Source organism: Eleutherodactylus coqui, chromosome 10 (assembly GCF_035609145.1).
Source record: "Eleutherodactylus coqui strain aEleCoq1 chromosome 10, aEleCoq1.hap1, whole genome shotgun sequence".
In the NCBI taxonomy this organism is placed as follows: domain Eukaryota; kingdom Metazoa; phylum Chordata; class Amphibia; order Anura; family Eleutherodactylidae; genus Eleutherodactylus; species Eleutherodactylus coqui.
Window position 1 is genome coordinate 104,287,228 of NC_089846.1, and position 72,089 is coordinate 104,359,316.

The 72,089-nt window shown below is 43.8% G+C and overlaps 1 protein-coding gene across 2 annotated transcripts; it reads right to left on the reverse strand.

Annotated features, from left to right (window-relative positions):
• Positions 1–35,039: 35,039 nt before the first annotated feature.
• On the reverse strand, positions 35,040–58,651 carry ZC4H2 (zinc finger C4H2-type containing). 2 transcript variants are annotated; one of them, XM_066579864.1, is made up of 5 exons: positions 58,461–58,643; positions 50,782–50,953; positions 42,462–42,634; positions 37,815–37,977; positions 35,040–35,657 (listed from the first exon to the last, which is right to left on the reverse strand). In XM_066579864.1, exons 1-5 carry the CDS (start codon positions 58,511–58,513, stop codon positions 35,544–35,546), a joined length of 675 nt encoding a protein of 224 aa, XP_066435961.1. In that variant the 5' UTR covers positions 58,514–58,643; the 3' UTR covers positions 35,040–35,543. The 2 variants fall into 2 exon arrangements, with proteins under 2 accessions (XP_066435961.1, XP_066435962.1); XM_066579865.1 differs by lacking the exon at positions 37,815–37,977 and having other exon boundaries at positions 58,461–58,651.
• Between the last annotated feature and the right edge of the window lie 13,438 nt (positions 58,652–72,089).

Sequence of the window (72,089 nt, forward strand, 5' to 3'; positions counted from 1 at the left end):
ATAGTTCTTTTTGTATGATTCGTTTGGATTAATTAATATGTAATGAAAAAGGATCAAAAATTATTTTTTTTTTCTTTTGCATACTATTCTTTACAAAAAAACTACATCATTCATAACCAATATCAATATTCAAAGAAAATAATTTAGCAGCATTATTTTGTACAAAATTTTTTTGTTTATTTGAAATACATTATTTTTTAATCATATGGTCAAAAGTTTTTTGATAATTTTTTCTACATGATCTATTTAGATTGATTAATATAAAACGAAAGAAATAATAAAAATCCTTTAATAGGAAGATCGGATAATATACATCATGAATTATTATTATTCAATATGGTAGAATAAATATGATGATTATATATGTTACATCTATGGCTAATAATGTTATCTGATCACTGAATCATGTTTGACATGTATGGTTAAATATGGTAAGAGTTCATTATATTGTACTACCACTTTTTCATACTTTTCACATTTTTGATATTAATGAATTTATTATTATATATCCATTCTTTCTATAGAAATGTCCCGCTAACTACTTGTTCAATTAATATGATTGTGATATGTATTCTTCTGAAACATCCTCTAATCAGAAAGGTTTGAAATGTATTAACTAAATATAAATACTGCTGCCCTAAAGGGAACGGGACAGCTAAATGATTATTCAGTCTATAAGGGGTTACAAATCAGCTGTTGTTTTTAATTAGATAGATTATTTAAGCAAACAGGTAGTGATGCAATACATGAGGTGATCAAGGCTCGAATTGGGCTGAAACGCGTCCTCCTCCATGTTCTCTGATTTTATGAAGCACGCTTGTCAATAAAGAGAAGGTTCCTATCCAAATTAGTGTTGTGATTAATTCAAGGATTGGAGGGCAGGTGGTGGAGAGCTGCTCCTGTAGTTACTCCCTGATAGCGAAGCTGGAATGAAGCTGAAAGCCTGAGGTCTATGGCAGACCATGCTGTGGTACTGCCAACGAGTCTGACAGAGAAGGATGCCCCTAGACTGACACCCAGTTGGGTACGCTGTTGGACAGTGCTGTGATGTGTAGTGGCGCTAGACTGCTGTGTTAGATAGGAGAGCATTCTAGCATGTTTCCTCAAAAATAAGGCCTACCCCACTAATAAACCCTACCCTGATTATCAGGGGGAGGGTGGGGTGCCTTGAAATATAAGCCCTCCCCCAAAAATAAGCCCTAGCTACACTACATGAAAAAAATACTTACCTCGCAGGCACCAGCCCCGTCTCTCTCGCTGCTCTCCAGGCGCTCCGGCAAGAGCATTCTCTTCCTAGTAACATGGGTTGAATACCCCGCCTCCAGCAAGAGAATGTTGCGATTGGCTCAGGCCTGCAGCCTCAGCCAATCACAGCCAGCACTTGATGAGCCAATCACAGCCATTCAATGATGTCATTCACTGAGAGGGACAGGGGAGGTGCCTTCTATGTTACTATTAAGACACACCCTGAAAATAAGACACTGTTCCTCTTTTGGGGCAAAAATTAATATAAGACAGTGTCTTATTTTCGTTGACACACGGTACGTTGAGTTAGCAGCCAGATGGCTAGGATTTAAGTTTTTATTGTATATGTGCACTGTGAATAAACAAGATTGTGAAGAGTTGTTATCTTTGTAACTATTATTTACTACCAAAATAAAATGGACTTCCTGAATTTTACCACCTAATCTGGACTGGATATGCGTTATTGAAGTGTGGCCAACCACCTAGGTAAAGGAAAGGTGGCAATCTTGCGAGGCGACTAATCTCCTAATTGTCACTCAAGTTACAGCTCATCTTTACCAGAGCAATCACAGTACTTGTAAAATTCACAATTCCTGATCTACTCTGTCATCTCTTCTGAGATCTGAGAACTGTGTACTCAGTTCTCAGATCTCAAAAGTAGTAGGGACTGATGGGAAACTGATCAAATGTGCCGACGACACATAGCTAGGATGGATAGCTAACAATAGGGAAGAGAGAGAGAGTATTCAAAAAGATCTAGAAACGCTTGCACAGTGGGCAGTGACTAACAGAATGGTATTTAACAAAGAGAAATGCAAAGTCCTACATCTGGGCAAGAAAAATGAAGAAAGCACATACAGAATAAGAAGAACTGAGCTAAGCAGCAGCACATGTTAAAAAGACTTGTGTATACTAATAGATCATGGACTGAACATGAGTCAACAATGTGATGCAGTAGCCAAAAAGGCAAACACAATTCTGGGGTGTATTAAGAGAAGTATAGAGTCTAGATCACGTGAAGTCATTATCCCCCTATACTCTTCCTTAGTAAGACCTCATTTGGAATACTGTGTCCAGTTCTGGGCACCCCACTTTAAAAAAGACATAGACAAACTGGAGCAAGTTCAGAGAAGAGTTACCAAGATGGTGAGCGGTCTGCAAATCATGTCCTATGAGGAACAGTTAAAGGATCTGTGAATGTTTAGCTTGCAAAAAAGAAGGCTGAGAGGAGACAAATATCTGAAGGGCTGTCACAGTGCAGAGGGATCAGCTGTATTTTCATTTGCACAAGGAAAGACCAGAAGCAATGGGATGAAACTGAAAAGGAGGGAACACAAATTGGATATTAGAAAAAACTTTCTGACAGTGAGGGTGATGAATGAGTGGAACAGGTTGCCACAGGATGTGGTAAGTTCTCCTTCAATGGAAGTGCTCAAACAAAGGCTGGACAAATATCTGTCTGAGATGATTTAGTGATCCTGCACTGAGCAGGGGGTTGGACCCGATGACCATGGAGGTCCCTTCCAACTCTACCATTCTATGATTCTACTCCCCTTTGATCTGTGAATTAAACAGGAAGTGCTGGGTCTTACATTACCTCTCTTCCCAGTAGCTTCTAGCACCTTCCAGATCAACTCCTCCTCAGCTAATCAAGGCTCAGGTAACACAAAGGGACAGACCCATAGCAGGGGACTTCCCAGTTGCTAAGGCCAGGCAGAGATACTGAAGATACAGACAAATGAGCAGATACAATATAATAAAATGCATATTGTGACACAGTCTGTCTAATATGTTGATATCAACCAGTAGTGCCAGTACTGGGTCACTAGAGTTGGACCTTTCGCACAGCGCAATTGCCAGGTGAATAAATGTTCAGATTAAGGTTCGTACGCAATAATTGGGTTTTGTAAAAGGACCCTTATAGCACTTGTAATCAATTATGCTGATCTTTTTGATTTATTATTCTAGGTGGGCTGGTCTTAGGCTTGAATCTGGAGGACAAAATATTCCAGTCTGTGCCACCAAAGGATATTAGAGAAAAAGAAAGTCCCCGCCAAATGTCTCTAAATGATAATGAACTGCATTGTTGCTGTTGCTTTTGTGGATGACATTGAGGACATTTACTAATTATTTCATTATATTCTATGAGGGTTTACGGTGACTGTGCCTACCTTATGGTGATTGTGCCTATCAGGTATTGCATTTTTTGGCTCTTTCAGTGAATGTACTAATTATTTCTCACCCACAAACGACAATACAAGACACATTGCTGAAAAATGGAGATAAAGGCAAAATAGCAAGATTCATTATTTGATAGCCCATCCTATGGTTTACCAGATATTTAGGAGTTGATAACCACAGAAACCCTTTCAAATTATTCTCTATCCATTTTGCTCCCTACCCTAAAGCTGACTTTGTCTACCTTGGATATTTTATGTTTACGCAATAGATATATTACCTGGTTTAGTAATATTGTTCCAAAGCACAAAATATCTGATTCCTATTTATAGCATGTTCTCCATAACTTCACAAACTTCTTATCCAATACCATGAAAGTTTTTCGGCTAAAAAGTTATATAAAGTGTGGAAAAGTTATATCAATTTAACTAAAGGTTCCTTACTTTATGTTCTGAGTCTACCCAAAATCCAAACTTTTCTTTTACCCAGTGCCTTGAAACAAAAATAGAACTTCATTTATAGCAGATTTGGCCTGCAGACCTTCGAGTTTTCATACCTGATCTCCTTTATATAAGAATTACAGAACAGTAGTGTAGGCACTTGAAACACATTTGTCAGCTTTCTTTCTGTGCATCCTTCATGTGGTGATAATATATCTCTTTGTTAGACAGCAGTGAGTAAGGTCACCGCTCCTGGTGATTCAGTGTTTTGACAGATTGTTAATGAAGACTTGGTAAGTGCTATCCAATATCCTTTTTCTTTTTCCTCTAAATCTCATCTTTAGTTCTGACCTGGAAAGATCTCTCAGTGACTCTCTAGGTGTTAGATGCTTTGTCCAGTATGACTTTTCAATACAAAATGTTCTCTTAACAGACTGTCAAGTTTGTTCTTTCCATCTTAGTTAGAAGTATTGTTCTCAAATGGTCTCTAGGGAAAATGATGGCATCATTGCTGTATGTTATAACCATATTACTACACAGTAATGTTTTTTAATTAAAATTTACATATTGGTAAAGTTGAGTCTTTTTTATCTGCCATATTGCTAGGATATGTCATCAGTTTGTCATTGGTGGTGGCCCGATTTCTAGGACCCCGCTCCTGGTTCAGTGCTACAGCCCATTCTATGTTCTTCTCTGCACAGTGGTGCTCACACCAGTAGAGTGTGAGCACTCTACCTAGGAAACTGCAGCACAGCCCTATTGACTTGAGGTGGGATCCCCACTGATCACAAAGTGATAACATATCCTAGCAATATGCCATCGTTTTATGAGTTGGAAACATCCCTTTAAATAAATAGAATTATGTATTAATCCATCTACAATATTTATCTTCAAGGGACATGGCTAGCCAGGAAGTCCAGCAACTGCAAAGTTTAATAGCTCCACTCTTACCTTCTAAAATTTATTGCCATCCTTGCTCCGTAGCTCTCCTGCAAATGTAGTGGCCCAAAGTTAAGGCTCCCACAGCACTTATTTAGCTACATCATGTGGAATGTCTATGTGTGTATGTTTGTGTTGTCCTTAGTGTCAAGTTATGTGTGTTGGCCTGCCCAGGTTGCCGAAAGGTCATTGTCTGGTGTCAATGTCAATGAACTTGTATATGTCTGTACCCTGGTCACCCTAACCTGCTCTATGTCTTGTCAGTTGCCCCTGTCTGGGTCAGGATTGGTTAGGGGGAGGAGTTAGTTGAAGAGAAAGAAGGAAAAATGTAGTCGAAGAGGAAGAACGTGAGGAGCCAAGCTTAGGCTCAGACCACCAAGTCTGAGCTAAACACAAGTCAAACCAAGCCTAAGACTAGGTTGAGATCCCTCCGTGAAAAAGGTGTAATACACATTGTGGAGACAGCCGTTGGAGAGTCTTTTTCCTCCCTGCTGAAGTGAAAATATGAGCCAGGGCAGGGGATTATTGTATCTTGATGCCACCGGAAGCTAGGGGTTTGACAGGAGGAAAGCCTCTCTCACACCCCTAGCTCCCGATAGGGTCAAGCCTTGAAGGTCCTAGCAGCACAATTTGCATTACTTGTTGCCGGCTGTGGTGGCTAAGGGTGATAGTTATTTTTCCATTTAGGCTTTAGCTCCTGCTGCTGTCCCGCGGCGCAGTGGGATCCATGCTGTGCTGCTGCTATACTGTACGTCTGCCCAGCAGTCACAGTGGTTCTTCACAAAAAATAGTAATTATATTGGTATCGTCACAATCATACCAGCCTGCAGAAAAAAAAATTACCCTGGCATTTATGCTGCATGATTAAGGGCTCTTTCACATGGGCATGTATCGGTCTCGTTTTCACGGCTGGCCAATATACGCCACTCATCTGATGCATTGGTTTCCAATGCATCAATTCAGTGGGGCATTTTTCCGCTGCATAAAAGCGGCCGGCTGGCCAATGATAGCACATACGGTGTGCATTCCAGTGTGGCGCTTTTATGCTGGCCAGAAAAGATAGTTCTAAACTATCTTTTTTGTCCGGAATACGAACGCTGCCATAGACTCCTATGGGAGCCTATGACAGCTGCCGGAGAAGGGAGGTGGGAGGGAGTTTAGCTAAAGAAGGGAGGTGATAGGGAGTTTAGCAGCGTGACTACTAAACTCCCACCCCCTTCCCTCCTCCTCTCCGCCCCTTGCTGGCTGTTTGCATTGGGAGGGGGCGGGACATGGTGGAAGCTAGTTGCTAAGCTCCTGCCTCCTCCCATTGCTGGCAGCCGACAAGAGGCGGAGAGGAGGCGGGATCATAGCACACTAGCTCAGCCCTTGCTGAGAGCTGGCGAGAGGGTGGAAAGGGGGTATGAGCCCTGACACTGTAAAAAAAAAAAACTGGAAGAATTGATGTTTTATTTCTTCCTGCTATTCAAAAAGAATTAATAAAGTTTTACAATACATTATATGTACCCAAAAATGGTGCTAATAAAAACTACAGCTCGCCACGCAAAAAAAACACAGCTTGATGAGAAATGAAAAAAAAGTTATGGCTTTTGAAAAATGCCCCAAAAATTGTCATGTCCTTTTGGCCAAAGTAGGCCGTTTCCTTGTGGGGTTTTCTGAGACAAAATGACCCCATGAACAGGGAATGATGAAAAAAAGAAGCAATACTCACTGGCTAAGTAGTCCCCTAGTTCAGTACACTTGCCCCGTTACCCCCCGATTCCAGCCTCCTGATTGGCTGGAATCGGCACATGTGACGGGGGCGGAGCTACGCGATGACGCGTTCAAGGGGCGGAGCCAAAACGCCGCTGCTGCCGAGCCGAAGGGAGAAGACCCATCTGCGCAAGCGCGTCTAAAAAAGCAAGAAGACACCGAAATTAGGCGGAGCCATGGAGACGGGGACGCCAGCAACGGAGCAGGTAAGTGAATAACTTCTGTATGGTTCATATTTAATGCACGATGTATATTACAAAGTGCATTAATATGGCCATACAGAAGTGCATAACCCCACTTGCTTTCGCGAGACAACCCCTTTAAGGCAGCCAGAGTGGAAAAATGAAAACCTGTTATGCTATTAAAAGGTCTCTTCTCTTGTACTCAAGATGAAATTTAAAGTTTTTTAAAAATGTCAAAAATCTCTCCTTAGCGCCTCTTTCTAATTTGTATGGCTGCTTGTGTAAAGCAGGATGGTTGGTATATATAATAAATGTTCCATTAGAGTAAAAAAATTGCAATGTGGCATCTGTAATGCTACAGTAACACCTTGTAAATGTCTTAACAAGCATCTTAAGGAAAGAATCCTGCTGTCCTTCATAATGCTGCGGTGGACATTGTTATTTCCAAGTCGGAGTCCTCTCTGGAGAGCCCTGAATCTGAGGAATCTGCTTTGGTCTATTTATTCAGCAGTCTTTTTGCAGCGAGCAGCATTAATGGGATGTGGCTGTTTGTAATGAACTTTTAGAAGCCGTTAATGAGGCTCCCAGCAAACCTGATTGAGCAGCCAGCAGATTTTCCCTTTACTTTTACATTATTACAAGTCTAAAATTAGAATCCGCAGGAACTGGCTGGTTGGGGAGCAGAAGGTCTCTCTCTCCGCTACTTTTCATTTGTCTTCAAGGCACATTTTCCCGACGAGTTTCAAGTCTTCACAGGGTCCTGCCTCATTAATGTTGGCAAAGAAATGAGTGCACAGAGTTCAATGATGCAGATATTTTTATGTGAAATTCAATATTTCTCATAATTCCAGGTCCATGTGTAAGTCAGTAAGTTTTGGACTATATACGCCGTACTTATAGATGGTTGTGTGCCCATTTCATATGGAGTGCCACATGTCCTCCCCTCCAAATGAAAACTGTTTTAGGATTTTAGATTATCTGTTTATTTTGCATCTCTTGGGTTGACTCGGAATTCCATGATCAATAAAAATAAAACATAGTCTTAGCATGAAGCCACCCAATGCGGATGACCACATGCAGCAAAGCCATCCTGATCCGTGGCCCAACAAATTTGCTGTAAGATCATGTGGCCACTGTAGGTAAACATGGTTTGGCTACATGTGGCTTCACCCATAAAGGGGTTGTCCAAATTACCATTTAGTAACAGTGCCTCCATTGTGTCCCCATATACTAATAGTGCCCGCTTTTTGTGCCCCATATAGTATTTTGCCAACTTTCTGCCATAATCTAGTAATAGTATCCACTTTGTGCCCAAATCTAGCAATAGTTCCTAATATATTTATAGTGAGCCACTATACAGTAGTAGTGCCCTTATATACCAATAGTTCCGCATTGAGTATTAGGGCACTTTGTGCCGACTGAAATAACAAAAATTAAAATAGAAACTCACCTACCCCATTGCCACGATCGGGACCATCTTCTGCAGTCAGGCATAGAAACATGATGTAGTTACAGTACTGTGCCACCTGAGCAACCAGAAAGTTGCTGCTCCGAGTTACATTGTAAGTAGCAGTGCAGGGAGCCAATGGCACTATCTGCACCCTACTTGGTCATGGTCGCACTCTCTGTAATTGCGGTCCATACTCCCCTGTTGTTGGGAAATATAGGCTCAGCATGAAGCATGCCCCTTAACTACATAGCAAAAACCATAGTAAATGTCATGCACCAAGATCACAGGTACCGGTAAGTACAGTTTTTCTCCACATTATTAGGCTCCTAGGTGTGCAGACATATTTTGGTAATTTAAATTTTTTATTAAAGCGGAACAGCCTTTTAATCTACCTAGGGGTTTTCTGGGCAAATACTATTATTTACCTGTCCTCAAGATAAATTGTCAATAGTTGACTACCTGGAGTCCATCGCTTGATCAGCTGATCGGGGACCTGTCCTTAACACCACAACACATGGGGGTATGGAGCAGAAGTAGTAATCTTGTTAAGGACCGCTGCGCGGCCACATAACCTTTCAAGTCTTGAGGTCCAAATTAGTTCGTACCTGGATGCATCAAAGAGGCCAAAAACTATACAAAGATAGTTATCAGTTCCCACAGATACGTAGAGTTGAGCCATGGCAGATATACAGCTCACTCTGCTTAAGGCGCGCGTACACTGAGCGTTTATTCACTTTGGTATAGTTCTAATACAGGAAAGGAATACGTCATTAGTCACGGCGTTAATCTCATTGGATTAAAAAAAAAACATTAAGAATCATGCATTGTCCAGCAATCAGCGTAGTGTGAGAATATATACGTAATGTTCTCAAGTGTCTGTTTCTCCCAGCGTTATCTTGGTCCTCCCTGGTCCTCCCCCGTATTCACTTTGTGATTCAGGTGGCGGTAGTACAGTCAGTTCCTTTGTCCAAGTCTCCGAATGGAGTTGTGGGAGGGCTTCTTCTGATAACAACTGCGTCCAGACTTGGTTCTCATGAAAAAAGAACAGAAACAAATCATTATGCACTGTACCGCACCTTCTGCTCTAAAGTTATTTCTGCTTTGTTTACTGTTTTACTACGCACAAGCTTTATTCACATATTATAATGCTCCATTTTGTATCTAGCGGGCATTTTGAGACAGATTCTTCCATTTTATGAACCTGTACCTTCTCAATCTCTAACCCCTATATAGTGACCAGCACTGGTAATAGCGGGCGCAGTTCTTCATGAGGATTGGTCATCAATAGTATTTTCCCAGATAACCCATTTAACCCCCTAATGTCGAAGCTTGTTTACGCCTTAATGACCAACTAATTTTTTAGTTTTTTCATTGTCACATTACTTGAGCCATAACTTTTTAATTTTTCCTGAGACATAACCATCTGACGGCTTGTTTTTTGCTTGACAAGTTTTATTTTTCAATGGCATTATTTTTGGGTACATATACTGTATTGTATAACTTTTATTCATTTTTTTAGGCAGATTGGGGAAAAAAAGAATTTTTTTTTAATTTCATTTTTACGCTGTTCAGTGTGCAAAATAAATAATGTGATGACGTTATTCTCTGGATGAGCATGAGTCTTATGATACCAAGGTTATACAATATTTTATTTTATGTTTAGCTATTTTTGTAGACAAATGAGGAAGATTAACCCTTTCCAATCCAATTTTGGATTCAGGGTTTCCTAAAAGGCTTTCTCTTTTTGCTGTTATACAATGGTGCCATCTGCTGGCTAAAGTAGTGTGTGTGCGCCAAAGAGACTCCTACAGCGGAGTGGCTAGCAATAGACGGTAAGAATACCCTGTCGGACGTCTTCTGACATTGGAGCTGTACAAGCTTCAATCAGGATGTAGGACAACGTCAGACAGTTGATTGGAAAGGGTTAACCAAATCTGCAATTCTACAATTATGCCAATACCAAATTAATTTTTTTTGCAACTTTTTTCACACTTTAAAAAAATATATATTTTTTTGCGCTACATTTAAAGACCTCTAACATTTTTCTTTCTTTGTCTATTATGGTGCTGTGTAAGGGTTGTTTTTTTGCAGGATGATTTGTACCTTTTAAGGGCTCCATTAGACGAGCGCTCCACGGATGAGCAAAATACACGTGACCGAAGGATGGTGCATATGCTCCATTCCCTGGAGCAGCTGTGCTTGTAGAAGCACGGCTGCTCTAGGAAGGTCCCCTCATCACTGAACACTGTGACAGCGCTGTCATAGCATCCAGTGATGAGGGGACACCCCGCGGGGTTAAAGAATCCCCTGCTACAGATGTCACCAGCTGTGGCAGAGGACTGCAATGCTGCCACATTGCTTTCAATGGGACTGGCACTGCAGCTGGCGGCTTCAAAGCAATGAGCTGCAGGCCATTAAATGACAGCTGAGCGCGCCCTCTGATTGGTCATAGCGCTCAGCCAATCAGAGGCAGTGCTTTCTGGAGGCAGGGATTTTTAAATCTGGCCACCAGAATACAGAAGAAGAACTGCCGGTAGCTGCAGAAAGAAGCCGCGTCGGAGTGCTAGGTGATGTATTATTATTATTTTTCTTTTCTGTCAGCTTGGGCTTATTTTCAGGGAAGGGCTTATATTTCAAGCCCTTCCCTGAAAATCACTGCGGGGGTTGTCTGCAGCTCATTGCTTTCAAGTTGCCAGCTGCAGCGCCGATCCCATTGAAAGCAATGCAGTAGCATTGCAGTCCTCTACCACAGCTGGTGACAGCTGTGGCAGGGGATTCTTTAACCCCCGCACGGTGTCCCCTCATCACTGAACACTGTGACAGAGCTTCCACAGTGTTCAGTGATGAGGGGAGTCCCCGTGGGGATTCTTTATGCGCCCCGGTTAGGTTCATGCTGCGCATGAGAGGCACGGATATCCTATGTTTTGCAGGTGCGTATATTTTACGCCTGCAAAAGATGAACATCTGACCAGTGCCACAGGGAATCGATGGTTCTAAAAGACGCGCCCTTTTTGTGCACATAGGTGCAGTCACACAAGTGATTGTTTAGCACAAAAAATTCGCACACCGCATGTGTTAAAAATCGTGTGACCGAAGCAACAAAAAAAAAATCGCACATAATAGTGCGATCGATATCCCCTGCTGCGGCTGTGACAGCTGTGGCACCCCTGCTGCTGCCCCAATTGACAGCAATGGGATGAAGGCAAATATAAGCCCTACTCTGAAAATCATTCCTAGCTGTAGAAAAAAAAATCATAACACCTAGAAGCGCTATCCAGCTCTTCTCTGTGGTTCCCGGCAGTCTTCTTCTCTATTCTGGTGGCCGGGGATTGAAAAATCTCCGCCTCCAGAAAGCGCTTCCTCTGATTGGCTGAGCGCTGTGACCGATCAGAGGCAGCGCTCAGCCATTGACGGCATGTGACAGCATCTAGAAGTTTCACATTTTTTTCCTTCGGTTACGCGTTTTTAAAACATGCGATAAACGCTGTCCTATTTTTTACAGGTGTGATTTTTTTCGCACATGAAAAAATCGAACATGTGACCGCTTTCATTGGAAAGCATTGCTTCTAATAGATGCAACTTTTTATTGCACCTATACATGCGCGGAAAAATATCGCTTGTGTGACTGCACCCTAATGGTAACATTTGTTGATCCATGCAACATTTTAATCACTTTCTATTCTGTTTTTTGTAAGGCGAAGTAGGCAAAATTAGCTATTTTCACCATATTATTTGTATTTTTTTTATGATGTGCACTGCGGGTTAAATAATGTACTAAGTTGTTTTTTTACATAGTAAAAGGGGGGAATTGATGTTTTAATTATTTTTTTAACTATTTTTTAATACTCAAACTTTTTAATTTCTGTCTCAGTAGAGGACTTTAATTTCTACATCTTTTATCATTTTTCTAATACACTACTATACTTTAGTATAGCAGTGTATTAGAAAACATATGAAGCTCAGCTAGAGGATTAGTCTCATAGATTACTGTAGCTGGTGGACCTGGAAGCCATATTCAAGCCTCCGACTGACTGTACAATTTAATTTTGGTACAAATTATTGGTGTAAAGTAAGGTTTCGTTCAGATCATTATTAGGGGATTTGGTTTTCCTGCTCCGTTCGGGAAGGATATCAGCACCCCCTGACCAAACGATTCCACCTTATGATGAAGGTGAACACGAGCCACAGTAAATTCCTCACCAAAATCTGAAGGCTACAGTAATGTCCCACAGTGATCAAGACACAAGACACATGCTGAGTAGATGGCGAGGGTAGAGATGGCACTTGTCACAGTGGCTCTACCAAACTCCTCCCAAGAGGGACGCATATGGCCTAAGCCAAGGCATCGCTAGCCCTCTTCCATGCAACACTGGGACAGCGGTTACCTGTATAGATGTGTAGTGGACTGAAGAAGTTGTCACTCGTGACACCACCGTTCCTTCACACCATTGGTTGTTCAGCGGGAAAAATAATAGAGTCCACACACGATTATAGTTGAATACCTCAATCACTGGGAACGTGCAGTGACTAGAACTTTACTTCTTTAAAGGGAACTTTCACACACCAGTGCAGGAAGAAACAATCTTAGCAAGGTCAGGGAGGAGAACGCAGGATGACACCGGGCCTACAGTCCTGGTTATCTGTATGACGCTGCTCCTGGACTGACACACACACTCCGGGACACAGGATGAAACCGGGCCTACAAGCTGAATTATCTGTAAGGCTTTGCTCCTGGACAGACACAGCGCAGGTGTGAAGAACTCTCTCCGCTGGCACTTACTTGGAATTAGTAGCTTGAACACTGCACAGCGGGCTCCTTACTTCCACTCACTCAAGGTAGGGATCCTGGGATGGGAACGTCAGGTTACCTCTCCTCAGCCTCCATTCTTCACCACATGAGGGTTGAAGGTAGCCCCATGTGGCCGGCCTCCCTCTCCCTCTACACTCTACCGTTGAAGCAATGGAACTCTCTACTCACTCTCCAGGCCCTTTAGCTTTCACTCATATTTATATCTTACATATCCACATGACAAGACAGTTTGATACATTTTCCAGACATATCCCAACCATTAACAGACATTAACCCCTTACATGCTGCAGCTGTGCAATATCCATAACTAGAGACAAGACAATTTTCACAGTGCATCTACATAAAAAACATGACATGTATGAGTATTATAGAGTGGCCAGATATATAGACTTCGGGCCACTACACTACTTCCGGATTTTAATGCAAAATTGAAAATGGCTTAAAACCTGCCGGCAATTGCGCACCAAAATCCGCAGTTAGACCTGTAAGTTTTGGTGTGGAATTCCACAACTGTGGATTTGTGCTGCATTATGCGACCTATTCCGACCCGTGTTAAGGGTCCCAAAATCTGCCCCAAAGAGTTTAATGCAGGAATGCAGAAGTTTCCTCTCCCATGGTCATAATTGGGGAAATGAATCAGCAGGATAATCTTGTGCATTGTTACATGTGCAATTTTATGATGAATCCATAGATATCTCTATCAGTTTCCAGTGGATTACCATTCCTGATATATCCCTACTCATTAGTGTCCCGCGTCATATGCAAATTAACCCCAGTCTGTCTATTTGGCAATCCACCTCTGTCTGCTATCCGGGCTCACTCCTTGACCATCAACTGAAAAAACAGCCCTTTCTGTCCCTAAGGCCTTAGACAGACGGGCGTTTTTTCGCGCGATTTGCGGATCGCATGACGGATGCGCATCCGCAAATCGCGTGACCGGTGCGCGCAAGTCGCCCGCAAATCGCCCGAAAATCTGCTCCTAGCCGCGTTTCATTAGAAACGGGCCGGAGCTGTCCAGCGCATTGCATTCAATGGAGATGGCAATACAGCCGTCTCCATTGAAAGCAATGCGCTGCGGGCAAGCCCGGGATGAATTGTCGGTAAGGGCTTAAATATATAAGCCCTTCCCTGCAATGCATCCTAAAATGTGTTAAAATAAAAAAAAAGTGTATACTCACCTTCTGCCGGCAGCCGGAGCTCCGTGCGGCCGTCCTGCAGTGGGTGTGAAGGGGGTGTGAGTCAGACCTGCCCCCTGATTGGCTCAGCGCTGAGAGGCAGCAGTCACTCACCCATTCATGAATTCATGAATGGATGTGAGTCAGACCTGCCCGTGATTGGCTCAGCGCTGAGAGGCAGCAGTCACTCACCCATTCATGAATTCATGAATGGGTGTGTGAGTGTTTTCAGCCTCTGATTGGTCAGGGCTGTGACCAATCAGAGGCAGATCATTCAGCAGGCGGGGATTTTAAAGCCCCGCCGGCTGAATAGTGCCAAGAAGCAGTTCAGGAGAACTGACAGCGGCCGCGGCTGGACTCCGGCTACAGCGGAAAGGTGAGTATACAATTTTTTTTTATTTTAACACATTTTAGGATGAATTGCAGGGAAGGGTTTATATATTTAACCCCTTCCCGACAATTCACCCCGCGCACGCCGGCAGCCCATTGCTTTCAATGGAGCGGCTGTATTGCCGCTCCATTGAATTCAATGGGCAAACATCGTTCTTCTCTGCCACAGCTGTTACAGCTGGGGCAGAGAAGAATGATTTGTCTTCTATATGTTCTCAATGGGGTCGGCGCTGCTGCCGCCGGCCCCATTGAGCGCATATACAGAAGAGAACAGGAATCGCAGATCACAGATAGGAGCGATCTGCGATTTTTTGTTCTATAATTTATCGGACGAGCGCATAAAAAGCGCTCATGTGTCTGATACCATTGCAAAGCAATGGTTTTATAAAATCGCCGGACGCATGCGCAAATCGCGGCTAAAAACGCCCGTCTGACTAAGGCCTAAGGATGTATCAAGCTCTGCCTGTTTGAGACATAATATATTACATCGCAGTGTGTGTGCTGCTCTGAGCAATCAAGCTCATGTGTGGTGACATCAGTGCGGCCAAGAAACTGACTTCTCAAAGCGGCATGCACATATTGCTGGAGACATCAAGAAGTACAAATGCAAAAAGGACAGTATGTAGGAAAGCTGTATAATTTTTTTCATTATATAAAAATACTCTTTATTTCATGAAAGTAGAATACCCCTTTGAGGTTTTTATCGTTCAGCACATAAAACGTCTAATGATAAATACTTGAACAGTGTCTAGATTACTACTTTGGAATTTGATGGAATGTAAGCGAACCATATACACAAGTAGACGTCGTCCTTCTGAAGAAACTTGGCTGCTGGCAAGGATGGAAACAAATCTAAAATCTATAAGTAGATCAATACATGTCAAAGAGGCCGTTACTAGAAGCAATTACTAGTGATTACACATCAGGAGCTTGTGGTATGTCCTGGAGAATGTGACTTTTCTGCTGCTTAGACTTTAACTCTTGTCCCGTCTCATGTAAACCAGAATACTGGAATGTTTCAGTGCGATAAATGGTTTAGGTGTATATACGCCTACCTCGTGGAGACCTTTCTGCAGGGAGCCACCATGATACCATGCACTCAAGTCAAAGGAAACATTATAATGTAGTGAGACCTCTTTAAGTTGACAACCTAAATTTGCATCTTAGGGCGGTGGTATTCTTAAAGACGATGGCTTTGAGTTGGCAACCTAAAATTGCATCTTAGGGGGGTGGTCCTCTTAAAGACAATGGCTTTGAGTTGACAACCTAAGGCCTCCTTCCCACGAGCGTGACGGGCTCCACCGCGTAATATTCCGCAGTGAAGCCCGTCACGGCGCCCCCCAGAGACCCCATACTTACCAGCGGAAGATAGCGTGAAGACGCTTCCCCGCCCACCGCCGTCGCGTCATGTGACACGCCCACCGCGTCACATGACATGGCCGGCCGTGTCACGTGACGCGCCGGCCGCGTCATATGACACGCGGCGGTAGGCGGGGAAGCGTTTTTTCACGCTATCTTCCGCTGGTTGCAGCGGGAGATAGCGTGAACGGACGGCTTCCATTGACTGCAATGGAAGCCGTCAGCGCGTACACCCGCAGCAAATAGAACATGCTGCGGGTGAGGACGGGAGATTTCACGGTGCGTAATTCCGCGGTGGAATTACGCATCGTGAGCATTGTGCTATTAGGTTCAATAGAACCTAATAGCAGGGGGCAACGCAGCGGATTTTTGCCGCGGATTTACGCGGCGTAAATCCGTTCGTGGGAAGGAGGCCTTAAATTGCATCTTAGGGGGGTGGTCATCTCAAAGACCCTGGCTTTGAGTTGACAACTTGAAATTGCATCTTAGGATGCTGGACCTCTTAAAGACAATAGCTTTGAGTTGACAACCTAATATTGCATCTTAGGGGGTGGTTCTCTTAAAGACGATGGGTTTGAGTTGACAACCTAAAATTGTATCTTAGAGTAGTGGTCCTCTTAAAGACGATGGGTTTGAGTTGACAACCTAAAATTGCATCTTAGAGTAGTGGTCCTCTTAAAGACGATGGCTTTGAGTAGACAACCTAAAATTGCATATTTGACGAGAGATCCTCTTAAAGACGATGGCCAGAATACATAATGGGGCACATTTGAATGGGTTCCTCATTTTGTTTTGGATGTTTTTATATATATAATTTGTATCATCTGGGGTACACTTTAGGTTTGCGTCAGCAGTGGGTTGTTTTTTTATTCATACATATTATTTTATTCTGTAATTTTTTAAAACTTATTTATGTAACTATTTTTTTAACATCTATGTCCCCCATAATTTCATATAAGACCTCTGGGGACATTCACTTTTTTTTCACACTTTTCCACTGTATCTGGGGCATCTATAGGAGCAGCATACATAGGAGCCCCAGTTACAGGGAAAAACATTCCTCAGTAGCAACAGTAGTCACTAACAGAGCTGATCTGTGTCTGCTAGGACCTTCCAACTCTGCTCTGGCAACCGGTGGTCATGTGATCACCAGGTTGAATAGAGGAAGTAACACTGTGTACTATGAGTACAATGTAGCCTGCAAGAGAGAAGGCTAGATTGCAGGAGCTTTAATTCTGCGCCATATTTTTACGATCACCTGGGATTAAATCCCAGGACCAAGCACCATAACACAAAGAGTGCAAGAAGTGCATCTGAATGGATGAGGAAAAACTCTCATAATCTAGAACAGAATGGGTGTGTTCACATGGCGAAATTCACCATGGAATGTTCCTTGCAAATTCTGCCTCTAAAAAACATGGAAAAGTCCACTCGCAGATTTAGCTGTCACTTTTTCACAGCAATCTGTGCAGAATCACATTGGAGTTCTGCACACAGATTTTGCCCATTGACACAGCTAAATCTGTGTGCGGATCCACAGCAAAAACCGTGACAGAAACCTGCTGATTTTCCTGTGGTATTAAGAAGTGAAATTCACGCTGAAAGTTCCGCTGTGAATTCCGTCATGTGAACATACCCTGGGAATGCATTCACACGTAGTACCGAAATCAGCATCATTTCTTTGTCAAAAGCTGCACAATTGGTGGATGTCAAAACCCACATCAATACGGGCTCTCTTGGCTTAAACTTCTGTATCTGCTGCATAAACAAAGATTTAAAATATAATATACTGGTTGTCTTCAGCCACCACTAGAGGGAGCTAACTGCATACTGTTATACAATACACCAAAGTCAATAACTGCACAACTTGCAGCAAAATATTCAAAAACTATTGGCAGCGGTAAAATAATAAAAAACAATTATACTCACTACTGCTGTGCTTAGTGCTTTGGTCCCTTGCCTCTCCCGTCCCCTTCAGCCTCCGTCTGATTCCAGGTAACGCAGTCACATGCTACCTAAATGTGTGACGATTGTGACCAAACACTATCCTCAGCGTTGGTACAATTGAGGCCAGTGATTGCCATGTGACAGCGATGCCCAGAAGCAGCCGGAGCTTGAATGGGACCAGAGTGTCCAAGACAGCAGTAAGGTGAATATAAAGCCACTAGTAATTATTAGGAAATTATAGTACCAGTGTTTCTAGTGGCCACACAGCTCTGCTACATGCTCATCACACACACAGATGGGGTACATGCCATGCGCCTGACAGACAGAGCTTTGGTACATGACATGTGCCTGACAGGCAGAACTTTGGTACATGACATGCGCATGGTACAAACACAGGTCTGCTACATTATATGCACGTGACAGACACAGTTGTGCCACAGTACATGCACACGTTACAAACTCAGCTCTGCTACATGGCATGTGCATCACAGACACAGCTTTGGTACATGACATGCGCCTGACGGACATGACATGCGCATGGTACAAACACAGGTCTGCTACATTATATGCACGTGATAGACACAGCTGTGTCACAGTACATGCACATGTTACAAACTCAGCTCTGCTACGTGGCATGTGCGTCACAGACACAGCTTTGGTACATGACATGCGCCTGACGGACATGACATGCGCATGGTACAAACACAGGTCTGCTACATTATATGCACGTGATAGACACAGCTGTGTCACAGTACATGCACATGTTACAAACTCAGCTCTGCTACGTGGCATGTGCGTCACAGACACAGCTTTGGTACATGACATGTGCCTGACAAACATGACATGCATATGGTACAAAAACAGGTCTGCTACATTATATGCAAATTTAGGCCAAAGCCAGCATTTTCTCCAGAAGGGGAAAATAACCATGTGCAGGCAGACTGTTTTAGAGTGATTGCCCCTCATCAGTGAGCAGTAGGTTTTTGGCTTGGCTAATGAGAGGCCTATAAATGTGGGTCAGGAAGGGTATGGTTTCTCCTTAGGGAGAGCACTTACAAGGTGTGAGGAGACTTATAAGGCCATCCATACTCCTCTGAAAAATATGCAAATGCAAAGATGGAACAATACCTCTACAGCGCCACCTATTGGAAGGCGGCATTCCTGCAAGTCAATGCCATTGTTGCAAGGCTTGTTAAACTATTAAGGACCAAGTGCCGTAAATCTCGGCCAATAGTAAATATACAGCACAAGATTAAGGCCGGCTGTCCACGACGTTGCGAAGTCCCACAGCAGATCTCCGCCACGGGAGCCGCTGCCCGAGGGCAGGAACCACACATGAATCTCTGCTGGTCAGCCTAATCTAATAGATAGGCTGACTGCGGAGAATTGTGGCAATTCGCAGCATGCTGCAAATTGCCCGCCACGAGCGGAGGGTCGCAATGATTCTCCGCTCGCGGCGATGATACTGTCACACTATGGGGGTCTTTTCCCCTGTAATTGGGGCCTGTATGCATGCTCCAGGTATAGTAGAAAAGTGTGAAATTAAAAAATGCCATTTTCTTGGGTGTTTTTTTCCTTCTGCAGTTAATAAATGCCAGTTGGCATCTAAAAAAAATAGGTTAACTAGCCGCACTTTTCTGAGCAAATAACGCTTGACTGGATGGACTGTGTTTGCAAATAGCTGTTTTCGGCGACAAGTGTGTGGTTCTTGTCTATAGCTTATGCATAAGTCAAAGGAAACTGCTTTAGATCTCCCTCGTTCATTAAACATTTTTCTGTTCACCTTCGAACATCAAACATCAGAGAGAACTTAAATCTTTCCAAGAGATTGAAAGAAGATATCTCATACCGGGTAGAGGAATAGGCTGCGGATACTCATTTGGTTACAGTTTCCATGGCAATGCTCACTGATGTTTTGTGACTTTGCAGGTTTTGTATTAATTGGGTCCCAAAGAAGCAGAAATAAGAAGATATTAAATTTAGGAGAGAAATAATGAATGCATATATGATCTAATTAGCACAATGTTCATAATAACAGGTAATGAGGCTCTAGAACACACTTCTAACTACTAATGAATCTACACTACAGCTGAACTGCAAGCAACAGCATGTTCAGCAACAATGCAGAACGAGTCAGGATGGGTTCAGACTGCGTTTAAAGGGGTTGTCTGGTTACTAGATTCCCTATGTGAAAATAATACAATATAATGCACTAGTCATTTTAACTTTTTTTTTAGTCCCTAGATTGGACTTGAACTTGTGATCATTTGTTCACTCATACAATGTAATGCAATACTATAGTACTGCATTATACTGTATGAGCGATCAAATGATCACAAGTTCATTGTGGGGACTAAAAAAAATATAAAAATGAGTAAAACAAGTTTTATTAATAAAGCTTTACAATAGTATTGCTTTATATCGTGTGCCACAAGCATGTCTTGATAGGCAATCAGTCATGGCAGCCCTGGGGGCTATAGAAAGCCTCAAACTTCCATGGCAATTGAATGCATGAACTCATTATGGAGGGCCGTTTTGGGACCCCTAAACACTGATCAGGGTATTTAAAGGGTTAACAGCCACATATAGCATAGATACTGATTGTGACTGTTGTGGTCAGGTCACAGCTATCAAAGATGTCCTGCACCTGCTGTGTATGCGGCAGGATTGGTTCCTGATCCTGCTCCATACAAACCCACACCCAGGGCTGGGGCATTAACGGCTTAAAGCATACCTAAACTTTTCAAATGACTTTTCAAAATAAGCTGTGATGTGTGTTCATAGGGAATAACAACTATTTCTGGCCATCATATGAGTTGTTTACAGAATTTTTCAAAAATTTTCCCCTCTGCAGGATCTATCTCTAATTCTCCATTTTTCCTGATCTGGTAGGTGTAGATTAGTTACTACAATGTCTCTCTTTCACTGCACACACACAGAAGATGAGATCCTGCTCTACTATCTCTATCTCTCACACCCTCCAAACAGCAGCAGCATAGAGGACATTATACAGCAGTACCGAGCAGTGTAGCTGTGAATCCAGCACTAGGGTGAGATAAAACACTAGAAGCTGAAGTCACATCTTTGTAAGCCTCTCTGCTTCTTTCTCTCTCTAGCAGCTCCCTTCTCTCGTGCTTTTCTCTCCACAGACTTCTATGGGCTTCAGGAGACTGCAAACAAAGACCCACCTCTACTTCCTGTAATCTGTCTTAGGGTCTCTGCTGCTAGAGATGGATTTCACATGACAGCAGGCAAAGGACGGCAAGGTAGAGGGAAGTGAGACTCCTAGTGGTCAGCGCTTGAGAGTGATTTTTCAGCACAAAAACAAAATTTGGGGTAAATAAAGTGATTGGCACTTCTGCTGGTTATTACAGTGACTATCGCAAAATCCCAGATTTGTAGAAAATTTAGTGACCATTTAAGTTTATCTCTTTACAGCTCTAATTGTATTTCTATTAGTGGCATTTGTATTTCCTTGCAAACTGGGAATCTATTGTATTTACAATCCTTCTGCCTTTCCAAATGGCTGGATGAATGGTTTAACATGAACTACTGCACTACCAAACAGTGTCCACTTCCAATTAATGTGCAGCTCTGAATAAAGTATCACTGCCGTCATAGACTGAGTTGACTTTATTCTCCACAGTGCACTCTTTGCAGCAATGCCCATTTATTAGCTTTTTGCCGGTGTATGTAAATGTCATCACTATGATAGGCAACTAAAATGTATGTATAAAATGTGAGTACAGAAAATAAAAACACACATATATATATGAGTGCAAACTGATAGCAGGTATATATATATATATACCTGCTCATTTTCAACTATGTAGTCATTCTATATCCTTTACATCTTCCAGTTATCTTGTTGACTTCTTTAAATACATGTTAAGGTGAATGCATGGAAATAGCAAGATTTGAAATCCGAAGATGCGTTTACGGTGATAAATAATGCATGATCTCCACCTAGTGTTCATCCAAGGAATTTCATGATGGATTTTGTGATTTATATTTTGTGACTTATATCCTCAGTTTATAATAATCCCCTTTAGAGATGAGCGAGCGTACTCGGCCACGCCCCTTTTCTGCCCGAGTACCGCGATTTTCGAGTACTTCCGTACTCGGGCGAAAAGATTCCGGGGGCGCCGTGGGTGAGTGGGGGGTAGCAGGGGGGAGAGGGAGAGAGAGAGGGCTCCCCCCTGTTCCCCGCTGCTACCCCCCGCTCCGCCACACCTCCCCCCGCCCCCCGGCGCCCCCGAATCTTTTCACCCGAGTACTAAAGTACTCGAAAATCGTGGTGCTCGATCGAGTAATTACTCGAAACGAGTAAGTTCGCTCATCTCTAATCACCTTTATTTATATAGCACATACATATTACATCCACTGGTGTAACTATAGGGGATGCGGTTGCACCAGGGCCCAGGAGCCTTAGGGAGCCCATAAGGCCTCTCTTCTCCATATATGCTATGAATAAAGCATTATAGTTGCAGCCCTGTTACAGGTCTTGTATTGGGGCCCAGAAGCTTCAAGTTACGCCTCTGATTGCATCACTTGATATTATGGGATCTGTCCCCATAAATTCACCTATTATCATGTTATTGGAGTGTGAGAAGACACCCGTGCAAACACAGGGAAGACATACAACAAACTTCATGGAGATGTTATCCTTAGTCAGATTTGAACCTAGAACCCCAACACTGCAAGGCAACAGTAGTAACCACTGAGCCACTACGCTGCTCATATAATATGTGTTCACATACTAAAAAGAAACAGGAGAACAGATTGTACAGCAACCTCTCCAAGCTCTTGAAGTCCTCTTTATGTCCGGGGCCTGTGCAGACCTATCCATTCTCACAGAAGAGTGTTTGCCACAGTAGTATTTAGTCTAGAATAGACAATCCATTGTGAGCTAAATACGATAGTTACTCTAAAGACCGCATCCCCACACTGCAAAAACCGCTTGCAGATGAAACTCCACTCAGACGTTGCAGCCAAAGGCCACAAAATCTTGCTGATGATGAAGCCCCCTTTAGACTACTTGGCACATCTGGATGAATGGTTGTCCACAGAAGAAAAGGTGAGCACTACCATGAGTCCTGTGTCATGCCAACAGTAAAGCATCCAGAGACCATTCATGGGTGGGTTGCTTCTCTTCCAAGGTAGTGGGCTCACTCATAGACTAAGAACACTGTCATGAATAAAGAATGGGATCTAAACATCCTCCAAGAGCAACTTTTCCAACCATCCAGGAGCAACTTCTTCCAACCATCCAGGAGCAACGTCTTCAACCATCCAGGAGCAACTTCTCCCAACCATCCAGAAGCAACTTCTCCCAACCATCCAGAAGCAACTTCTTCCAACAATCCAGGAGCAACTTCTCCCAACCATCCAGGAGCAACTTCTCCCAACCATCCAGGAGCAACTTCTCCCAACCATCCAGGAGCAACTTCTTCCAGCCATCCAGGAGCAACTTCTTCCAGCCATCCAGGAGCAACTTCCTCCAACCATCCTGGAGCAACTTCTCCCAACCATCCAGGAGCAACTTCTCCCAACCATCCAGGAGCAACTTCTCCACCCATCCAAGAGCAACTTCTTCCAACCATCCAGGTACAACTTCTTCCAACCATCCAGGTACAACTTCTCTCAACCATCCAGGAGCAACTTCTCTCAACCATTCAGGAGCAACTTCTCCCAACCATCCAGGAGCAACTTCTCCCAACCATCCAGGATTAATTTGGTGATGAACAATCTGTTTTTCTGCATGATGGAGCACCATGTCACAAGGCAAAAGTGATAACTATGTTGCTCGGTGAACAAAACACTGATATTTTGGGTCTGTAGCCAGGAAACTCCCCAGATCTCTATCCAATTGAGAACCTGTGGTCAATCCTGAAAAAGAGTGGATAAATAAAAACACACAAATTGTGATAAACTCCAAGCACTGATTAGGTAAGAATGGGTTGCCATCAATCAGGATTTGGCCCTGAGGCCTCTTTCATATGGCCATAGGCGATTTTACGTGCGCCTGCCGGCGGCATACAAACGCAGGAACAGGCGGACAAATCTGACATTTGTGCGCCCGTTTAGGTGGCACGGGTCAGGCGCATATACGCCGAGGCCGCAATGCTGTTGCCTCCCCTCCCCCTCGCCAGCTAACCTTCTCTCTCCTTCCCTCTGGCTATTTGCAATGGGAGTGGGCGGGGCCAAGCACCCGCTCCTTCCCTTGTCCACAGCCAGCAATGGGAGGGGGTGGAGTGGGGCAGAGCTTAGCTCCGCCCCTGTCAGCACCTCCCATTGCAAACAGCCAGATGGGAGGAGAGAAGAGGGAGGGAGTTTAGCAGTCACTCTGCTATACTCCCTCCCACCTCCCTTCTATGGCCACTGTCATTGGTTGGACTATCTTTTCGGTCCGGCATAAAAGCGTGCGGTGCTATATTGCCCGGCTGGGTACTTTTACGCCGTGGGAATACGGACATGGAATCCAATGCATCAGATCGTAGCGTAAATTGGCCTGCTGTGAAAACGGTGACCGATATACGATCGTGTGAAAGAGCCCAGAAGCTGATATCCAGCATGTCAGGACGAAGTGTAGAAATCTTGGGAAATAAAGGTCAACACTGTAAATATTCAGTCTTCGCTTAAACTTGATGTATGTCAAGAAAAGTTGAAAAACTTATGAAATGCTTATAACTGTAGTTCAGTAACCATAGCAACATCTCACTAAAAGATCTAAAAATACTGAAGCAGCAACTTTGTAAAACACAAAATTTGTGTCAGTCTAAAAACATTTAAATATATCGGGAATCATTAAGTCACAACATATATTTTATAAGTCCCCCTTGTGCCACTAAAACAACTGTGACCCACCAAGGCATGGACTGTCTTCATATGACCTCTTTACATTATACAGCAGGAGCGATCATACAATCACAAGTTCGAATCCCCTATAGGGACTTAAAAAATAAAATAAAAATGAGTTCAAAAACGCACATTAACTGAACCCAATGAAATTAATGGGTTCTACTCACTGCATATTGCACTGGTACTATGCAGCACAAATGCGTTCATGCGAATAAGCCCTTAGACAGCAAGGTCGGGCCTCCATGGATTGGATTTGCACCATGCTGCTTCCGCCAGTTTGCCTTCTTCCATAGTTCATCCCTCCCTCAGGTAAGTAACATACAGGCACACAACTGCAATGCTTCCCCTGAGCCGTTGCAGCTGCTGGGTGGGGCAGATAGGGAACTGCGTATTGTTCCGCCAAGGGTGATCGATCTGTTGATTAGAGTTTATTCAGATGGTGCTGTCAAGTCAAGTTTGTTTACAGCAATTACTGCAAATCTATGTTAACCCCTTAGAGACCAAGCTTTTTTTCATTTTTCCATTTTTTGTTTTTTCCTCCCGCCTTTTAAAAAATAACTCCTTTATTTATCCATTGACGTCGCTGTATGAGGGCTTGTTTTTTGCAGGATGAGTTGTATTTTTCAGTGGTACTTTTTAATGTAGCATATAATGTACTGAAAAACTTTAAAAAATTCTAAGTGGAGTAAAATGAAAGAAAAAAACAACATTCTGCCATCTTTTGGTGTGTCTTGTTTCTATGGCGCATAAACTGCAACAAAAATGACCTGATGACTATGGGTCAGTATGATTACTACGATACCAAACTGATACAGTTATATCGTTGTTTTTTTTTTTTGTGGCTGTACTACTTTAATTGTTCAAAAAGACATTTAATCATTTTAAGTTATTTTCTGTCTCCATCTTCTGCGCGCAATAACTTTTTTATTTTCCTGTCAACATAGTTGTGCGAGGGCTCATTTTTTGCAGGATGCCATGTAGTTTGTGTTAGTACTATCTTGGAATACATACGACTTTTTGATTGCTTTTTATTGCATTTTATCTTGGAAACAGGGTGACCAAAAAAGCGCATTTCTTGTGTTCTTCATTTTTTCATTGGATGGCGTTCACCGTGCGGGGTAAATAATGTGTTACTTTGGTAGTACGGGGGTCAGAAACACTATCTTTTCTCCTTAAAGAGAGCATCTAGAAGGTGAGTGAGGAGACTCAAAAGGCCATTCATGCTCCTCTGGGTAATAAGCAAATAATACCTCCACAGTGCCACCTATTGGAAGGCAGCATTCCTTCAAGTCAATGTTAGACTCTTTATACAAGCCTTGTAACAATGACTGGGGATTAAAAGCAAAGCCAGACTCCATGTACAGACAGCTGTTTCCTGAAATATCCCCTAGTAACCTATCATGTGTATCAGGGAATACAAAGTACTCTGCAAACGTTTTAGGCAAGCGTGGAAAAAATGCTGCAAAGTAAGAATGCTTTCAGAAACAGAAGTGATAATAGTTTATTTTTGTCAAGTGACAACATGCAAAGTGAATGAACAGAAGAGAAATCTAAATCACATCAATATTTGCCTTCACGATAGCATGAATTCTTCTAGCTACACTTGCACAAAGTCAGGCTAGGATTGTAGGATTATACTCAGGTGTATGATTAACCAATTATACCAAACAGGTGATAATGTTCATCATTCTCATATGTAGGTTGAAGTACAGTATTTAACTGAAACAGAAACAGCTGTGTAGGAGGCTTAAAAGTAGGTGAGGATTGGGAACAGCCAAACTCTGCTGCAAAGGTGAGGTTGTGGAAGACAGTCTCATGTTACAAGTCATACATCATGGCAAGACTAAGCACAACAACAAGACACAAGGTAGTTATACTGCATCAGCAAGGTGTCTCCCGGGCAAAGATTTCAAAGCAGACTGGGCAACATTGAGGACCATAAACACAATAGTCGGCCAAGGAAACTTTGTGCAGCAGATGAAAGACACATCATGCTTATTTCCCTTCAAAATCAGAAGTCATGCAGCATTGCCATCAGCTCAGAACTGGCAGAAACTAGTAGGACCCAGATACCTCCATCTACTGTTCGGAGAAGTCTGGCCAGAAGTGGTCTAAGAATTGTGGCCAAAAAGCCAAACCTTCAACGTAGGAACGAGGCCAAACAACTTAACAAAATGCACAAAAACATAGGAACTGGGGTGTAAAAAAATGGCAGCAGGTGCTCCAGACTGATGAGTCAAAATGTAAAAGACTGGGCTGTAACAAAAGGGAGTTTGTTCACTGAAGGGCAGTAGAGCCATACAATAATGAGTGTCTGCAGGCAGCAGTGAAGCATTGTGGAGGGTCCTTGCAAGTTTGGGGCTGCATTTCAGCAAATGGAGTTGGGGATTTGGTCAGTATTAATGGTGTCCTCAATACTGAGAAATTCAGGCAGATACTTATGCAACACCCCAGAGGGGTAGCCTGGACACCTGATAAACGTGGAGAGCTGGGAGGGTTAAGTGTTGGCTTGTCACGGCAGCACTTACCAGACTCTCTTCCCAGAGGGATGACATGCAGCCAGGGTCAGAGCAGGATTGCAGGTCACCTCTGACACCCCTAGGATAGGGAATGCCAATAAACGGGATGACGGGTGTAGTAGTTATCACGCATGATGCCACTGTTCCCACACACCAATATGCTACACGGCGGAGAATAAACACAGACACTTGTGTATAGTACCTTGAGTCCCCAGGAACGGTTAGGGCCCGGTATAACTTTACTTTCTTATAACTTTGGCAAAACAATTTTTAAAAGAGATGCAGCTACAATTCTTCACAGTGCAACTAGAAAGAAGATCAGAGCTCAGGGAGGATACACAGGATGAAACCAATCCTACAGTCTGCGTTATCTGTCAGGTACCGCTCCTGGACTGGGAGCACTCCGGAGGAGGAAAGGGGGTAGGGGTCACTTCACAGACACTCTGGAAGCAATTATTCACTTAACGGATTAGCACCAACACCCGGCACTAGAAACGCACTGGGTGACTTGTAGCGTACCTCTACGTCGTGATCCTAACTTTGGACAGCCGCATAGGGAAAACTTGCGGTTTTAATTAGTACCTTTACGATGGGTCTCTCTATACAGAATAACTTAGGATTGTTCTCTCTCGTACGATTTTAGGACTCACTCCACTCACATCCAGATTTCAGTCGCTACGGGATATCTCTCCTTCTCCTCCATCTTCACCACAAGGAAGCTGAAGGTGCTTCCATGTGGCTCTGTGTTAGGTCAGGAACTACCACTGAAGACAGAACTTAAATCCCTTTGCTCTCTCACGCACTCACATTTATACCTTCTTACACACCACATGACATGACAGACTGATACATTTACAGACAGACTATGATTTTAGCAGAGTTAACCTCTTAAGCGCCGCAGCTGTGCAACACACACACTGGATATGACAAGACAAACTTTGCATGGTACATCCAGATAAGACAAACATGTATGACATTTATGGAGGGGACCAGGATGCTATACTGGGTCATTACACTTATCCATCATGTAATACCATCAGGGAGGTGTCTGATTGGCTCCAAATTTATTCCGCAACAGGACAACAACCCTAAACATACAGCCAATGTCAATAAGAACTATCTTCAGTGTAAAGAAGAACAAGGATTCCTGGAAGTGATGATAATATCCCCACAGAGCCTGATCTCATCATCATCCAGTCTGTCTGGGATTACATGGAGAGAGACCCTGCTGAGTTACTTAAAAAACTGTGTGCAAGTGTCCCTAGAAGAATTGATGCTGTTTTGAAGACAAAGAAGGTTACATTTAATAGTGATGTGATTAACATTTCTCTTTTGTTCATTCACTTTGCGTTTTGTTAATTCACAAGTATGAACAATTCTGTTCTTCAAAGCATTCTTACTTTACAGCATTTGTTCCACACCTGCATAAAACTTTTTCACAGCACTGTATATGTGCACATAGGTATATAATATACATTGTTTATAACTATCATTTATAATTATCAGCACATTTCTCAGCTTTTCTATTTAGTACTATTACTGCTAGTTATAAATGATATTAAAGAAAATATGCCTTATCAGATAAGACCGTCTTCCATTGTTGCATCTGGTTCCATTGGTCCAGTTCAGATAATTACATGCCTATTGCAGGTGCTTTTGGTGATTGGTCAGTGGCTACCCAGCCCCATATGTAGGAAAACTATTACACCCAGTGTGTTCTGACACCTTTTCATCATAGCCAGCGTTAAAGGGGTTTTCCCACTAAATATTTTTGTCGGTAGGTGATAAATGTATGATTGCTAGGAGATCAACAACTGGCACCCCAGGGATCATAAGAATGACAGACCCCAAATCCCTCTAGTTAAGGGAGTGGTGGTGTGCATGTGTGACCACTGCCCCATTCACATCTATGGAAATGAGTGTTATCTCCATAGATGGTGAATGGAGTGGTGATATGCATGCATACTGCAGCTCCATTCACCAGGGGGACTCAGGGTGCTTGTTTTCATGATCACTGGGTGGGCCAGTGGTAAGACTCCCAACTATTATGCTGTTGATAGGTGATAAGTGTATTTAGTGGGAAACCCCTTTACAACTTTTTCAGCAATTTGTGCTACAATGACTTTTCTGTGGGATCAGACCAGATGGCCTAGCCTTTGCTGTTTATGCATATCAATGGCCCCCTGACCAAGTTGTCCCTTCTAGGCCCACTTTTGGAGGTACTAACCACTGCATTCTAGTAATACCCCACCTGACTTGCCGTTTTAGGGATGTTCTGACAATGGCCAAATTGTGATGACTACACAATTCGGTCAAAGTTGCTCAAACTCTTACATATATTCTTGCCAATTTTCTTCCTTCAAGTACATTAACCTCAAGAATTGACTCTTCTCTTGCTCCCTCATATATCCCACCTCTTGCCAGTCACCCTTGTCACAAAATGTTATCCACTTCACCTGTCATTGGTTTTAAAGAGATAGTCTGGTAAGAAAAAAATGTAATTAAAAATGTACTCAGCTCTGTTTAAAAACATTAAAGAAGTTATACTCATCCCATGCAAGCCCCTTTAGCTGCCATTCCGAAAGATCCTGATGCCTGGCTGCACTCTTCCTCAGGGTCTGGCGATGACGTCACAGGGCCATATGACTGCAGCAGCCAATTACCAGCTGATTCTGAGTTACATATGGCTGGTAATTGTCTGGAGTGGTCACATGATCCTGTGATATGATGTCATCACTGTAGGTAGAAGACTGCAACCAGCCATCGGTCCCCAGTGGTACAGCAGCTATGGGAGATTAGCATTTTTGTGCTTTTATACAGGGATGAGCACATTTCAATTTCATTTTTTACCCATAATGAGCTGTTATTAAAGAAAGATCAAGCAGAGGTATAAGGCGAACACTTGGATGTTTTTGTTTTCCTCATACTCCCATGGGCCATATAATAGCAGAAGCCGACTTTAGAGAATGACTTTCATACTCTGCTTCTCTCCGCAAAACATTTCTTAGGTGTGATGTGGTTCTCAAATCTACAATGAATGCTAAAGGACCTGAATAGTTTATATTTGCACCGGGTAGGGTCATTGCAATGAGGACCAACCATGTCTTCTTCTGAGCCTTCCATAAACAAATGATTTTTTTTTGCTCTTTCTACATTAAATTCATTCTAATTGAAAAAAAAACAAGAGCATTTTTTGCAATAATTATATTTATCCGGACATGTTGTGCCAGGAATGTCAAATGTACCTTTTTTCCCCTTCATCATTTTGTTTAAGTGAACCTATTACCAGGTTCGTGCAGCATGAACCTGGGACAGGTACGCCCCTTTAAGCCCATGTATGTTTTATTCTGAAATGCTACTGCATTTCAGAAAAAAAATACAGAGACGTTTGACTTGGAGCTGAGCTCTCGAGTCGAAGGAGTGGGCCGCACTGATCTCTCCCTATCCACAGCATCAATAATGGCAGATCCTCTCCCCAATTGTGTATACAGAGAGGCCTGTCAGTCGTGATAACGTGGGTGGGAGAGCCCAGTGTGGCCCATCTATTTGACTTGGAGCTCAAACTTCTAAGTATGTTTTTTTTTCTGAATCAAACTACTAACAACCACTTGCCAGTTAGTATGTGAGTGCTTCTTATGCTCCGGACCCTGGTGATGTCATCAAAGGTCCTACAACATATATAAAACACAGAACCTGACCGACAGAAGAACAACACAGTTAGGGCTCTTGAAAAGGGGAGAACAAAAATAACAAAATGAGAATACAACTAAGCCGTTACTATCTCAGACACAACTGAAGGGGTTCTGATAGAAGACACCAACCTACCTCCACCACAGAGATCCGGTGGGCTGAAGGACCTACAGTGATGTCACTGCTGTGGGAGAAGCCATTGTGCAGTTTGGTAAAAAAAGATCCGGTGGGCAGAAGGATGTGCGGTGACGTCACTGCTGTTGGAGGAGCAGTTGGAGGAGTACTGTATAAACTGACAGCAGCTACTACTAGGACCTGTGATGATGTCACCGTCATGTGATCACCTGTATGGGTGGAATCAGGAATCACATGACCAGGGGCGATCACTGTATCCAGACATCTGGTGATGTGTGGAATAGCAGAGCTGTGTGCCATGTGTTGGGTCAGCATGCATGTAGTAGAGGTGTGTGTGTGTGTGTGGGAATCAAGATGGATGTAGCAGAGCTGTGTGTGTGATGTGTGGGAATCATAATGAATGTACATTGTAGCAAAGCTGTGTGTGTAATGTGTGGATATCAAGATGGGTGTACTATGGCTGTGTGTGGCATGTAGTAGAGCTCTGTGTGTAATGTGTTGTGTATGTAATGTGTGCGGTCAGGATGGATGTAGTAGAGTTGTGTGTGTGATGTGTGGGAATCAAGATGGATGTACTACAGCTGTGTGTGTAATGTGTTGTGTGTGTAATGTGTGGGGTCAGGATAGAGGTAGTAGCGCTGTGCGTGTAATGTGTGGGAATCAAGATGGACGTACTACAGCTGTGTGTGGCATGTAGTAGAATTGTGTGTGTAATGTTTGGGAATCAGGATGGATGTAGTAGAGCTGTGTGTGTGATGTGTTTGGATCATAATGCATGTACCATGTAGCACAGCTGCGTGGCGCATTGCACCACCAGAAACACTGGTACTAGACTTTCCTAATAATTACTAGTAAAGCCTATATGGGCCAAATGGGCATACCTGTACCAGTTTTAAGCTGCCCTTTACACAATAAAGGAGTTGCCTAATCAGAGCCAACGTCTTTCAAAACGTGGTCACAGAGGCAACTAATTGATTGCTCTGGTTACTGGAAAACGGACGACTTCAAATAGAAAAATGTAGTATCACATGGCGGCCATTCAGAGGAATGGATGAGTATGTAATATAAGGGCAGCTTGACCCTGGCAAACCGGCAGCTGCTTGTACAGGTGGCTCTCTATTCTGGCTCAAAGGGGTCCAGAAGACAGAAGCACTTTTAGGAAGTTCATCTGCCCTAATAGGGTATATGGACAGTGGTGCTCTTCATGAGACAGCCCCTTTATATTGCTTAGAAATCATAGGTAGCCCTGGATGTCAGCAGGCATTATATAAGGCTGCTGCCGACAGCAGACTCCTTTATGATGAGGAGATTGAGCAGAGTGCATTTTGTTACCCTGTGAATTTCAGAGAGTCTCTTACACACAGTGTACGGTTGGTCTGTATTGTGGAGCAGTCACATAGGCATGGCCACATCTTTGTGGCTGCACCTAGTATAGTGCTGCCCAGACTACGGTGCGGAGTTAGGCCATAGCTGGTATTAACTCTTAAACCCCATAAGGGGATGTGGCCCTTGTTGCAGGGTAATCCCCAGGTTATCAGCTACAACCTGCGGCCATGGCAGGATACAGTTATGTAGATAGGAGTGAATGCTGGACCTAGTATGGTGCGCTGACAGAGGATGAGGCTGGAGAGAGATCGGGTACAAAGCAGAGGGCAGAGCCAAATATGGTACTACAAGTTCCAAGTATTGCATCACAAGAGAAAGGCAGAGGCAAAGCCAGGTGTAGCAATACAGGTAGCAGCAGACTAATCAAGGGGTTAGCAGTAGGATGAGTCCAGAGACAAAGCTAGGTCGAACACAGACAATCAATAAGAATATACCAGGCTGGAGGCAGAGACCGTACAAACGTAGGGTGCTTTTATATGGAATGATTTACATTCAAACGAACAAAAGTGAATGAATCATTCAGTCTGAACCCGAGCTAACGACAGAACAATGAACAAGAATCGTTCACTTTTGGATCATCGTTCATTTTCTGCAGGCATAAAAACCACCGTTGGCTCTTTCTCTAATTGTTTAGTTTAACCAGCGTTCGTTTAGTCGTTCTCATTCACTTAGGCCGCTTTCACGCGGCTGAGAAAATTGCACAAGATTTGTGCATTTCGAGACGCACGACTATGAACCCCATTCTTTTTAGAGTGGGGTAATATACACGTGCGATTTTTTTCCCCGCATCACATTGTAGTGGGGAAAAAAAAAATACCAGGATATCCTATCTTTGGGGGTTCCCTTGGAAAGCCGCACTTATTATTTCCAAAGGGGCTGGAAAACACATCGCACGGCCTGTGAGGTTTCCCATTGAAAACAATGTGAAACATTTGCCAATGCTCCGGCGTGACCTAAAGCCATGCCGGAGGACCGCCATCTCAACGAAGTGATGGAAGGGTTAACACAAAAACATCTCGCATTCACGAGGATAACACACAAACGCGATATTGGGGCGAGTTTCATGCCCGGTTATCGCGCTCGGCTGTAAAGAAGCTAGCCTTATAGCCGAATGTGAAAGACTGGACGATATCTCATTTGAATGATCAAACTGTTTAGACAGGCAGAGTGAATGCGCTAGCAATGATGGCACTCGTTAGTTCAAACTGTAATCGGCTCGTCTAAAAGGGCCGCTTGGCACATAATGAGTATTCAAGCTAGCTTAGATGACCTTTGAGGACTCCTCCATAGCAGCAGGCAGTCAATGAAGGGTATTGCGGCACATAAGTCCTCATGCACAGATGGTTGTAGGGCGGTAGACTTACTCCCTGCAGCTCCATACTATACCGTCATAGGCACTCCGCATGTCGCTGTACGATGCCCTACGTGAAGCCATATTACAAAGTTATTCTCTCCTAGGATAAGAACCAGCCGCCCACCCGCCTACCCATGATAGGAGTAGTACATAAGCCTTTCTAGCCAATACTGATCAGCACCCGTACTACATGACTGATTTCTATCACATGGGTTAGCTTTGCATGATGTTGTCACTTAGGCACAAGTATAGACGATGGGTCTTCGTTAGGCCGCCTCGGATCCCGCTGCGCCCGACCCGAGCCCCTGCAGAGACCAGTGCGGCGCTCACCTCTCGCGCGGCTCCGGCTCTTTGATGTGCCGGCTGCCGGTGCATGCGCAGAGCAGAGCCAGCAATCTGGGAGTGACATTTCTGTGCGGGCCTCTATGAGACCCGCACAGAAATAGAACATGCTATTTGTTTTCCGCGTGTGATTTCACGCAGACACATCGCGGCCATCTGCCTAGGATTGCGTTTTCTAACGCAATCCTATGGCAGCTTCCACGGACAGAAATCCTGCGGGAAATCCTGACGCTGAATTTACGCCCGTGTGCAGGGGGCCTTACTTTTAGACAGACAGTGCAAACTTAGACTAGACAGGCTTAAAGTTTGACACATTTATCATTCCGTGATAAAACTGCTACTTTATAAGACTATCCAGCCTAATTTTAGACCCCCTATTAGTTGGTTTGGGGTACGCCAAAAATTGAGGCATAAATCGTGCCAATTTATTACAATTTTTGGCACAATTTTCGTTAAGGCTCCTTTTTTCGGGCAAGTCGGAAAAATGACCAAAAAATTGTTAGTAAATAGAGATGAGCGAGCGTACTCAGAAAAGCACTACTCGCTCGAGTAATTTGCTTTATCCGAGTATCGCTGTGCTCGTCCCTGAAGATTCGGGTGCCGTCACGGAGCGGGGAGCTGCAGGGGAGAGCGGGGAGATCTTTCTCTCCCTCTCTCCCGCCCGCTCTCCCCTGCGACTCACCTGTCAGCCGCAGCGGCACCCGAATCTTCAGACCCGAGCACAGCGATACTCGGATAAAGCACATTACTCGAGCGAGTAGTGCTTTTCCGAGTACGCTCGCTCATCTCTATTAGTAAACCAATAATAAATGTGGCGCGATCATGTAAGACGGTTTTGTGGCGTAACTTGCGTTGTATTCTGAATAGTAAATACGCTTTAATATCTTTTACGATAGATTTTTTTTCTTCCCTTTTATTTTATCAATCCATTGGCTTGTGAGAGGTAATTGAGGCATTTTAAAGTAATCATTTAGAGTGTTCTGTTTGTCTTATGTAATTGCACATTGTTCTTATCCTCTGAAAGCAATGGAAAATTTCGTTGAAAAGGACAGGAAGTGAAAATAGCACCGAAAACGTCAATATTTTTGTCTTTGCTTTTTCGACAAAAAAAAAAAAAAAAAAATTTACAACAAACACTGGGAATGTATGGTTGTAGCGGAGTTACGGCAAAAACAGCTACAATATTTGGCTTTGTTTTGCAGCTCTGTTTTATGCTAAAACTGCACCACGGTAACAAAACAGCCCATTGTGCTTACAACACATTAAATAGAAAAACACCACACGTTCAGTTCAAGGTTTCACAGGTTTCAGGGCGAGCATGATTACATTATTACTAGAAAGTATTGGGGGGAAAGGGATCTTTCAGGTTCAAGGAGGGGCTACTATCTTCTATTCATCTTGCTTCCGTTTTGGCTTCTTTGGATTTCGAGACCGGCTCTTTGCTTTGCAGAGTGGGCAAATAGGTGCGTTACGATGGATCTGCTGGTGACAAGACAAGCACGCCTGGGGGGATAAAATACAGCTTTAGACCATGCATTTCTTACATAATCATAACTGCAGAATATATATTCATAAAAATAACAAAGCTGACCATATACGGCTTTTCAGATACCCAGATTGTAGAGTCCTTACCAGTGACCTACTTACAATGCAGTACAGTATGTTGAAATATAAGCCTTACCCCGAAAAGCATCCATAGTTGCAGGAAACAAACAATCAAAAAAAAATCTTAACTCAGAAGTCCAGCTCTTCTCCCTGGTAGCCTTCTTCTGTATTTCTGGTGGCAGAGATCGAAAAATCCCAGCCTCCTGAAAGTGCTGCCTCTGATTGGCTGAGCACTGCAACGAATGATCAGCTGTCATTCAATAAATGGGAACCCATTGGTTGTTTTAGAAGCGTGCTTTATGCATGCGCAAAACACACAGTCATCTGAACGAGCCCTAAATGGGAAACCACTGGGTAACACCGACATGGGAAAAGAACTTAGAGATTTTAGTTAACTGTAAGCTTAACTGGAGCAACCAGTGTCAGGCAGCTGCTGCTAAGGGAAATCGGATCGTGGGGTGCGTCAAAACAGGTCTAGAGGCCCATGATGAGAACATTGTTCTTCCTCTTTACAGGTCACTGGTCAGACCACATGTGGAATATTGTGGACAGTTTTGGTCACCGGTACTCAAGAAGTACATATCAGCACTTGAGCGGGTACAAAGGCGGACAACTAGAATAGGCAGATTACAATACCCAGGAGAGGTTATCAAAATAAGGTCATTTAGGTTTGGATCTAATAACCATGTATAAATACAGAGATCTTTCCCCCCCATCTATTTAAACCCAAGACTGCGACTGTAACAGGGTGGTGCCCTCTACGGAAAGAAGGTTTCTACACTGACATGGAAGGGGTTCTTTACTGTAAAAGCAGTGAGACTATCGAACTCTATGCCTGAGGTGGTGGTAATGGCAAACTCACTAGACGAGTACAAAAGGGGCCTGGACGCTTTTCATGAGTGTTACAATATTACATGTTATAGTCAAGGATTACTTGAGATTGGAGTTGGGAAGAATTTTTTTCCCATAAAATGAGAATTGGCTTCTACCTCATTGGCTTTTTTTGTGCCTTTCTCTGGATGAACATTGAGGGCGTGTGTGAGGGGTGGAGGATAATAGGTTGAATTGAATGGACATGTGTCTTTTTTCATCCTAACATACTATGTTACTATACAACCTAATATGCAGCGTTTATCTGGTACTGTCCATCATGTGGAAACATATCCTTCAAGGATAATGTAGTGTGCTCTAAGGGTGCAAAGATCTGGAGCCTCCACATGTCACTGCCATCTTTCCTATTTCAGCTTAGTTGACCATTTTATTTAGAGAGAACACCTAAATTAAGAGAGACTCCCATCTAGCGGCGCATCGGACCTTCTTTGTCCTTTAGAACTGCAGCAGTTAATAGTGGCGTCCATCTCCAGGTATCGGAGGTCACAGGGTGTGCATAGAAACAATTCATCAATCCCTACAGCTCGGACTGTTGATACCTGACAGGAAGGGTTCACCGAATCATGCTGCTTGCACCAAATTCTGATCCTTCCACCCGCATGGTGCAACAGAAATCTGAATTCATCTGACGAAGTGATGTTTTTTCATCCTTCTGGGATACATTTTTTGTGCTCTTTTGCCCACTGCAGTCTTGCTTAGAAAACACGCTCGAATATGAAATCCATTCTTTTAAATGGGTTTATTCCCATGAGTGCAGCATGTTCTATTTTTGGGCATATGCACAGGATAGGGGATAGCCAATTGGTGGGGGGAATGACCGCTGCGATTCACACCAATTGCCAGAATGTGGGTTCCATATTTCCCCAAGAGACTGGCAATATGAATGGAGTGGCAGCACACATGCCCAGCCACCACTCTATGCATTCCAACAGGAGTGGCTTAAATAGAAAAATTCAAGTGCTTGACCTCTCCACCGCTTCCACCATGAGGTCCTGGAGATTGCTGAGCGCTTGAACTCTGATATTTTCGGCACTCCCATTGCAGCTGCATTCATTTTCTCAGTCTCTATGGGTGATACAGGACCCCCATTCTGGTGACTCGTGGGGGTCCTAGTGGTCGAACATCCACTGATCAGCTAGTTATCAGCATAGATGACACCGTTACCTTCATGGGGGGCGGCTGCTGGCGGAATGTAGCCGTCTGTCTGGTATCCTGCTTTCTGGCTACTTGTAGCTGTTGGGCCGCCGCAGCTGCTGCCGCCAGGGATTCTGGTATAGGCGGCTCCTGGGGTTCTGTCTGCCACTCCGCTTTCTGTTTTTCAAAATAGCTACAACAAAAAGATAAGTGTTACATTTTTTTGCACCCGGTGTAATATTCTTTATAGCTGTAGAACAGACGATTGCTGTGGTCTACAGATCGCCGATCGCCTGTGGGGAGCAGAGGGTCTCTCCTATTAAGGGGGGGCATGAAGTGATGAGCTATGGCCCCATTACGATATAGTGGAGGAAAACTCTACCATTAGAGCATCACTTGGATGGATGTCCCATATAGAAGTTCCTTCAGGATGTAAAACAGAAAAATGACTGGACTGGAAAGGTATTTAATAAATTTGGCCCCAAATCACCAAAGACTTTTTGCGTGCGTGATGCATTAATGGCCCCTCTTCTTATGATTTGGGCTACCTTAAATAATTTTTGCAGCTTGTCTTTAACCGACACGCAGGGTACATTCAAACAACTCGGAAATGCTGCGAAATTTCCGCAGTGGAAAGTTTCGCAGCCTTTCTGCATCCAAAAGAGTCAAAATCCGCTGCGGATTTCAGAAGATACAGCACTCTGAAGTCTTCTCGCACCCCTTCACCCAGTACCCGGCGGCCTGTTGCGAGCACAGTGAGGGTTAAAGGCTGTGTTGATAGCATGATGAATGGGAAGGTGAGAGGAGCGCCATATCTGCTCAAATCAGCTGCGGATATGCAGCTTATTTCGAGTCAAAGTCCACGCCAATGTTGTGGATTTTGACTCCATTTTGCATGCGCAAATGCTGCCAAATTTGCAGCGGAATTTTCGGAAGAAATTCCACAGCATTTCCGCCCCGTATGAACGTAACCTGAGGGTGCATGTAAACATAGTGAAAGTGGGGCAACTATTCTGCAGCAGGAAATCTGTAGCACTAGTGCGGATCCACAGCAGGCTTCACCCACTCAGCTGAAATGGTGAAATCCGCCACGTGTGAAAGCACGGTGCCTTCACACGTGCAACAAAATCGAGAGTGAGTGAAAACGCAGAATTATAAAACCAATGATTTTCAATGGTTTTATTCCCATCTGCAGAGTCTTCATTCATGCGGTAAATAAAAAATAAATTTAAAAAAAGCAGCACGCTCCATCTTTCTGCGATTTTTTTTTAATCTCCCATGTTTCTCTATGGAGCCTCCTTTTTATCGCATCGCACGAACTTGTGATTTTCATGCAATGCATTTTTGACTGAGACTCTTATGGAGTTTCACACAATTTTACCGCACAAGAAAATTGCGTGCGGCATCGATGCAAGATTATTCCGAGGAGAAAGCATCGCTGATGCTCAAAAATCGCAGGAACAAAGATGCGATTTCACAGCAAAAATCGCGATCACCAGTGTAAATTAAATACCTTATTTAAAAAAAATAAATTAATTTAAAATTATTTTCTCGTTTTATTAAGGCTAATGTACACTAGAAACAGCCATACGTAATGATCCAAGATACATGGGCAGGTACAAACATCCGTCTACATTAGCCATGTATCCTTGCATCGGGAAGTAGGGCCGTTTTCAGTTATTTTCGCATGGATTTGATCCATTTTCAGTGACTTGTTTGTCATGTAATGTAGCGTATTGGACCCACAAGACAGGAAGACCCTCGTTGTGGGTTGTGTATTTTGGCCAAAATATCAACTGTCTTTCTATTTATTTGCAGAAGTCGTTTGGCCGTGAGATACTGGGGGAGTCCAGGGCAGTCAGCACTTTTTGGGGTACACTTAGATCAGGTGGGCTGCCCCAATACTTCCTAAAAGTAATGATGTGGCCAATAGGCTGTAAGCCTGCATGCTGCACTACATGTATCTGTGTGACTATCATCCTATAGGAGCCTCATCTGTGTGCAAGTAGTATAGTAGCGCCCCCACCCCCACCCCCCACAAATAAATAGTAAATGTGTGGCGGGTTGTTTAATCAGTATTTTACAACTATCCTACCCCTCCATCTAGAATGTTGCCTTTTACATGCTGCGGTTCATACCTGCCCCTGTACCTTTGTATCACAAAGTACGGCCATTTTCAGTGATGTTTGTATGGCTTTGATCCCAATGCAATTAACTGTCATTAAATGGTTATACCAGGACTTTTTACATTTTTTTCTATTGATGACCAACATGTCATCAATAGATCTGCAAAGGCCCGACGCTCGGGATCCCCACCAATCAGCTAATTCATGGGGCCACTCTCATTGTGGTCAGCAGAAGAAGCAGAAAACACTGACCATAGCATAGCGGCCTGGGTTGGTATCGCAGTGCCCACTGGATTCAATAGAAAAAAAAAGAAAAAAACTTTTTTTTTTTTTTTAAAGTCTTTTTTCTTTTGTGTTTTTAAAATAGCAAATATACCCAAAAATAAAATTCTTAGAATGCCTTCTGTATTTTGATATGGTGTCTTGTCACACCGGCTATGACAACGGTCTGTATTATATGAGCTTAATGTTTTTTCCTTATTTATATTGTAAATTTTTTACATTTTTCTATATAATTTATTTTACTCTGCAGTTTTCCACTAGAATTGGGGCATCTACAGGAGGAAAACACATCCATGTCATAATATTAGCTGATCTGGATCTCTTAAGACCCAACAGCTCTGCTATTTCGAGTGGGTGTTTACACAGTGATCACCAGAGCCAGTAGATGCAGCGGCATGGCCTGCATGGTAGTCATGGAGCACCTCCAGTGGTGGTCATATGCAGCTAGTATATTATGTGTCTAAAGGGGTTTTCCAAGAGTGAAAAAAAATTATATGGACAGGAAATGAGTACCGTATATACCGGCGTATAAGACGACTTTTGAACCCCGAAAAATCTGCTCTGAAGTCGGGGGTCGTCTTATACGCCAGTAATAAAAAAAAAAAAAGTGTTAAAAAAAAAAATCATTACTCACCTCCCCCGGCGTTCTGTCGCGCTCCGGCAGGATGTCACTCGCTCCTCGTCCCCGGCGCAGCATTGCTTTCTGAATGCGGGGCTTGAAATCCCCGCCTCCAGAAAGCTAATACACACGCCGTCAGCCAGTTACAGCCATTCAATGACAGCATTGAATGGCTGTGATTGGCTGAAGGCGCACGTGTGTTAGCAATCACACCCATTCAATGATGTCATTGAATAGTGTGATTGGCTGAAGCCACGTGTGTTTTAGCCAATCACAGCCATTCAATGATGTCATTGAATGGCTGTAACTGGCTGACGGCGTGTGTATTAGCTTTCTGGAGGCGGGGATTTCAAGCCCCGCATTCAGAAAGCAATGCTGCGCCGGGGACGAGGAGCGAGCGACATCCTGCCGGAGCGCGACAGAACGCCGGGGGAGGTGAGTACTGATTTTTTTTTTCTCCACTGTATTCCCGGCGTATAAGGTGAAAGTTGGGGGGTCGTCTTATACGCCCCGTCGCCTTATACGCCGGTATATACGGTATTTAACCCCTTATGGACCAGATACTTTTTAAAATAATTTTGCTGACCTGTCTTTTTTTCCTTCAGTTATCAAAATTATTTTTGCTGTTTTTTTCCCTCGTGAAATATAGGGCTACTTTTTTATATCTTTTTTTGACTGGCTTTTTTTCCCGGTTTTATTGGGGGTAAAAATATTTATAGTTTTGTTTTTTGATTAGTGTGTGCTAAAATAAAGTATGGCAATGGGTTCCTCATTTGTTTTGGACGTTTTGATATACGATTTGTATAGCCTCGGATTACAGGGCACATATGGTGACTGTTTAGGCTGTCGGCAGCGGGACATTTTCTTTATATACACACACACACACACACACACACACACACACTTCTGTAATTTTTTAAAATTCTTTCTGTACCCATTTTCTTTTACTATCCATGTCCCCCATGATGTCACATTGTCTTTTTTCTTTTTTAATTTCACACTTTCCCACTGTAGCTGGGGCATCCATAGGAGCCCCAGTTACAGGGGAAAACATCCCCCTATAGTCACCAACAGAGCCAATGTGGGTCTGCTAAAACTCTGCAACTCTGCAGTGGCAGGGGACACCCGGTGGTCACATGATCGCCGGGTTGAATAATGGAAGTGACACTTCCACTTTCTCCATTCAGTGCATAGTGGTCATTGAGCGCTTTATATAGTCTGCTAGAGAGAAGTCAGAAGCGGTCAAAAAACATTTCTGCCTTCTGCTGACGACCTGACCTGCAAGTGCTACATTGCAGGAGGAGGAGGAGCTTTAATCCCGTGCCATATTTTTTACTATCGGACTGGATTAAAGCCCAGGATCAAGTGACGTAAATTTACAGCGCTTGCTTCTTAATGCCTCATTGAAATCCATGATAGCCGTGCCTGCAGTTACAAGCACCAGCCACTATACAGAGGTCTAAGCAGAAACTTCCGCTGCTTCCGCTCTCACCTCTGTGCATTTGCGGCGCTGACAGCATGTGCCCGCTCAGCCGATTGGTCGGGGTTTCGCACGATGGGCCCCAGCCAATCAACTATTGATGACCTATCCTGAGGAGTATTCTCCCTAGAAAACCCCTTTAAATACAAATACATGCATATCCTACTTACTCCAGGGACAGCTTCTCCTCCTCCTCACACAGGTCCGGCAGCCGCTGCAGCCCAAGCGTCATTCTCAGGGCATCCACATGCTCCTTTAGAGGTTTGTATTCTTCATGCAAGCGCCGGGTGGACTCCAGCAATTTGTTCAAGTCATTCTCAGACTGCTTGATCGTGTTTTCCATCTGCAGTAGAAGAATTACAAAATGAGACACAAACTATAAGTTAGAGTGCCTTCACACTTGTGTTAGGGTCAGTTTAGGGTTTTTGTCTCTGCTCTGTTTTTGCAGGAGAGAAACTGAAATAAAATAGGAAAAATATGGACCCATTTCATTGATTCCGTTGGGTTGTCAGCAATGAAATGCAATTGTCAGGTTTCAATTTTTTCCCTTAATAGTGCTCTGGTTTTTTTTTTGTTTTTTTTTTTTAAACCCATTGAAATCAATTGGGGAAAAAAAGAAACGTAATTTCTATTTTAGTTTCCATTTCTCTACTCCAAAAATGGAACAGAGAGACAGACAGATGCTTAGCTTTTCTTGCTGTAGCAGTCTAATACCTTACCAATGCCCTGCTGCCCCCAATCAGATGCTCCCCTCGGTTCCCCACTGGTCTCTGCACTTCCTGGTCCCAGAAGCCAATCAGCGACCACAGTTATTACCCTATTTTTCACTATATAAGACGCACCCCCGTTTTAGAGGTGGAAAATAGGGGAAAATATTTTGAACTCACCAAGGGACAGTGCAGGGGATAGTACTGGGGGACAGAGCACAAAGCGCAGCGGAGGTCTGAAACACCCGAGCTCCGTGCCACAGTGGTGCTTCTGTACGGCAAGAGGAAGGAAAGAATCCAATTGATGGAGGCAGGGGAGCAGCAGCAGTTCCCACCGGCACTCATCAGCAATACAGAGGTGAGAGAACTAGTAAATGATCGCATGCTTGTTTGCGTGAACGCAATTTAGTTTGCACGATTGCGTGTTAAACTCAAGATCGTACTAGAAACCTTAAAGGGGTTGTCTCGCGGCAGCAAGTGGGGTCATACACTTCTGTATGACCATATTAATGCACTTTGTAATGTACATCGTGCATTAAATATGAGCCATACAGAAGTTATTCACTTACCTGCTCCGTTGCTAGCATTCCTGTCGCCATGGATCCGTCTAAATTCGCTGTCTTCTGGCGTTTTTAGACGCGCTTGCGCAGTCCGGTCTTCTGCCTTGTGAATGGGGCCGCTCGTGCCAGAGAGCTGGTCCCGCGTCGTCATCGTAGCTCCACCCCGTCACGTGTGCCGATTCCAGCCAATCAGGAGGCTGGAATCGGCAATGGACCGCACAGAGCCCACAGTGCACCATGGGAGAAGACCCGCGGTGCATCGTGGGTGAAGATCCCGGCGGCCATCTTGGAGAAGGAAGAAAGAAGTCGTCGCAGAGCGGGGATTCGGGTAAGTAATATATATATATATATATATATATATATATATATATATATATATATATATATATTTATTTATTTTTTTTTTTTTAACCCATCCTTTGGGTTTGTCTCGCGCCGAACGGGGGGCCTATTGGGAAAAAAAAAACCCTGTTTCGGCGCGAGACAACCCCTTTAAATTTGTGTGCGTGTGAGGGGGGTGGGGTGGGAGAGGGAAGGAAAGAAGAAAGAAAAGCTCATCTTCTAGGGCTAAAAATATGGTAACTGCAGCGTGTCTATTTTAACAGGTAGAATTAACCCTTTCCAATCCAGTGTCAGACCTCGTCCAACATTGAGATTTCCCTGCACAGCTCCCGTGGGGCGAGGTCCGACACGTTTCTAACACTATGCAGAAGAGAGCTGCGATGTTGGAGTTCTCTTCTGTACATGTATGTTACAGTATACAGAGGACAGCTCCGATATGCTGCGATGTAGCAAGAGCAGGTCGGGTCCTGGGCTTTTAGTCGCAGATGTGGTAGGCAGGTGTGGTTAATTAACTACTTCTGCCTTCTCTCTTGCCGGCTACTTAGCTCTTAATGAGTGCTATGTAGTAAATAGAGGAAGTGGAAATGCCACTTCCGCTTTCGACCTGGCGATCACATGACCATCATGTGCCCCCTGCCACCCAGATCAGCTCTGTTGGATTATAGCCTGGTTATGTCTTTACCCCTATAGCGGCCCTTCTGAATGGGTCACTTGTGTCATTTTAGAAGTCATAAAATTTTATGTAATGTCATAGCTTGAAATATAGTAGAGGAAATACAGGTGTGGCGGGTTCTCGACTAATCCTAAGTGTGTTTCAAATGTTTTCAACTGTAGATTTAAGGGGGGGGGGGGGGAATTGACATTTTAGCTTTTCAAGTTTTCTGCTACATTTTCCATCCTCCTCCAGCTGTACATGTTGGGTCTTATTTACTATTGAAAGTTTGAAGGTTTTCTGGCAAAAGCTGCACCTGAAAACTCAAACACACAAACTATTGTCAGCTCACCATCAGTGTATTAACCCTTTGCAATCCAATTTTGGATTCAGGGTTTCCTTGGGGATTTTCTCTTTCTGCCATTTTACAATGGTGCCACCTGCTGGCTAGAGCCAGTACTGCGGTATGGGACATGCTGGAGAGGCCCCGACAACAGAGTGGCCAGTAATAAACAGTAAGAATACCCTGAGGGATGTCTTCCGACATCGGAAGAATGTCTTTAGACGTCAGACAGTCGATTGGAAAGGGTTAAGCACTTGCAGAGCGTGTGTTGGGGAGGGGGTCCGGACTCCTTGCTGGACGCCAAGCCAATAAATATCTAATAAATGTATCTTCCAAACGCAAAAAAAAAAAATATTCTTTACAATCCCTTCATTTTATTTGTAACACGATTAAAAAATATAATCAGCAAATGCCCGCACTCACGTTACCAATGCGTTTCTAGCGTATATACGCTAGAGGATTAACATAATGATTAAGATTATGCAAGAAACGCGTTGGTGGCGCAAGTGCGGGCTTTTGCTGATCATGTTTTTCAACCAAAAAAATAAAGAGATTTTAAAGATGATTTTTGTGGTGCAGGAAGAGAAGTTTTTTGTCAAACATGCGTTGCGCGACATTTACTAAGTGTTTCGGAAACTTTTTTTTCAGTATGAATGTAGCCTATGCGTTCAGCAGGCTAATGAGGGGCTCTTCACAGGCCACAGTGTAGTTTAGTGATATATAAAAGTCCAACAAGGGGCGTTCCTTCATTAACAAAAAGGAGGACGTGACCAATTTCACCAAAAATTGTGCCAACTAAAAGGTGGTCTAAACGTAGATTAGACAGTCTTCAAATTTGATAGATTTTTCATTGTTCACTTTCACTAGTTTGACCGATATCATTCCGTGTAAAAAGGCCTTAACCCTTTCCAATCCAGTTTGTATCCTGGTTTTCCTAGGGGTCTTACTCTTTTTCTGCCGTTATACAACGGCGCTATATGCTGGCTAAAGCCAGTACTGCATGAGGTGACACGTTGGATAGGCTCCGACAGCAGAGAGGCTGGCAATATACAGTAAGAGAACCCCGACGGATGTCTTCCAACATCGAAGATGTACAGCCTTAAATCATAATGTCTTCAGACATCAGACAGTGGATTGGAAAGGGTTAAAGCAGGTTTGATAACCCAACTCCACAACGGCACCTATTGGAGGGTACCGCGACAACTACAATCAAGCGATATTCACTGTTTCTTATGTCCTTTCAAAATGGCATAAAATAAATGTAGCGTGTAACTGTTGATATTTGCGACCAATGCGCATATTCTGAAAACGTCTATTAATTCCGGTGATTAGTAAAAGGTCCCCCCCCCCCCCTCCCCCCGACAATGTAAAATACCGCGGACGTAATTATTATGGTTATTACTAGGATTCTCTCCCTTCGGAATAAATGCTGTGGGATCATTGAGGTAAATGAAGCAAAGCTCATGTTTGTAAATTACTGTAACAATTACGACAAATCTTCACTGTGGGGATCGTGTCACAAACAATTACGCTACTATGACATTTAACCGGCAATTTGAATTCTGCCACGGATGAGTGGAGAACGAGCTGAAGCATCAAGAAATATGGAGATCTCCTTTACAACAATTCCGATCCCTTTCTACGCGGACTGAAAATGCTGTATTTACATCACCGCAGATACGACGCAAATGTCAGCGGGGCCAGATGTAGTTATCGGGGGTCGGAGCAGGAAGTCCAATACACAGCTTCATTCCCACTAAAATCAATGAATGTGAAGCCGTTTACTACATTTCCGATTCTGCGTTGGGGTCAAAGCAGGAAGTGTAATGGGCAACTTCACCACCAATGATTTCAAATGCATATAACAAGCAGCACCGCACGGGGGGCTAAGGGGCATTATTACACGAGGGCCAGGAGGGGCATTACTACTAAATAGGGGTCTAGGAGGGGCATTATTACTTAAAAGAGTAGATGCCAATTTTTTCACTGAAGATCTATCCTCTGGGTAGGTCATCGGTAGTTGTGGACAGGGGTTCATCGTTCAGGACCCTTATCTGTCAGCTGATCCTCCCCTGCACAGCACAGTGGGCAGGATGAAGTGCTGACTTCACTCCCATTGAAATCAATGGAAGAGCTGTGCTGTCCCTCTACTTCCTGCTGCTCTTATCGTCAGGACATCACATCCAGGAAAGGAGCAGGAAGTGCCGTACGGCTTTTCTATTGATTTCAACAGAAGTGTAGCCAGCACTCCATTCCCGGTCTGCTTATGACAACACCCGACCCACTGATCAGCTGATTGACAGACGTCCTGAGCGGCAAACCCCCATCCATCAATTACTGATAACCTATCCTCTGGATAGGTCCTCAATGAAAAAAATGGGCATACAGCCCCTTTAAAAGCAGGCCAGGAGAGGTGTAATTACAGTGATCTCTTGGCTTGTGAGTGCCTCCGCTTGCGAGCTTCTCGACTTGCGAGCAGGCTCTCTCCTGAATTTTTGCTCTGACTTAAGAGTTACAAGCCTGCTTCACATTCCAAGCGGGGAGTCCTCTGAGCGCTCAGCCAATCACAGGCAGCACTCAGCTGTCATTCATTGAATGAGCGCTCAGCCAATCAGATACAGCTCTTTCAGCAGGCGGAGCTTTTAAGTCCGCGCTTGATGAAAGAACTTCAGAGCAGTGCAGGGAAAAGACGTGGCTACATGTGGCTGAGCCCCGGCAGCGTCGGAGAGACGGGTATATATATTTTTTACATTTTTAGGGAAGGGCTTATATTTAAAGCCCTTCCCTGAAAAATCACTGCGGGGTTGCCAGCAGCCCATTGTATTCAATGGGGCAGCTGGCAGCAGTGGCAGCCCCATTGAAAGAAATGGCAGAACGGATTCATGCAGTTTCCATTCATTTCAATTGGAAAACTGGTTTTGACATACGAGTGTTTTGGGTTAAGAGCTTTGTCATGGAACAAATTAAACTCTTAACCCAGGGCACCACTGCATTACTAAATGCAGGCCAGGAGGGGCATTATACCTGAGTGGTGGCATGTAAGGGGGCACCATTGCTGTGTAGGGAGCACTGAAAGTGGCACTTACTATGTGGGGCCTACAAGGAGCAAAAAAGGATTTACTATGTGGTGCATACTGCATTATTACTGTCTGGAGCAACATGGATGGGGACATTGTGTAAAGCTATGGAAAATAAAGTGAGTCACTGAAAAACTGAGGAGTAAAAGTTGTTTGTCTGTCAAATTATGCAGCAACAAGTTGTATCCAGTAGAAATCATGATGGTGATCTGAGCCAGACTGAGAAGGTAAGAGAAAGTGAATGACCCGAGTCAAAGGGAACATCACCAGCGATTACCAGGGGTAACTGTACTGTAATCACTTATACAGTCTGCAGAGCAACTGTGAACTGGTATCTACCGATCTATGGTCACTGTATGGGGATATCCTTGGTCTTTGTATACTTTTTTTTTCAGTTATACTATGGGGGTGTTATGTGGTCACAGTTTGTGGGTATTTCTTGGCTCTCCTATATTGTGGTTATTGATATCATTCTTTGTAGTAGTTGGTATTCAGTAGAAGTATGGAGGTATTGTCGTCATATGTAATCATGGTGTGCGGTGTAATTTGGTCTTCATATAGTGTTATTTTTCATAATGTTGATCTCTGTAATTGTCTTTATTCAGCAACTCTATAGTGGTGTCATTCCATCACTAAGTGGAGTAGTATGTGATCATATGTGGCGGTATTATTTGGGATTCATATAGTGTTATTACTGGTAATGTTGGTCTTGGTATAGTGCGTTTTGTACAATGACAATATAGAGGTAATTATAGGGAGCATGACGATTGCAGTAAAAATAAAAATGTGGGGTTTTTTTGTTGTTTTTTTTTTAAACTCGGTTTGGGGTCACTTTATAATTTTTTTCCAGGACCACTTTGGGTTTCAAATCCACCCCTGGTGTTGATGAAGTACAATCAGAAGTCACATAGTTTGTTTTGTTTAACAACAAAAATAGGTAAAAAAATAACACTTGCTAATTAATCGCCATACTATATTACCCAATGCACACTATATTACGTATGCTTAAAGTGCCAGTACCTTAAAATGAAGGGACATACAGTGGATAAATTATAAGTAGCTGCGAAAAGCCTCAAGTTGGGAGAGGCTGATGATGTCATTCCCAGCTTCGGGTCAAGGGGACTCTGCAATTTGGTAAGTATACATTTTTTCTAAATAAAACATAAAATGGAACGGCGGTGCAAGGTCATAAATTATAAGATCTCATTAATTTAATGTTGCACAGCTAAGCCCAAAAATAAATGGAAAACTGCCTATAAAAAGAGGTTAACAACTCCGGCTTATCGCAGTAGTAATCCTTTCAAGACTCGGATGTTTTGGCCTTCATGCCCAAAGCTAAATTTCCTCTACTGAAATGCTACATACCAAAAGTAATTTTTTTTTCTTAGTCTAATCCAAAAGGTTTTATTTTATTTCGGAACACACGGGGGTTTATTACTACTCAAAACTGAGACGGATATCAACTAGGGAATAATAGTCAAAAGTAGGAAAAAAAATAAATATTGCATGAAAAATGAGTAAAAACTATTAAGTTACTCTGTTTAACGAATATTTACCATAAAAATTAATCCTCTACTTCTCCGGTATACTGCGATGTCATATGTGTATATTGTGTACTTTAAGACATCGCTATAGTGGCGAAAACAGAAACCCTATTTTAGCTTTTAATGCATCTCCCCTGTGGCTTCAGCTGGAGTCTCTGTACACGAATGATAATCACCCAAGTACATACATTTTTTAGTAAGGCAAAAACAATGATTGGGGTAGAACAGACTAAAATTGGTGGCCGGGAGTAGTTATTTTATGATTGGCGTAGTATATATTCTGTGCGGCAGCTGACATCCGTAAAAATGCCTCCGTGTCAAGCAGGAGGTCTGAAATTGGTGTACGGGGTTTGAAGTGGCATCCTCTTTTTGAAGGAGAAGATGGCTTTTTATTTTAGTTCTTATATCTTTCACATTTTATCATTTCATAACTTTTTTTAGGGTTTTTTTGTGTTTTTAGCTTTCCCTGTATCTATTTATTAAATATCTTTTATTTGACTATGCAGGCACAGGTGAGCAGGGAACATAGTGTCTATATGTTCCCTGCTGTCCCCACATACAGACTACTGATAAACAGTGATCTACTGGTAACAGCCCACCAGATCACTGCGAGCTGTGATCTGTACGCACAGACATGACAGGACGCACATCGCATCTTCCGTGAAGGTCTCCAAGCACTGTCTGCAGAGGGAATTACTATGAGGTCATTACTGACTTTACGAGATTCCTTAGCAACCAACGGAAGCCGGAAGTAGTCCTCCTGCATTCTGGAATACGGTGCTCAATATGAGTGTTGTGTTCCGGGGTTTTTGTGACAGAGGGTTTAAATATTTCGGTTCCCTGTCACACTACAACATCAGGCTGACAGCGTGACAACCTAGCAAATACTCACCTAGCAGCCAGCGTTCGGGTCCCTCGTGCTGGTCCTCGTCGTTGCTGCAGGCTGCCGTGTCCTCCTACACGCCAACAGAGCAGTTCGATGATGTCATTCAATGAATGTCTGTGATTGGTTAATCGAGCGCTGGCTTTTCTTGGCTGACGTGGTGCTCGATTAACCAATGAACTGCTCTGTCAGCATGCCAGAGGACACAGAAGCCTGCAGCAGCAACGGAAACCAGCGCAAGGGACGTAAACGCCAACTGCTAGGTGAGAATTATAAGGCACCGTGCCTCTTTTGAGGCAAAAATAAACATAAGACAGTGTCTTATTTTCGGGGAAACGCAGTATGTATGCAGGTACAATTCTGTATAAAGTACGGTACATACCACGTTAATATCAGCATGTATAAGCCTCAGCTCTTCTACATGGGCCATTTTTTCCTGAAGAAGAAGATCCATTTCTTGCTTATACTCCTTCAGGTGCCTTTCCTCGGATTCTAAGGATTCAAACTCTGCTTTCAGGCGAGCCTTTATTTTCTCCATCTGAAGAGTCTTGTTCCTGGAGAAAACAATCATGTAGCAATTATCCTAAAAAACACCAAGTCTGAAAATATGGATGATAATGAAGTTGTTTCCCTCCAGTAGCACGATGGAGGTAGCTTCTGATGATCCCCCACAATGTGCCAATGCCTGCAATTGGACACCAGCACAGACTAGTTAATAATTAGGCAGGCGCAGTTCATGACATCAGCCTATTTATTTACCGAAAACGACATTTTTATGCTGAAAAATTCCTCTGAAGTGTTGACCACTAGATATCTGCCGTCCTCCTACCTTGCTATTAACTGCCTGCAGTCAAATGATTGACAGAAAACACCAGCTTAGGGATAGAGAAAGGGGAGGAGTCCCCTCTGCTCTTTGGAATATATAAAGAACAGGGGAAAGCGAAAAGGAGAGAAACCAAACAGACACTGCCTGCAAGTGGACAGTCACTGTTTACGGAGTTTTAGCTACTGAAATCACATCTCCACTGCTCATTACTGCTATAAGGTATCCTCCATTACGATTAGAGATGAGCGAGCATACTCGCTAAGGACAATTACTCGAGCGAGCATTGTCCTTAGCGAGTACCTGCCCGCTTGGAAGAAGAGATTTGTGTGCCGGCGGGAGGGATCTCTCTCTCTCTCTCTCTCTCTCTCTCTCTCTCTCTCCCCAACGAACTAGATAGATCCTGAATGTTATTTTGTGAGATAATGCTAACAAACTAATGCTTGCATCATTATACAATGCCGAAGTACTTCCACCACATGTGGTTACGGCTGGAGATGACAGACAAAGTCTGTGAAGGGAACATGCACTGCATACCAAGAACAAACATATATGTGCAGCTGTCCAAACATGTATACCCAAGTAAAGGCCACAAACATCCCATATATGCAGTCCGGTTATAGCATAAACAGTACAGGAATCAGAAATATCGACTTGCAAAAGTACGAAAAGTCAGCTAATTTCTCTCTACTCCAGACAAGACAAAGTTTATTCTGAAAGGCGAGTCGGATAAAGGGTGCCTTCACACCTGCGTTGGGGCTTTCTGGCACAATTCTGTATCTCTATTCGTCTTGGTGGCAAATAAATGGAATTAAACGTTTCCATTTTTTTGTCATCGCTTTCAATGGGTTTCCAAGAAAATGAGTTGTTGTCAATTTGCTTCCTTTCCATCAAATTTATATTATTTTACCGGAACAAACAGAACAGTCTGCAGATCTATTTGTTCCAGTAAAATAATTGAAAGTAACAGAAAGTAAGCAAACGGACAGAAAACATTTTTTTGAAAATTTATAGAAAGCATTGCATTAAAAAAAAAAAAATTCTCGGCTTATACTCGAGTGAGGTAAAAAAAAAAAATTCAATACTCACATCTCAGCTGGCGTTTGTGTCCCGGGCGCGATGCTGTTCCCGGCAGTGCGGCAAGCTACTTCAGTCTTCTCCCTGCTGTCATCTCCCTGGCTTGGTTTTGAAATCCCCGCTGTCAGCGCTGTGATTGGCTCTAACGCCAGCCACTAACAGCTGGCGCTCGATAAACCAATCACAGCCATTCAGTGATGTCATTCTGAATGGCTATGATTGGTTTATCAAGCGCCGGCTGTGATTGGCCGGCGCTCTATCCAATCACAGCACTTCCTCACACAGCGCTGACGGCGTGGGTTTTCAAAAACAAGCCAGGAAGCTGACAGCGGGGATAGGACTGAAGCAGCTTGCCGCACCGCCGGGGAGAGCATCGCGCTGGGGACACAGACGCTGGCTGATAGGTGGGTATGGCTTTTTTTTTTCATTTTTTAACCTAGTATATACTCAAGTCAATAAGTTTTACCAATTTTTTGTGGTAAAACTTATTGACTCGGCTTATACGCGGGTCGGCTAATACTCGAGTATATACGGTAACTTGTGGAAAGCCCCAACCCGGGTGTGAATGTGCCCTACTTTGGGTGACACTATTTTGATACAAGGTCATTTTAGAGTCCTATGTGAATACACACCGTCGCCTTCTGTTGGACAATCAATGGTCCATCACTGTAAATATGGTGTAATAGGGCATCTCCAAAAAAAAGTTTTCTGACATGTAAGATGAGACAAATGCTCTAGAAGTTGGGACCTGAATTTCCTGACATTTTATACAATGGTCCTAAAACGTTTAAAACCGCAAAGCTAATTACCGTAATGTGCGAACAAAACTTTTTTAATGGCCATTAGAGTACATGGCTGAAAATAAAGAAAGGGTTTCAAAGCCTATGAGGTTTCTTTGTTACGGAATATGTATTAGCTTTATAATAATTTACTCGTTAAGTCAAGAAAACTTGTTGTCCGAGGATGGATATATTTGATTTACGCTTTGAGAGAATTCGAGGGGAAACCATTAGTAAGCTCAATCAACGTAATTCCAGTGCTCCAGTTTCCTAATGGTACAACCCGGTGTCCCGCAGAGATGTCGGCAGAAGCAGACCGTTTTAAACAGACTAGAACTTGGATCTCCTCTCCAGACTCCGGACTGACGCAGACAGCAGCCTGTAGTTTGGAGACGTATCAGCAGGGAAGCCGTGTTTGAAGTTCCTGCAGCCCTATGTGTTATTCTAAGATCTTTCTTATAGCTGACATTTCCGATAGAGACAATGGCCTACTTCACATTCCTTCAACAGTCTTATATCTGAAGTGATAAATTCCATTAATGCCACTCAAACATTTGTGGATTCAGTTGTGAACGCTAAAAACAAACAAAAAAACCTGGTTTTGATAATGATAAAAACTTTATTTTCAATCATCGACTTTTTAGATCTATTAGGCCATTTTCACATCTGTCATATAGGCTCACTGAGAATCTGCCACAAAGTTCACTATGAAACTGGGCAGTATGCCAGAAGCTGGATGGACCCCACTATGGACAATAGGATCGGTCAGGCACCATTTGGCAGATTTGGTATTTTCATTGCTGGACTACAAGGAGAAATTGTACCAGAGGTGTGAAGGTGGTGCGTGTCAAGTGCTCCTTCAGGGGAGTGTGGGGCCTTTTAGGCAAGCCGATTTATCGAGCGAATGATGTCATCGCCAGCTCGTTCGATGTCATGCGGGCTGTCTAGACAGGCAGATACATCGCTGGCCCGTTCAAATGACAATCGTTCAGTCTTTCACGTTCGCTGTACAAACCGAGCGAGCAACGGTGATTTTTTTTGCCTGCATAAAAAGAACGAGCGAAAAGCGAACGATTATCGTTAGTCATTCAACTGTTGGCTCGCCTTTAGACCGAACAATTAACAATCACTTTCACTCGTTTAAACGATAATCCTTCTGTCTAAAAGAAATGTAAAAACCTTATGATCCTTCGTTTTTCTGATCAGCAAGGATCGGGTCCCCACTGAACAAATGTTGATGACCCCTCCTAAGGGATAGGCCGTCAAAGGTTTATTCGCGGAAAATCCTTTCTTCCCACAGTTTGTAAAAAGCGCCATGGGTTTTTTTTTTTGGGGGGGGGGGGGGTTTAACCCTTTCCAATCCAATTTGTATCCTGGTTTTCCTAGGGGGCATACTCTTTTTCTGCCGTTATACAATGGCGCTACATGTTGGCTAAAGCATGAGGTGACACGTAGGATAGGCTCCGACAGCAGAGAGGCTGGCAATATACAGTAAGAGAACCCCGACGGACGTCTTCCAACATCGGAGCTGTACAGCGTTAAATCATAATGTCTTAAGATGTCAGACAGTGGATTGGAAAGGGTTAATACATGCTCCATTTTTTCAAGTGTCTTTTTCTTCTATAGTGAAGTCTGTGTGAAAACGGCTAAAAAACTAGCGAACGCTGAAAAAGATACAAACTCAAACCGACAAAAAAAAACAACTCTGTATTTATAGTGCATCTCATAACTCATACATATACATACAAATACAAAAAAAAAAAAAACAATAGCGCAATTCTTGTTTTGTTTTTTTTCATTTCACTCCACTTAAATTTTTTTTTAAGTTTTTCAATACAGTGCATGGCTTGTTAATTTGCACTATTAAATACAACTTGCCCGGCAAAAAAAGCCCTCGGAAATCTAAGAAAAAAAAAAAGTTGTAACTCTGAAAAGGGTCCGTTCTGTAGAATTTGTGTTTTTGTGGAAGTTCATTTTGTCCTTTCCATCTTAACGTACGGCCGCAGTATACGGGAATAGCGGTACATAGGATTCTGTAAAATACAGAACCGAAAATTAATTTTATATATATCTCTACAGGCCCTTCTAGACAAAACGATTATCCTTTATAAAATCGTATGATCCTGAGGGAACATAATCCCAGACTGCAGTATATGCCATTGTAACGGGCGAGAGAATACTAATCAGTGACCACAGATGCATTTAGTGCCTTCTCCTATTGTCCCCCCAGTGACTCTTCTAGGAAAGACCTCTCCCTATTGTGTATGCACAAGGGACAATTAGAAGCCAATGAAAGGGGTGAGAATCCCTTGACTGGCTCCATTGTCACAGTGAATATACTCCCCCACTACTCCAAGTGTGAATTAACCCCTTAACTTGAAGTGCCGAAGCCCTCCGGCTCCATTCTTTTACTATATATTACACTAGCAGGGTTCTATTCTCTGCGTATTGCATGTGACATTTTGCATATGCAATGACACCAGAGTGATGGGGGAGAACGTTCCTTCTCCATGATCACTGATGATTCTTCACTTCTGTTTTTCCATAATATAAAAAACAAAGGGAATCTGTCGGCTTGAATATTCTGTCCAAACTGCCGGCATCATGTTATAGAGCCGAAGGAGCCGAGCAGATTGATATATAGCTTTATGGGGAAAGAGTCAGCAGAACTTGTGTTTTATTCATTTATATCCCTACTTTTTCTGAGCTTAGAGGTCCAGTGGGCGGAGCTATCAGGGCGTAACAAGAGTCCATGTAGGACTGTGCATACAGTGATAGCTGTCAATCACTGATAGCTCCGCCCATTGGACTGTTCAGGCCAGAATGTGCAGAGATATAAATGAATAAAGTACAAGTTCTACTGAATCTTTCCCCATAGAACTATATATCAGTCCCCTCGGCTCCTCCGGCTTTACAACATATTTAATGTGACAGATCCCCTTTAATTGCAAATGTAGCGGAAATTAGTCTGGGCTGCAAAGAAATTGGCGCTCTGATCATATATAACCTGGGCGCTCATCTGTGCTAAAATATTATTCATGTTATTAACAAATCATACCAAATTAACCCCTTAAAAGCACCAGGGTGCTTCGATCCTAAAGGACCAGACACTTTAGGGATTTTACTGCCCTATTTCTTGTTCTCCAGCAACCAAAATTATTTTTGCTGTTTTTTCCCTATGACATATAGGGCTATTTTTTATAGTTTTATTTGGGGTAAAAAGATTTAAAAAAATGATTTTTTTTTTCAAATCTATAGTTGATTTTTAAAATTAGTATATTTACGCTAAAATAAAGTACAGAAATTGGTTCCTGATTTTGTTTTGGACATAAGCATATACAGAATTTGTATAATTTTGGATTACAGGGTGCATTCTGGACAGTTCTGGTTGGCGGCAGCGGTGGCTCATTTTCTTTTTTCCGTATATATTTTTATCTGTAATTTTTTAAACTTATTTTTGTAACTATTTTTTTAACATCTTTGTTCCCCATGATGTCATATGAGACCTCTGGGGGTCATTCAAATCATTTTTTTCCCCACACTTTTCCACTGTAGCTTTGGCATCCATAGGAAACCAGTTACAGGGAAAAACATCCCCATGTAGTGACAATAATCATTGGCAGAGCTGATCAGAGTCTAATAGGACTCTGCTGTGCCAGGGGGCAGCCGGTGGTCACATGATCGCCAGGTCGCAGAACACTTCCACTTTCTCTCCTTAGTACATAGTGCTCACTGAGCGCTGTGTAGCATGGAAAGAAGGCAGAAGCGGTTAAAAAGCACTTCTCCTCCAGGTCCTCGGCTGTTTCTGACAGCCAAGGACCCAACCTGCTACTGCTTGAGTACAGGGGCAGAAGCTTTAATCCCACACCATACTTTTGCTATTGGCTGGGATTAAAGCCCAGGACCAAGCATCGTAAATTTACCGCGCTTGATCCTTAAAGGATTAAATCCTTCTTCTTTGCCATAATGGGGTTTTCCAACCCAATGATCATTTATACCCTACAATCACAGCAAGAGCAGTCATCAGATAATAGTGTTATTATTCAAGTCAGATTAAATCGCCAATCTGGTCCCTTGGCCCATCTAGGGACCTAACTCTAAAGACACAGAAAACTCCATACCGACATCCACAAGTATACATGCGGGTTATGGAAGGGAAATCGGTGCGGCAGACTAAGCTACGTCTTTAGGCGCATATTGCAAAAATATTGCGCACACGTGAAGCACCCCTTAGCGTTATTACTCAGAAGATACTGGTAGGGCCCTTTTACACCGAATGATTATTGTTCAGTCTTCATGGATCGCGGGAATCTGAACAATAATGGTTTGGTGTAAAAGCCTTCCTGGATCATACCGGCATCCCGGAGCGCTCCACCCGCATCCAGTGAGCGATGGTCGCTCCTCTGTAAGAGCGCAGGTACGATCATCGTTTGGATTACTATGGGGCGCCTAAATTGTGAGATTAAGTGTAGAAGCAATGAAACATTTAAAGGGGTTATCTGAGTTAAGGAAACCCCAATCACCAGGTCCCCATACGTTAAAATAGCACTCACCTCTTCCAGCTCTGTGCTCGTCCCCGATCCCCGCTGTCTTCCACTTCTATGGCATCCTGCAACCCTGCTGCAGCAGCAAATGACGGAGCTCAGCCATGATCGCTGGCACTGACTGCAGCAGCTGTTTGTAGTCAGTCTCAGACTAACTGCAGCCTGTCAAGTGACATCACTGCGAGACCACAGCCGGCGGCGGGGGAAAAGCGGGAAGAAGTGAGTCACCGCTGATTTCTAAGGCATGGGGGACCCGATAACAGGTGTTTCCTTAACTCGGACAACCCCTTTAAGTCTCCCTCTTGCAACATCGCTCACCAATTTTTTTCCTTAAGACTACGCACACGCAGGACGGATTGGCGGCAGAATGCCTACAAATCTGCATCAAAAACAGCGTGCTTTTTTTGTGCAAAATTTGGTGCAGAATTCACCCCCTCATTTGAAAAGCTGGAATCCGCACCCAAAATCCAGTGCTATAATTGACCTGCCGTGATTTTAAAATCCGCGCCGTATTTAATGCGCTGTTTTTTTCCGCAGCGCGTGGACGAGATCTTGCCGCTACCGTAAACGCCGCAGATCGTCCATGTGAAGGGTTTGCAGAAAAATCCACAGCAAATCCGGCCGGTGTGAACATAGACTAAGAAAAAAAAAATTGGCGAAGAATGTTGCAGGTGGATCAGAGGGTTACTTGGATCCAAGTAGTAAGAAATAAAATAAGCCACAGCTGCAGGATGGAGGCATCCTTAAGGATTGCAGCTCCTGCGGTGGAGGTGCTCAGCACTACCTGCTGCCTCCTATACATGGCATGGGAAGAACAAAGCCCCGGCGTCCTCCTTACCTGATCTCCTTGATGCTCTCCAGCTTACACATGATCTCCTGCTCATCGCCCATACTCAGCGCTCCACGATACAACTGCTCGCTGCAAGCTGCAGGAAAACCAGCCAAACAATACAATGGGTAGAAGGTAAGCACAGGCTGCGATCCAGAAAAGTGACGGCCGCAGGTGCTGTCGGGAACTACAGTCCGTTCTGAGACCTCACTCCTGCGCCTGTCAGCACCAAAGGACTACATCTCCCAGAAGCCTCCGCGCGCCTCTCTCCCTTCACTTCCGGCTGCCTCCCAGCGCTGTGCAGAGTCTTCCAGTGTTAATGAGTGTGCCGGAGCTAATGATGTGAAGGGGTTGACAGCGGAGGGAGGCGGCGGAGGGCTGCTAATGGCTCTGCTGGGGGAGAGTGTGATGTCCTCGGCTCTGCCTCGCTGCTCTCGCCATTCATCACTGGCTGATTAGCAATGGTGGGCTGTTAGAGGATGGAGGCTTTATGGATGGCGGTGAATCAAGGCGAGATCCTTGGAAGGTCGCGCCATAGTAGTTGTAAAATATCGTGCGCCGTAAGGGACCTTACCTCCGAGACGGTTACGCCGCAGGTCTAAGGCTGACTTCACGTATTCGCGCGCACAAGATTTGCATGCGTAATACGCAGAGAATAGAACGCGCTGATTTCAATGGGTTTGTTCACATTTCTGTATTTGGCGCACGCATTTCGATTGCACGAAAAAAAAAAATAGAACATGTAGTATTTTTCTGTGAATTGGCGTACTAAAGGTCCCCCTAGAAATGAAGAGGGTGCGCAAATGTGCGTGAGATATGCAGAGAGATACGTGAAATACTGCGTTATTGCGCGGGGAAAAAGAACACTTTTAGAACTCATTAGACTAATTAGCTATTTCAGTCGGTCTGTCTTCGGCGTACACAAATGAGCACACGGGCCAAAAAGGGCAATAAAATACACGGAAGCATCCGCAAAAAAAAATTGCGCTGAGGTGCGTACAAATGTGCATACGCTCGTGTGAAGGGGGCCTAACTGGATTTTGATGCAGAATTACATGATGTACAGTTACATCATGGGGGTTCAGGGTTTGCATAGAGAGGTTCATGCTGTGATCCCGCTTCGTACAGCTGACAGCCGCCCGCTGCAGCTCTGATCAGCAGCGCCGCTGATTACGGCTGCTAGACCTTTAAATACTCCCATCAGTTCTGACCCTGTCATTTAAATGCCCCGATGGAGGGTTCCAAGTGGCCCCCGCGATGAGATTGCAGGCTGCTGTTCGGTTGCCATGGTAGCTGGGGGCATTTTAAGAGCCCCCCCAGGTGCCATTGTAGATTGCCTATCCAGCCATACCTGTGAGGGGGCTCGATAGATCGCCTGTCAGATCGCGACATGATGTAATACTATGGGATTACATCATACTGCAGGGGCGATCAAACCTCTGGGGGCCAAAAAGAGATGGAAAAATAAGAATAAAGAAGTTTTTTTAATTATAAAAAAAGGAATAAAAGTTTTTTTAATATAATAAAAAATCTAAATAAAACCCCCAATGACCCTCAGACGGCGGCGGCGATTAATAAATAAGTTGTTTTTTAAAAGTTAGGAGAAAAAAATGAAAATGGAGAAGAAGGGCTGCATCGTTAGGTTAGGTTCCCACGGGACGGAAATACCGCGGAAAAATTGCAGTTTGGCTGAGCCGAAAAAACGTGAGATTTCCGCGGGATAAGCGCAGCTTCAAAACCCGCGACATTTCCATTGACAGGGCTAAATTCATGTGCGGATTGTGCTGCGTTTTTTAGAGGTGCAGAAAATTCCGCGATGTGCGCATAACCTTCGGCGACCTACACACGGCCGACATATCGCGCTCGGCAACCTGAGTTTTACCCGCACAATCCTGCGATTTTTTTTTTTTTTTTTTGGCAAAAACCCCTTGCATCCCTTCTGTGAAATTCCGATTTTCTCGTGCGAGTTTAACGCGTGATGGCGATCGGAAGTGTTTCCCATTTATTTCAATGGGAAACCCCGCATCACGCGGCATGCGGGAGCCGTGGGATGCATTCAAGGTCCCATTGAAATCAATGGGCGAAAAAGATGGAACATGCAACGATTTCTTCCATTGCCGCATCGCGGGAGGACATTGCTCATGGGTATGACTCCAATCCAAAGAATCGCAACGCACAAAACTCGCGTGAGATTCTCGGCCGCGTGAAACCGGACTGACAGCTGTCCCAGCAATAGTCGCATTGGCGATCCGCCCGCCCGCCTCCATTCATAGTAAAGGGATAGTTGTTCGTAGGCCAATCAACGTTCGATCTTCATGCCTTCCTAACCTGAGCAATGAATCTTTCCATCCAGTTCAACATATTTCCACCCAATGTTGTTGCAGAGGAAGGCAAAAAAAACACAATGCGGTAGTAAGGCCATGGGCGTTGCACTTCTGCATGCCAACTTTACTGTATTTTTTTTGCATCCACATGCCCTGTATATTTGCGCGTGCAGAAACAATGCGCAAGCATGCGCCCATTAATTTTAATGGACAGTTAAATTGCAGAACAGGGGCTTTAATCCCCCATTGTATTTTTAGTATCGGCTGGGATTAAAGCCCAGGACCAAGCGCCGTAAATTTACGGCGCTTGGTCCTTAATGGGTTATGGTACCTTTACACGAGGTGATTATCGCTCAAATTCTCAGTGAATTTGGGCAATAATCGGACCGCTTATCGAGAAATTGTTCACTTGTCAGAACTAAAAACCAAGCGACTGTCTGGTCGTGTAAACAGGAGCCACTCGCTTTTTGAGCAACTCCTGTTTACTGTGAATGGAGGCGGACAGGCTGGAATGATGCACGGCCGCTCTGCCTCCACTTGAACGACTACTGCTCCTGTGTAAAGCACAGGTGTGATAGTCGTGCGGCAGCCTGTGGGACAGCCATCGGTGCTTATGCACCCGACAGTCGTCCCGTGTAAAGGTACCCTTATTCCTGTTAGCATAGCGTCTTATAAGGCATTAAGATAGCAGACCTGAGGCCCAGAGGGAGTCAATAAGAACCATGGCATCTAAGGGGTTAAACAGATGGGATCAGAGATATTTCCAAACCTGGCCATTGCACCGGACATTCAGCTGTCTGTTAGACTTGACACCCAATTCCTTATGGCATGACCTCAGTTCTTGAGCCATCACTGCAAGTATATGTACGGCAGATCTCGGGAAGTACGTCCCAACCGCACTATACATGTATGGATGATAAACCGAAGGGTACCATGCCGTTCATCAAAGACAGCCTAGCTTTTTCCGTGGAGATTAACAGCTGTCCATGTAATACAAAGATATCTGAAGTCTGCCAGAACAAGAGCCATTCTTACTCAGAGGGGGGCCCAAGTAGGTCTGTATGCCCTAAAAGGATGTAAGGACAGCAGTTGTCTTCAAAATGCCGATCTCTAGAACAGGGATCCCTTGTCCACCGTCCTCCTCACTGTGGCTTACTGCACCCCACGCAGTGAGGAGGAGACTGAATGGACTAGCGCTCCATTCACTTTCAATGGGACGGTGGAGTTACCTGAGTAGGTGCCTCCCGGCTATTTCCATCAGGGTTTCATTCACAGTGATGTCACTGAGGGGGGGAAGAAGCGTCTACCGGCCTTGATAGGAGAGCGGGACATGGGAGTCATGTACTTGAGATCGACGAGGGTCTCAGTGGTGAAGCTTCCAACGACCAGCAAGTTATCCCCTACCCTGTGGATAGCCTGCGGATGGGGGATAACTTGCAATTGTGATCCAACCCCTTTAAAACACCAGGTCATGCCAGAAAACCTATGGAAATACGATGATACGTTTGTCTCTGTGCTTCTACAGGCGAATATCGAGCATAAACCCTAAAAGGTAAGAACTTCATACTTTTATTACCGCTGGAGAGAAGCCTACATGGAAGATCGGCACTATGCCAGATGTGAACGCCTGTATGAGACATACTGCAATACTTCAACTACTTCCCTGCAATTCTTTTTTTTAGGTCGGGTTCATATCTGTGCTGAAAACTCCATTAGTGGGATCGGTACTTTAGAGAAGTGATGCGGGCGGTTTTGCATGATGGAGGATCGGCAAGTGTTTCCTATTATTCTCAATGGGAAACCCTGCATCGCACTCATGCGCACATCACACTACACCGCTCATGTATATGACTCCATTCACAAGAATGGCGTTCATATTCGTGACAGCTTTGTGAGTCTCGCAATGCACAAAACGCGCGTGAGATTCTTGGCCGTCTTAAATCAGCCTTAAGAGAGCAAAATATTTAGGATGGACACTTTAGAAATACTTTGCTCAATATGGTAAGAGAACTATCGTCGTAGAGGTTCATAGTTTATTGTACACATCTTGGGAAAAAAAGGACAAATGGACTTAAAAAAGCTGAACTGAAATAAGCCCCAAGTAAATGTCCGAATTGTAAAGTCCAAAATGTTTTCGTATGTGCGAACCAACCTATACCGCAACGCTTACACCGCAATACTCTGGTCTCATTGTTGGCCTTGAAAAATTGGGCCACCCAGCTTTAATGACGTGTAGAACAGCTTCTTCCAGCAACTTTCTTTCTGCCATACAAATGATTGTGAATAGCAGGCTAATGGGAGCCTGCTGTTCACAGCGGGGAGCATTTCATAGTCATCCTCAGTTTCCCCTGCAATTATAAAAACAATAGCAGGCGCAGGAAATAGCTCAAATGTGAAAAGGCTGGTGGTTTACTCAGTCAACACTCAGCCCGTCCAGGTGTACAGCATATTGCCCAATTCACAGATGGAAAGTGTTGCACTATAAAAAGAGCACAGGGCATTTTTCTGTTCATTTATGCTCATTTTTACGTGTGAGAGTCATGTGGGTCTATTTTGCGTTCCTTCTTTTATAGCCCCAATTGGGAACGGATCCCAGCAGAAAGAGTGAGGGAAACCTTGGCAAACCACTAATGGTAGATCCTCCCAACAGAAGGAACAAGGGAAAAAGTTCCAAAATAGAAAAAAATAGGAACTCATCCCAACAGAGGGGCCAAGAAAAACAGTCCCAACCAGAAAATGGGAAATGAATAAAAGCAAAGGAAACAATAGAAAAAATCCAAACCACAAACAGGAATTGCTGCCAGCCGAGGTCTCAAGGAAAGCATTCGCAAAGCATAAAACAGCAGCTGGTCCCAGTAGAGGGGCAAAGAAAAATCCTAGAACAAAAACATGAACTGATCCCATCAAATAGGAAGAGGACATCAACATACACTGAATCGCCATGAACACGCACATAGTAGCAACTTGTCGTGGCATAGGTTCTACTAGGTGTTGAAACACTGAATGGTCATGGACACCCATGTAGTAGAAATTCATTGTGGCATAGGTTCCACTCAGTGTTGAAACATTGAATGGCCACAGACACCCATGTTGTAGCAATTCGTCATGGCATAGGTTCCACTAGGTGTTGAAACACTGAATGCCCACAGACACCCATGTGGTGGCAATTTGTCGTGGCATAGGTTCCACTAGATGTTGAAACACTAAATGGTCACAGACACCCATGTAGTAGCAGTTCGCCGTGACATAGGTTACACTAAATGTTGAAACACTGAATGGCCATGGACACCCATGTAGTAGCAATCCATTGTGAAACTGAATTGCCACAGACACCCATGTAGTAGCAATTCATTGTGGCATAGGTTCTACTAAGTGTTGAAATGCTGAATGGCTACGGACACTCATGTAGTACTGAGTTATCGTGGCATAGGTTCCACTAGTTGTTGAAACACTGAATGGCCATGGACACCCATGTAGTAGCAATTCGTCGTGGCATAGGATCCACTCGGTGTTAAAACCGAATGGACACAGACACCTATGTAATAGCAATTCGTCGTGGCATAGGATCCACTCGGTGTTAAAACCGAATAGACGTGGACACTTATGTAGTAGTAATTCGTAGTGGCATAGGATTCACTCGGTGTTGAAACCGAATGGACACGAACCCCTTGTTGTAGCAATTCGTTGTGGCCTAGGATCCACTCAGTGTTGAAACCGAATGGACACGGACACTCATGTAGTAGCAATTCATCGTGGCATAGGATCCACTCGGTGTTGAAAGACTGAATGGCTACTGAAACCTATGTAGTAGCAATTTGTCGTGGCATAGGATCCACTCGGTGTTGAAACTGAATGGACACGGACACCTATGTAGTAGCAATTCATAGTGGCATAGGATCCACTAGATGTTGAAACTGAATGGACACGGTCACCCATGTAGTAGCAATTCGTTGTGGCATAGGATTCACCCAGTGTTGAAACACTGAATGGCCACAGATACCTACGTAGTAGCAATTTGTTGTGGCGTAGGTTCCACTAGGTGTTGAAACTGAATGGACACGGTCACCCATATAGTAGCAATTCGTTGTGGCATAGGATCCACCCAGTGTTGAAACACTGAATGGCCACAGATACCTACGTAGTAGCAATTTGTTGTGGCGTAGGTTCCACTAGGTGTTGAAATAGTCCCGCAGGAATATTAGTATTGGCACACTCTCAGCAGTTGACAAGTACTGTGCATCAGTTCATACTGCTTGCAACAAATTCGGACCCATCAGCATGGTACAACAGAAAGCTGGATGTAACTGACCAGCTGATGCGTTTCCACATCATCTGCATCGCCTGTTTTGACAGAATAATTCTTGACATCCTCTGAGCCCTTTTATCGAGGGCCTCTTTATATCTACAAGATCTCTTTTTTCTAGATGCTTTAACTTGATCCCCCCAGTCTCGGTGTACTATTGACATAGTTGCATGAGAAGCAACTAAAAGGTTTCCACTTGCATCCGTAGAAAACTTACTTAATTGATTTTATGCTGCATTCCAGAGTCATGTGTCTAATTTCCACACAGGGAATTTCCAAAAGTGAGAAAGGGCAAGTGTTTCTAATAGAGATGAGCGAGTGTACTTGGTAAGGACAGATACTCGAGCCAGTATCGTCCTTACCGAGTACCTGCCTGCTCGCCCGCAAAGATTCGGGTGCCGGCGGGGGAGATCGGGGGGGAGATCTCTCTCTCTCCCCCCCGCTCCCTCCTGCTCACTTCCACAACACAGCACTCACCCCCGCCGGCACCCGAATCTTTGCGGGCGAGCAGGCAGGTACTCGGTAAGGACGATACTCGCTCGAGTATCTGTCCTTACCGAGTACGCTCGCTCATCTCTAGTCTCTAATAAAGTGGCTATTCAGTATATACGGACAAATCAAAATAGATCCCGGCAGAAGGAGCAAGAAACAAATTAGCAAACAAAAGAAGGAAAAGTTTTCCTTTAGAAACGTCTTTATTGTCTCCTCTGATAAGATCAGTTTTTGTTTTTGGTTAAAAAAAAAAATTGGAACAGGAATCAACCCGTATTAACATAAAAAAAGATGTTATGAAATCTAAAAACAAAATATCACTTGTTGATAAGGAAACATATTGACGAAAATGACTAGCAGAGACAGAAGCGTTCTGTAAGACAGTTGGTCGTGGGAGTTGCTGCCCTGTAATAGCTAAAAACAAATACGTCTGCAGTCCTTCTAGCACAAGCTATATATGTGGAGCTCAATAACAATCATCTCTTGCTCAATACAAATCTTCACGCTTCCCAAGATGCAATACAAATGTATTGACATTATAGACATCACCTACTACAATGACTGAAGATTAGAGATGAGCGAGTATACTCGCTAAAGGCAATTGCTCGAGCGAGCATTGCCTTTAGCGAGTACCTGCCCGCTCGAGACTGAAGGTTCGGGTGCCGGTGGCGGGCAGGGAGCTACGGGGGAGAGCGGGGAGGAACGGAGGGGAGATCACGCTCTCCCTCTCTCCCCCCTGCTCCCTCCTGCTGACTGCCGCTACTCACCGTTCGCTAAAGGCAATGCTTGCTTGAGCAATTGCCTTTAGCGAGTATACTCGCTCATCTCTACTGAAGATACATTTACACTTAGGGTGTATTCTGGAATTTTTACTATTGATGACCTCTCCTTCTGATGGGTCATCTATAGTTGATCGAAGGGAGCCCGACGATCACCTGATTCTCTGGGCCGCTGTCAGTGCAGTCGACTGGACATCGTCATCAGTGGTCAGGGCCAGAAGTATAATAGCCAGCTTCACCCCCACTGAAATCAATGGGAGCAATAAATCCTATTACTCTTTCGGCTCTGCCCAAAATGAGGAGCCTTAAGTGTAATGTTGTTGTTAGCTTTTAGTCGTTCACGACCCTCGGTGATCCTTCATGTTTTTCGGTTTTGCCCTGCTTCCGTCAGTTGTGTGATGCCAGTATCAGCTTTGGCAGTATCAGCCATTGTGTCCTTTGGCGGCCAGGTATTCTTCTGCCACTGATCTGTCCAAGCATTATAGATATTTCTAGTGACTCTGCTCACATTAAATGGCCAAAATATGTGAGTCTGAGTCTGGTCATCTTGCCCTCCAGTGATATATTGCATCTTATATGATTCAGGACTTCTCTATTTGTTACGCTCGCCATCCAGGGTATACGCAGCAGCTTTCAGCAGCACCACAGCTCAAACGCATCAATCCTTCTATCCGCTTTTTGCGTACTCCAGCTTTCTCATTCATACATGGCTATGGGGAAAATGGTGGTTAGTACTATCCTGCATTTAGTTGCTATTGTAGTGTTCGAGGAATAGGCCCTCAGCTGAGGAGACAGCGGGGTAGAGTGATAACCTTGTCACAGGGCTCTACTGTCTCCTCCCTAAGGGTAGCTTGGGACCTGACCATGTTACTGCTGGGGGAGATCACGGGAGCAGTAACAATGGTTACCTGTATTCCAACTTGTTACTCGTGACGCCAACGTTCCATCCTCTGTGGTGGATTCCTCCGAAGTCAATTCCGGGAAATAAAGTAGTCCACACACAAAGTACACTTTTCTGAACAGGAACCAGGAACGTTCGGTTCTGCCTGTTTACTTAAACATTTATCAATGATAACAGTCCAGCAATTCTTACAGTCGGGATGCAGGGAGGATTCACGGGGTATTTGTATCTCTACAGTTCCATTTATCTGTAGGCATTGGCTCTCCTGGTAACTCTCTGCTGTCAATCACTCACACTTTTCTCACTTGCTAGCGGCTCCTTTCTCCATCTCCAGACTCATGCGGTTTCCACGCGTTTCTTCCACTCTGGGGACATTCATTCCTTTTAGAGATGGAGGCTAAGGGGAATTTCTTTACAAGGCTAGGCCCAGGCGGGAATAACGGACTACCTCTCAGACTCCTCCACTTCTAATCCTCCGACTCTTCTCTCTCTGCACTTCAATCTCTATTATCGTTTGAGCTTCTTCCTTCTCTCTTTCCCTAATCATGTGACCACTCTTTTATACCACACTAGACAAAACGATACATTTTTCAGACATTAACCCATTCATGCCTTCATCTATCCACTATATAAACCTGATGCACAAGACAGACATGGAACATTCTGGAGAGGACCCCATTAACTCTAGGGCAGCTACATGATACAAATATCTCTACTTTCCCAGATTTTGTCCATGTTTAGCATTGCGCTTCACTCCAATGCTATCCTATGTTTTATGTCTGGCATAGATTCTCTATCCTGGTCAATTTTTGAGCCAAGGAAGATGAAGTCTTTTTTGCAGTTGGTATAATTTTTGTCTTCTTTAAATTCAGGTAGAGGCCCATTTTTTCACTTTCAGTTTTAATCTTCCATATCAGCTGCTTCAGACCGGTTTCTGTTTGTTCAAGCAGAGTTGTGTCATCCGCGTTACAGAGATTGTTGATATTTCTGCCAGCTATTCTCAACCCGGTTTCCAATTTGTCTAGGTCCATTTTCCGCATGATCACTTTCGCTTACAGGTTAAACAAGAGGGGTGAGAGGATGCAGCCCTGTCGGACACCTTTGCCGATCCCAAACCAATCTGTGTCCCCATACTGTGTTCTCACAGTGGCTTCTTGATTGGTATGAAGTCATTTTATCATCTTGACTAGATGCACCAATACGCCCAGCTCTTGTAGTGTCTGCCACAAGTGTAATAGAAGGCATTATACCCATTGATTCCAAGAGGAGGGAAGTCGTCTCTTACACTTTTGGCCCTGACCACCAATGACAACATCTGCACTGACAGTGGGCTAGACAGCCAGCTGATCCGCGGGGATCCCAAGCAGTGGACCCGACGATCAAGTATTGATGACCTATCCTGAGTCCTGGAATACCGCTTTAGAATATGGAAATGGACCTATACATGTTTTACATACATATTTGACCTTTAAAAATAGTGCTCTTCACCGTAGCAATAATGGTGAATAACTACGTTTCTGTGGTCACACCCATAAGGACTACTTAGTCACTAGCACGAAAGACACAAAATAACAGCATACAATGGGCACAATCTCTACTTTCACTAAATGAGTATTCTACACTACTGACTACTAAATGCATAAAACATGCAAGATACTTAGCATGCGGAATCCGGATCGTTCATGTGAGCCCAGCCTTGGTGTCTCTTTCCCCAATACACTTTTGCAGTAGTTTTCTACTTGGGAATAACAAGTAAAAATATAGTAATTACAAGAATACCTCGTGTCATATAACAGCTGGTGTACAAAAATTAAAGCCATGTCAAGCAGAATAATAAAAAAAAAAAAAAGCAAGATTTTGAACCCCTTAGTTATAGTAATATCTATGCCCCCTATGATATCATATAAGACCTCTGGGGGACATTCACAGCGTCGTTTTATTTAATTTCACTGTGTTCCACTGTAACTGGGCATCCATAGGAGAAGCGCCCATAAAAGCTCTAGTTTCAGGGAAAAACATCCTCTATAGTGACTGTATTCACTGTTATAGCTGGGCTGGGGTCTGCTAATGTCCTGCGGCTCTGACATGCAGGGGGTCACTGGCAATCATGTGATCGCTGGGTCTCATAGAGGAAACGGTACTTCCACTTCCTGTATTTTCTACATAGCGATCGTTGAGCAATCTAGCATGTAAGGCCTCATGGGAAAAGAAGAATTAAAATCTGCAGCGGATTTTAAGTCTTCTCCCGCACGCGGATCCGCACCCCATAGGGATGCATTGACCACCCGCAGGTAGATAAATACCCGCGGATGGTCAATAAAAGTGAATTAAAAAAAATATGGAGCATGAAAAAAATGGACATGCTCCATTTTCGTGCGGGTCTCCCGCGGGGACGGCTCCCGCAGGCTTCTTTTGAAGCCTATGGAAGCCGTCCAGATCCGCGGGAGACCTAAAATAAGAATAAACTTACCCGCAGCGGACCGTGCAGATCTTCTCTTCTTCGCGGCTGGATCTTCTTTCTGCGGCCCGGTGGATGTGCCTAGCGCATGCGCGCGGCACGCTGCGGCGTGCCGTGCACATCCGCCGGCCAAAGAGAGAAGATCCGGCCGCGAAGAAGAGAAGATCTGCACGGTCCACTGCGGGTAAGTTTATTCTTATTTTCAGCCCTCATGTCCGCGGGGCAGGAGGGACCCGCTACGGATTCTCCATGGAGAATCCGTAGCGGGCCTGATTTTCCCCGTGGACATGAGGCCTAAAAGTGGAGGCAGAAGCAGTTAAACGCTTCTGTCTTCTCCTTCCAGTCCTCAGCTGTGCCTTACCCACTATACCCATCAAGCGACGACCTCTTTTTACTATGCTTTACACCTTTTCACAAACCAAGCGAAGCCAATTGATTAATCTGTAGTATACAAAGTACACGTAACCTTTAGTTATTTAGTCGAATGTTTGTACTAAATAATTAGAAAATTCCAGGGTTTCAGATAAAATACAAAGGAGGGGGTGAACCATATTACGTGAAGAAACAGCTTAAATTTAATAGACCGGTTGATTCAGTGGGTGGGTGTAAGGTATCTCTCCGAGAGGCAGCGTGGTTGCCATGCAACAGACTCCGGAGAGACACAAACATAGTAAGGTGCCGAGAACGCCGATTATCTCTGATTAAAAAGGGAACTCAATATTTTTGTCTGTATTTGTAATTAAACACTTTATCAAAGGCAGACGGTATACCGTAAATACACTGAGCAGCCATAACATTAAAACAACTTACCTAATATTGGGTATCACCCCCCTCCAAAACCAACCCCTCGCGGCATGGCTAAAAGAGACCACTGCCATCAGGGAATACTGTTGGGATCTACTTGGTCTGTGACAATGTCTAGGTAGTGTCAAAGTAATATCTACTTGATTGCCAGACCCAAGGTTTCCCAGCAGAGTATTGCCAAGAGCATCACACTGCCTCCACCGGCTTGTCTTCTTCTCATAGTACATCTTGGTGCAATCTCTTCCTTTGGTAAGTGACAGACACATGATGTAAAAGAAAATATGATTCACCAGACTAGGCCTTCTTCCATTGCTCCAAAGTCCAGTTCTGATGCTCACATGCCCATTGTAGGCACTTTCGGCAATGGAGAGGGGTCAACATGGGCACTCAGACCAGTCTACCGATTCAGGTCCTATAAGCAGCAAGCTGTCATCCACTGTAAGTTCTGACACTTTCTGTAATAGCAGTAATTTTTTTATTAACTAGATTGACCTGATGTTCATGAAATGTTTGGAATAATGGTTGTAAGTGTTTTAAGAACTGATTATTTTATTCGGCAAGGACTTCAGGATAAACTACATTTTCAGTGTACCAACTTCCACCTGAGCGTACCTCTTGAACTGTTTGCCTTTCACGGCTTGGTCTTCCTCGTTTTGGGGACATGGCAACAGTCAAATGGTAAGCACTTGATATGAACTTCGTTTAGCAACGCTTGACTCTCCATAGCGGCGCTGATGGCTGAAGCACAACTGGGCTGCTAGATTTATCATAGGAACTTTGACCTGGCCTCACAGGTCAGTCAAGTATCAAACTCAAATTTTATGATTTTACGGCGGTGGTGAGGATGTCACAAATCTAATGATACCAAAATCATCTACCAAAGGTCACGCAAAGGGGTCAAAGTGTGGTGCAAGAATAAGCCCGTAGGGTTTTTTTATATTAGATTTGGCTTCATTAGACTATGCAAATGCTTCATGTTTTGTACGTATCGCATTGCACAAAATGTGCGCAAGATGCTGATATCATAGCTCGACCCCCTGTTGCCGTCATAGCTGGTCCTAACACACTGAGAATACAACTAAGCTGTTATTATGTCAGACACAACTCAGCAGTCCAGGCAGGAGACACCGACCTACCGCCACCACAGAGATCTAGTGGGCTGAAGGACCTGTGGTGACATCACTGCTGTGGGAAAAGCCATGCTGCAATTTGGTAGTACTGTATACTGGATAAGCCAACAGAAACTACTAGGACGTGTAATGACGTCACTGTCATATGATCACCTGTGTGGGTGGAGTCAGGGATCACATGACCAGGGGCTCATCACTGTATCCAGGAGCTGTGTGTGCCTTGTGCAGTCAGCATAAATGTAGTAGAGGTGCAAGTGGCTGTTTGTCTAATGTGCTGTGTGTGTAATGTGTATAGTCAGCAGGGATGTATGTCATGTAGCAAAGCTGTGTTTGTAACATGCGCATGTCATGTAGCCCAGCTGTGTTTGTGACGTGCATGTCATGTAGTAGAGCTGTGTCTGTGCTGTGATGCGTATGTCATGTAGCAGAGCTGAGTTTGTAACATGC

What these genes read in the sequence shown, in the direction of transcription:
- ZC4H2 (XM_066579864.1), bottom strand. Translation starts at nt 58,513, where the DNA reads ATGGGCGATGAGCAGGAGATCATGTGTAAGCTGGAGAGCATCAAGGAG. An exon ending in TACATGCTGATATTAACGTG is followed by an intron (nt 42,635 to 50,781) that starts GTATGTACCGTA and finishes CTTCTACTGCAG; the next exon opens with ATGGAAAACACGATCAAGCA. An exon ending in GAGGAGAAGCTGTCCCTGGA is followed by an intron (nt 37,978 to 42,461) that starts GTAAGTAGGATA and finishes TTTTTGTTGTAG; the next exon opens with CTATTTTGAAAAACAGAAAG.